We start from the raw sequence: 72,089 nt of genomic DNA, 5'->3' as shown, positions 1-72,089 counted from the left end.
CACTGTGTTTTGTCTCTTTAAGTTGGAGAATATTTAGAGAGGAAAACGTGTTTTCTTGCATTTCAAAATAATAGTATTTTGCCAGCAGTAATTTTTTACTGACTTCAAAGGGAGCCTTAAATTTGCTGATAGTAAATAAGGGGCAATTCTGCTTTCTCTAGAGTCAGCGTAGCTATTTTTGCAGGGTTTCATGGGCACTGATTTGAATGCAGAGCTGTCCACAATCTGATATTCCCATTCTGGGAGCATCCTCCAAAGTTCAGCAACTATTTTTGTCTATGGTGGAACAAAAAAAAACCATAATTTGGGTCCAGTTTTTGAAGACAATTAGATTGTATCAAAATATTAATTTTGAAATCAAAACCTAGCTGTTGTAAGAAGGTTTCTTAGATTTGCGACTGTTGGATTGGCCTAATAAATAGAAGAATCTCATAGGCCATATCCTTATCTCTGGGGTGGGGGTCTTAGTTATAAAAGATGCAAGGTTCGAGCTCCTTCTCAAGAAGAGCTTTTCAGTCTACATCTTCTGCGTGATGATCCACTCAACCTCAATCAAGTGATGGAATATGACAGCTTTCTTTTCTGCTCTCCCTCATGTGCACATGAGAAATAAGCAGGGAAACCCACAGGAAAGCAGGTCGGTATGGGTTCATCTCCACGGAGCAATTTTGCTTTAATGATCCATCTTGGATCATTAAATTTTTGGTGGCATTTCATCAAGATGACAACAGCCCAGACATTTCTGCTTCAGTAAAGGTGAAGATGTAGAGCACCTCGATGAATGAACCCTACGAGATCCACACAGAGAGCTCATCATGTGAACCTGGAAGTTCACATCCCATCCAAAGGGACCTTCTTGGCTTGGCTCCCTCCCTAACCCTAACCTTATTGCTGAATATTTAACCAGAAACAAACAAACAAAAAATTAATCCGTGCCATGCCTGATTAGGGATTAGAAATGTTAACCGGCCAGTGTTTTTTTCTGCAGGGGTATGCAGCCCCTATACTTTTAATTAGAGTAGCCTGTGGTACTTGCCATAAAGCTGATAAGTAATAAATAGCTGCCTTTGTCACATGCAAGTTCAGCATTGTGAAACGGCACACGGACGGCTTTAAAAAGCCTTTGATTAAACCCAGCACTACAGTAAATCTACAAACACAGAGGAAAGAAAAGAAGCTATTTAGTCTGTGCCAGTTCCCGGCATTAAGTATGCAAATTTCTTGGTGTCTTCAGCTCCCAAGAACAGCAGGCGCTGAATGCAGCAGCAGCAGCAAGCGGCACGACATCATTCATTTCAATCATTAAAACAAAAGCGGGATAAATCGCTACCTAATTTGTAAAATATGCTTATCATATAGGCTCTTTGGTCTTTAAGAAAGGCACCAGCTGAATGAGAATCACTGAATTATTTTGGAAAAAAAAAAAAGCTTGAATCAATTCTGGTTTTCCCCCTTCTCCCAATGATTGTTCTTTTCTTTCTTTTTCCTTTCTTTTCCTTTCTTATCCTTTCCTCTTTTCCTTTCTCTTTTCCTTTCTCTTTTCCTTTCCCTTTCCCATTCCAGTTTCAGGTGAAACCAATCTATAACCTTCCCTCAAGCTTCCATCAGAAGCCACTGGGAAAGCAGAGTCTTTTTCCATGAACGTCCACAATTTGACATTCCCAGGTCTGTCTCCTCTCTCCTTCTCTCAGCAAAAAGAAGGGCAAGACCAACCAAAGCCCAGCCAGGAGCTCGGCGCTGAGCATCACCCATCACCCCGTTTCCACAATTTTCCATCAGCCCTGCTGCCACCCTCGTGCAGTTGACCAGCAATCTCCCTGCATGGCAAAATATTTATCCTAAGGGTCTGATCCTGCAACGTGCCAGGAGGTGCCTGTTGCGGGAGCCCAGCTGGGTGGTGCTCATCACCCCCACACTGAGGGATGAGGCCATCTCTGGCCTCTCTCCCTGGTCTGGGTACTCAGCTCAGACACCACCACTCTTAACAAACAGCAGGGACAAGGATTACTGGTACACAGGGAGCATCATTACTGGCTCCTGGTACAGGTTAAATTCTGCCCCATCTGAAGGCACGGATAACATTTTTCCAGTCAGATTATTCCTTTTATACCAACAAGTCCGCTCGCTTCTCTTCAGCTCAGGGCCACTCCGGGTGCAGAGGGCACACACGCTCTCGCTGAGGCTGCCTCTGGAGCATGTTGTTGCTTCTGTGGCTCTTCTGCCTCCGCTTCATGATGTGCGAGAAGAAGCAGGGCCAACAACCCTGCTCTTCTATGAAAAGTGTCCTTCGATGATTTACCAGCTGTTCAGCCATTCAGCTGTTAAAGGACAGCGCCTCTGGCAGTACAGCTCCCCACTGTTGTTATGCTGGGGCGTCAGCAGATGGAGCATATCATGGTTATTGAAGTTGGATACAGTGACTGTCAGGAGCCTTACATTGCCTGGCATATGCAAATAGATCCCAGGCATCTGGCTGTGTCTTGGGCTGGCCGTATTAAAAAATATTAAAAGAAAGCCATTGGTTGGGGAAAGCCATCGGCCGCAGCTTGGATGTTACCGTGCTACAACTACCACGCAATTCATGATGTGGGAGATAAACCAGGGAAGGAGGATTTTTCGAAAGCAATAGGTGTACTATTGGCTGTGCAAAATGCATAAGGGCTGATGGGACTGGGTAGGTGCAGCACCCACATGCTGCCAGAGTGCCTTGGTGCTGTTATCACAACAGGGGGGTGAATGAAACACTCGATGCCTGTTGGATGCTTGCTCCACCTTTTATTTTAGTATCGATTTAGTTCATCATTGGCCAAGCACTTGAGAAAGGGAATTAAATCTAGCTTATCTCCAATGTTCTTCGGGGTGGCTGTGTGTCACCCATCCAGTCAGCAGGTGGATCAGTCAAATGCATGAAAAATCCATCCCAAATTGGTGCAGTTTGGTTTTGAGAGTAAAATCCATCCTCTGTACGTGGAGCTGCAGTCCTGCCACAGTGACTACCAATTTCTTGTGGTCTTCTGCAGCCAGGCCTTATAGCTTTCCAGTTAAGTCTGAAAAAGGGTGTTCAGCTTCATTGCCTGTAGGATGGTGACTCTTAACATTGGTGTGTTGAACAGCATTGGGGATGTTCTTGCATCAAACAGCATCACTGCAAACCATCTAAAAAGCATAGCTTGGTGCTAGATTGTTGCACTTGGATATGTGATAAGGGACATTGAGACTTGATGTTGTGATGTACAGGTATCGCTGGTGTCCATGCCACGACTTGGCAGATGCAGCAGAGCATAATCCCACTCTACTTCCAAGGGGCAAGTTGAGAAAATGATGTTTTCTTTCCTTTCCCAGCATGCCTGGCATTACAGAACAGCTACCCAGAGAGTTGTCTTTGCTTCTTCCCGTCTGCTCTGCTTCATCCTGGCTCTGTGCAGGGTGTGAGTGGAACCACAGCATCCCTGTGGGCTGTGCAACCAAGGGATGTCTCGGGTTCTGGTGCAGCACATCAAATCTCTCCTCCTTGGCCCAGCAGTTTCCTGGCACTCTCTGCCATGCAAATGCCTTTCCTAGCTGCTGCCTGCTCCTATGCTTCATAGTTGGCTCCTTTTACAACATCAGAAGAACATAAAACGGGGGAAGGGAGAGAAATAACATCCTGAATATTGTGCCTCCTAATTAGGCTGGCAGTGATCAAACAGCTTTTCAGGAGCACACTGTGTAAGGATTGCTGGCACCAGGCTTTCCAGCTACATGGGTTATTTCTAGGGGAAGAACAAGCTCCATCCTTGTGGAAGAACCCATGATCTCTTGGGGTCACAGAGCAGCTTTAACTGATCCAGCAAGACCTGGAGAAAGAAGCTGAAATCCAAATTCCTTCTGCGTCTCTGGTTCCGGTGTTCTTACTGTAAAGGGACTTGTAGAAACTTCAGCAGCACAAGCTGTTCCTGTGATGTTGTTGTATAAATATGTTTTATGTATAAATATGCATTTGAATCCATGTTTGGACTCAAACCTGTCTGTTCATCCAGCTGTCGAGTAACCTCTGCAAACAGCAGGGTCCTTCGTGACAGATTGAAACCAAGAAAACCACTGCCTGTTCTGCAAAACGTCTTTAATTTGTTAAAGAGATGGGAACTTTGTTGAATTAATAAGCTGCGCTAGAGAAGGGAGCCACTCTCCAAAGAGCTGAATCCTGGTTAGAAGTGCAGTTTGCAGCTTGCTGGTAATCCTGCAATTAAAGCTACAGTACCAGTGTATCACAAAAATGGGATTTGCATAATTTGAAATTTGAGGAAAATCTCTAAATACTTTAATTTTGATAGAAACTGTTTCTACTGCTGACATGTGTCTACACCTATAATTTCAGTTGATAAATTGCTGTAATTTCTCCTCCATTTCATGTTCTTTCTAACATTAATTGTCAGTTGTAGAGTAAAACAGTAGAAAGAGAGAGAGGGAGAGAATAATGTCATTGTGCTTTTGTGGTGTGAATAGCCTTCTGAGGAATGATTATCTTCCGCACAGATGCAAATAAAAAAAAGAGAGAGAGAGAGAGAGACCTCTTGGCTTGCACGAAACTACCATGATGGGCATCCATGTCCCATAGCAAGATAGGGAAGCAAGGGGTTAAAGCCACAGAAAGGTACCCAGGAGTGCATATGGCCAATTTTCAGGATGCTGGAAGGAAAGATGGACTTTCTGCTGGGATGGGAAGCTGTGGATAATGCATGATGGTGCACATCTGGGCAGGAGGAGGCCTGAGCTGCAGAGTCCCAGGGTCTGAATTGTTCAAGACCAGGCTGGACGAGGCTATAAGTCAACCTGATCCAGTGGGAGGTGTCCCTACCCATGGCAGGGGAGTTGGAACTGGGGAACTGGATGGGTTTTAAGGTCCTTTCCAACCCAGATCATTTTATGACTCTATGAATGCTCTGGTCCAGCTGTCTCTCCTGCCCAGAGCAAGAGCCTCATGGAGTCCCCAGCAGCAATGGACTCACCTGTCTGGGTTTCCTCAGCCAGGCAGTGAGAAGGAGGTCACCCAAACCAAGGGGAATAAAGGCAAGGAGGGAAGGTCTGCCTAGCGCAGCCTTGCAGCGCCTCCTCCCCCCGAGTCTGTCCCCCATCCCACCTCCCCAAACACCACTTCTCAAGCTACTTTTAAATAAAATACCCTTTCAAACAGAGGGCTAGCGGTACTAAATTATTCTATTAATTTATTATTCATGATGAAAAATTATTCTAATAAACGGTGAAAAATTATTCTAATAACGTTCTATTCTATTAATATTCTGCAGCTGAGCAGTTAAACTCACTTCCTGTGGCTGCTCCCCTCCTTAGCACTGATCTATTTCTTACAGAGTTTATTGAAATTAAAATCTGCTTCTTTGGAAATGTGCTGCATTTAACAGAACCAGTGGGGGGAGATGAGCTGTGAGTGAGGAGAGAACCAGGCACTGATTTTTCCCTGCTGCTGACAGAGCAAGGGGTTGCATGGGGCGATGCAAGAAAAGCAAATCTGAGCAGAGCAAGTCCATACACCAGCAGGCAGGAGATGGTCCAGCTTGGGTCATTTGGGCGCTGTCAACCTGTAGACCAGTAACTTTCAGCAGCTGCTGTTGCTAATCCAGTGCTTTCCTACATTCCTCAGTGCAGGGAGATAGCTCCTTGCCTGTTCCCTCCCCTTGGCCAGTGCCTTGGAAGCTCCACTCCTGCACCTACCTCAAAACCCCGAGCTTGCATGTCTTCTCACACTTGTTCCTTGCTGCAGAAATCTCCCTAAATCCCGAGGAGCGGCACCGCTGTATCCTGGACATCAGCCTCCATGAGAACGAGTGGAGCTTGTGGCCAAAACAAGGATGAGGCTGGAGACCCTGCTGTCACCTGGACCTTGGGACTGGTCCCGGCATCATCCTGCAGCCCCTCCTCCCTGCAGCCTCTCTGTGCGCTGGCAGCACACGCTTGCCAGGCTTCGTGCCAGAGATATTTTCCTAACAGTTCCTCTGCCTGCTCTGCTTGCCACTCTCCTCGCCTGCCAGCTGGCTGGTGTGGTCTTCCGCTGTTGCAGGCAGCTGGGGTGGAGTTTCATGGGTATGCGGGAGTTGGGAGCCTTGTGTACAGGTGGCAGTGCATCCCTGGCACCCACCAAAAGGTCCCCTGGGTGCCCACCACTCCGCAGGAGGTCCCAGGGCACTTTCTGGATCCTCATTCAGTGGAAAAGGGATGTGGGAGGCTGTGATGGGGGAATTCCTGGTCCCCAGAGCTTGCAAGTCTGAACAGCTGTCAGAGAAGCATCGAAGCATCCTACCGAGATGTTGCAGAGAGGGGTCTCAGGGGCTGTAGATATCCCAGGGTTCCTCTTGCAGCTGGATGCACTCTTGGAATGATTTTGGACAGGGGACAGCAGATAAGCAGGTACCACTGGGCACTTCTGAACCTGCTTGACCAGCCGCTAAGGTGCTATTTCATCTGATTTTGCTCTCCCTGTCATCCATACAACTTAGAGGAAAGAAATCTCTGACCTATCAAAGGAACAGTTTGTCCATGTCTGTGGGTTTGTTGGCCAAAGGTGCCGCTTTCCCCAGAGCTTCTCTAATCATCCGTGGTTCTGTCTGTATGATCTCCATTCCATGCCGGCACCAGATCTTCTTCTGACCTCTTCTTTTTCCCATCTTTTATCTAGTTGTCTCTACAAACCTAATAATTCCTTGCACAAATATATCGGCTCCTACCTGCACCTCCCCAGCTGGCACAGGTAGTTATACCAGTCGCAGGGCAAATTAGATGCACAAGTGTGTGTTAAATGCTCCTGTGACTCTATGTCCTAATAAAAAAGCTAATCTCCAGGTGACATTATTATAGCTTTAACAAGTAGAGTGCCTTAGTAAAAGGACTTCATCTCAAAGGACTTTCACTGAAGCCATCTTCTTCTTTGTGTGTTCCTCCCTCACAGCATGGGTAATTAAAAGACCAGCCACAGCTCAGAAGATTCCTTAGCTTTTGCGTTTGAGGATATCTTTCACTCTATTTTTTCCCTCTTCTCTGATGGCGTATTAGATCAAGCCATTAAGCAACATCCTCAGTTTCTCCTGAGAATATTCATCAATAATAATGAATAGTACTTGCTCCAGGGCTGCCCCCTCCTTGCCCAGGAATTTCGCTGGCGCATGATACAACCCTGTTGGAATACGTCTGGCATCTGTTTTTATTTCTGACATTCATTTAATGTGTAATTTTTTTTTTTTCTCTCTGGGACCGTGAAGGCCCTGCTTTGTTCTGGGTTTGGAAAAAGACAGTTGGTTGAAGCTGAGTTATGACTGATCCAGTGGGGAAAAGGACTTACATCAAAGTGATGCACAAGTGGAAACTCCTTCATACCAATTGACTGCACTGGTGTACCACTGCCTTGCCTTCATTACATATGGACTCGGCTCTATCAATGCATATCTCGTTTGCCTCAGTACAATCTACTTATTTTAAAGGCTTGTATGACAGCAGAACAAAGCCAAAATATTTTAAACAAAGTTTCTTAATATTGGATTCTTTGTCCTAAACCCTAATGGCAATCCCAGAGCCACACACTGCACAGCTTGTAAAGGGCACCGTGGGGAAGTATCGCTTGTCTGAGGAACTGCTATACTCTTCTTCAACAGATGAAACACTGAAATAAGAATTCAGTGAGTAAAATAAAGGATTGGATCCAGGAGTACTCCAGAATTAGGAATAGGAGCACATGCCTAAAGCCTCTCTGAGCAACAGAGAAGCTTGTGCTGCTCTAGCTTTGGGAATCTTCAATCTCCTTTGACTTGGCAGTTTTCTAGGTTCAATGAGACTACAAGTAAATCTTGCTCTGCTCCCTCCCAGCACGCCTGTTGCATGAGGGAATTTCAAGGAAGTAACTCCATCAATTACACAAAGGGAAATTGCTTTACCTTAAGCTCCGTTTTCCTCATGCTTCTTCTTTCTTTGAGAAGTTAATCAAGCAGTTTAATTCATTCATGTCAGTAAGGCTTTTCAGCTGACCTGAAACATGCAGCCAACCCAGTCCTGCCTCACTCCATCACCAGGACGGTCCATGTTGCTTGTGGACTTGAAGGCATGAGGGGTGCAAGAACTGCCTCAAACAGCTGAAACCTGCTTGTGCATCTCACTGAGAAGCTCTTTCTCCTGAACTCCTGTGTTCCTCCCAAACCCTATTTTCCCATGATATTACATGAGCAATTGCTGCGAACAAGTTATTCCACCACTCCCAGCCTCATTTGATAACTGAGGCGTTGGACTCGATGATCCTTGCGGGTCCCTTCCAGCTCAGGACATTCTGTGTTTCTTTTCTGTGGTAACTGGGATCAGGTGCTTTGAGCACTCTGGGGTGTTTTTTAGGTTGCTGCTCTGTCATTATGTTTTTTTCAAGCATGTTTTTAACTTTTGCCAGGTGAGCGCGTGTCCCTGAGACGATTATCACAGCGGCGAAGGGCAGAATCCCCCTTTGGTGCCAGAGACTCCCTCTCTGCTCTCGAGAGCCTTTGTGCATCCCCCCTTGCTGTACCACTTTCATGCAGCGTGGTGCCTCTTGATGTGGGGATGTTTATCTTCTCTCAGTTCTTACCCATTGGTGCGTCTCGCAGCTAAAGTGCTTTTACTCAGATGGTGAAACCCACTGTAGTCCTGTCTTTGTTCAGAAGATAAGCTACAGCAGGAAAGCAGACGCAAAAAAAAAAATAAAGCATTCCTCTAGTGTGCTATATCTTTTCCTCCCAAGGAATATCACACGACTTGGACAGCTACTGTAATGCTAATGTACGAATCAAAACTCCAAGGAGCAAAATAGAAACATCCAGCCATATTAAATAAGGGGGGTTTGTGTGTCTGAAAGCTCACAAAAATCTAGATATTAAATTGATGTCCTGGCACTTGTGCAGTGTAACAGGCAGATTCAATTAAAAGAAGAAAATATGTCCAGCCTGTAGTGTGGGCTAAGCAGCAATAAAAAAGCAAATCAATTTTTCAGGAGTTTCAAAGCCTGGTGCAGATTTCCAGAAGGCAGAAGCCAAAAATATATTTATTAAAAAAGACCCTAGGGGCCCAACAGTGTCATTTTAACCAAAGTACTGCACCTTCAGTATGATGAACTGTCACTGTATTTTGAGAAATAATCCATTTATATGTATAGATATAACATGTTATGTATGTATAGATAAATGCATATGCTTACATTGCATATATTCAACGTCACTGATTATTTGACAGGGGTGCAGTGGTATACTGCATAAAAACACAGATCAAGCCAAGTTATAGTCATTTGTGTTCTCAGGAAGCTCGTGTAACAGTAGCGTGTGGTTTTCTGTCCAGTATTAAATGAGGAAATTGTATTCGTAGATATACGATTATTCAACCTGGAGAAGAGAAGACTCCAAGGAGACCTTGTAATGACCTTCCAGTACCTGAAAGGGCTACAGGAGAGCTGGGGAGGGACTTTTTACAAAGGGTTGTAGTGATAGGACCAGGGGGAATGGCTTTAAATTGGGGAAGGGCAGATTTAGACTAGATATAAGGAGGAATTTCTTCACAATTAGTGTGGTGAGGCACTGGCTCAGGTTGCCCAGGGAAGTTGTGGCTGCTCCATCCCAGGAGGTGTTCAAGGCCAGGCTGGACCTGGATGATATTTAGGTCCGTTCCAACCCAAACTATTCTATGGTTCTATGATTCTATGATTCTATGATTCTATGATTCTGTGATATAAACATGTGAGGGGTTGTGTGTATAGTGTGCATATATGTATGCCTGTTGCATGCACATACATTTAGATATATGTGTTGATAGATTATTTGCTGTGTGTTCCTGATGCAGCTATCCTGAAACTCCTCTTCTGAGGTTCTTAGATCTGTCATTGTTGTTTTCTCTAAGGGGAAGGTGCGTTTGGTGCTGCTCCAGTAAATTGTCCCGGGCCAAATCGCAGTTGTGGCTCCACTGAAATCAACTGCAGAATTCCTGAGTGAAGAGAAGAAGGGTTTCCACCAAAAAAAAATTTCATTTTAAGGGATCCATTTGAACTTTTTGTCAATAGTTAGCAAGACCTCATCTTGAAATTGAGAACAACAAATCCTGCTGCCAGGCACAGCTTCAACCTTCTTCAGGTTAATCCCTAAAACCTTCTACATCTTCACTTATCCCTTGCAACAACAGAGACGCTCCACCATCTAGCCAGTTTATAACACTTGCATGAGGGATTTTTACTGCCTCGTTTCTTTCCCCCTTTGTTTCTTCGTCACCGTTGTTGCTAGAAACAGGTGATCATAAAATGTTTCACTGGGTTTAGGCAGCAAACTGAGAAAAAATAATTTTCTGTTGCTATACTGAGCCACAGATTTATGTCCCTGAAGAAACCCAAGTGTGACTGTAAAAAAAAAAAAAGAGGGCTAAGCAGCATGGTGGTGATGATTAAGGTGCCCTTCCAAGAAATAAATAAATAAACCCAGCCTCCTGGCACCTTCGCACAGGTCTGCATTGCACCCTGTGTCGTTACACGGGCTCGCTGTCTAATCAAGACGGGAAAGAGCTCAGCAGAGTGAGGACCTCCCATTTCAGAGCCTCAGTGCTAGAGACAACATTCACCCAGCTGGCAGGGTGGATGTGGTTTTTATTTAAAACACCGGAAAACACACACATAGAGAGAAACAAACCCCGCAAAGCCAAATTTGCTTCTAAATCTATTTACGTTTTGCTAGACTCAAGATCACCTTGAACCATCTTTGCTGTTTCCCTTCCTTTTTCCTTTGAAGTTCCCAGTTCTACACAAGCCCTTCAGAAAAAAAAAAAAAAGAGAGTATTAAAAAAAAAAAAAAGAAAAAAACCCTTAAGAAGGAATTAGGGGGGGAGGGGTGTATAAAGAAGCTATTTGTGATATGTATTTTTTAATACTGACATTTTAAAAGGTTGAAATGTTATGGCGTCTTTTGCAAAGTTATGCCATTTAGACAAGATAACATGGCATTTTACCATTAAAGAAAAGACCCTCTTTTTCACTTGTACCTTTGAACAGTTTATCGTTTTGCAATAATATCCTTCAGCTATGTAGCGCTCTGTTCTTTTTCAAATGGAGGACAACATCTCTTCTAATTGTGCTTATGATACCAATTAGCATTGGGGTTTTCTGCTTTTATTAATAAACAGCCTTTCTAAGAGCGACGTGGCTGTCCTAAATATTTTTTGTCCTATATGGGATTCAGGAAGAAATCGTAATTAATTCCTCTTTCTGTGAAAAAGCAAAGCTATTTTTAAATTGCATGCCTGATTGAATTAACAAAGTGTTAGACAATTAACAGTCTTTCTTTTTATTTTTATGTTATTTAAAACGCAGATTCAATTTAATACTGTTTTCCCCTTCATCCTTTTCATGTGTCCTAATTGTTAGCTAAGTAGTGTCAGGACTGCGTGTTATCGGCCAAGGCAGGTGTCAGGTTTAATATTATTAAAGATGCAATTACTCCTTTCTCAAGTGCAGCTTGTCAGTTTAGCTCATCAATGTATATATCAATACATTTTTAAACGAAAAACAAATCTCTGGTTCCCATCCATAATTATCTCCTTGATATCTCACCCCTTGTTTTGGAAATGTCTCCCTAACCTTAGGACGCAGGAGTCCTTGGGGGTATAATGAGGTCTGACAGTCCAAGGGAGCTATGAGGCTAAATTTTCCAGCTTAGAATCATAGGTTCACTTAGGTTGGAAGAAATCTTTAAGATCATCCCAAAACCCAGCCTGTGAGACTCCAAGGACGCTCTTTTCTGCACCATCTCCTGGAGCTGCCACTTTGAATGAGGGAACCCTTGAAAGCTTGAGGGGAGCTGACTGATCCCTTGACATGGCAACTGCAACACATAAGGGCAATAGGACTGTTGTAAGGGAAAATGTTGGCTTATGGTGCAAACACCCATAAAAGAGATGAGAATGAAAGGCTGGGAGTGCACATGCTGCCAGGCAGAGCTTCCAATATCTGCTCGGGATGAATTGCAGGAAAACCCCTTGAGTTACATGGAGCCAGGAGTTGAATTCCTCTTCCTCTGTCCTTGGAAGGTCAGTGAGTTCAAAATGCCACCATCCCCGACTGTGACTTTGGGGTCTGGGTTTTTTTCCAATCACCGCCACAACTGAGTGTTCCAGAGAATGCTCTGGACGGATGGTTTAGCTGCTAAAAATCAGATTCAACATTAATCAAAAATGTTCACTAAATATGGCTTGAATTCCTAAATCATTTTAACTAACAAATGTGAAAACATCGAAATAGGATTGTTCTCAGATATTTCCTAAATTATATATTTCCAAAATGTCAAGCTCATGTTTTCTTTCCAGCTCTGGCTAAATTTTATTTTAAGGGAGGGTTTAGGTGTCGTTTGATTCCTTTTGGATTGAACATCGTGCTCCGTTTGACCCAAAGCGAAGCAGCCATCCTCACATCCCTGCAACTTGGCCACCATTCAAAAAATCAATTATTCTTGAAGCTTACACTGTGCCCCTTGAGGGAAATTGTTCCCTGACCATTCCTGGTCAGATGAACCATGTCCTGAAGGGTATATAAGCCATGAAGAGAGAAGGGTTTAACAGATCAAGTTATGGTTTATTCACACATCATCTTCCAGCGTCAGCACAGCAAAGGTATTTTCACTCTGACTCTCCTTTCCTATGAATCTACAACAAGCTCTTCTTCAAGACCAGAAAATCCACAGGCCATATTTATTATCACCTTGGCCTGCAGCTTGCAGACTGATCATTTCAGGATGAGGATGATGCACTTTGCTAAGCCAGCTTAATATCCTCTAGAACTTTGGGATATTCTTTGCTGTGGGACCTAATCTGCAGCCAAAAATCTTCTGAGCAAACCCAGCTGAGAGCTCTACAGTTTAGAAAAATATATATAAAAAGCATTGAGCTGTTTTACTGAAATCTAAGTATTTATGAAAAATACATGTTCCTCTCCTGTTTTCTCTCAGGATGCTGTGATGGAAAAGCATCTTCAGCAAAGGAAACCCTGAAACTAATTGGCTTAAAAGGGTGAAAAAAAGCTTATGTCCCTCTCCTGCCTCAGCTCTTTCTGCTGATGAAAACTAAAGCATAAAAGACACCCCCCAGCACGATGCTGCTTTGGCACATGCCATTCCCTCCACCCTGGCAATGCCACCACAAGTTTTGGTGCCACAGCTGGAAATCAGCTCAGCCACTTGGCCGTGTTGCACGTCCACCAGCTGCTCTGGGGCTGGGAGCAGAATGGGAAGACAGGGGCTCAGTTTGGGGGTTGTTACTCAGTTATTTCCAAGTATCCTTGATTTCTGAGGGTGGTTCCCTGCTCCAGTGGGTCACGCGTATCCTCTCCATGCTCTTGCAAACGTGCCAGTGGCTCCTGGAGCAGCCGTGGGATCCTCCAGCTGCTGGCTCAGCGGTGCATGGCTGGAGACTGACAACTAATGGTTAGTTTGCAAATAGCTGCATAAAAGATCAGAGGATAATGTGCGAGGGGCAGGGAAAGGAAGAAGAAAGAAGGGGAATGACTGGTAGTACTTACAGAAGATTGAATCTCATTTAATTTTTATTTAATTCTCAACAATATGGTTCTTAATGCAGAATATTGCCCAGTTTTCATGCAGAATCAGGCTCTGGCAGGGTGGTAGAAACTGTGACTGTAATTAAGAGGGACACATATTCGTCTCAAACTGAACTACTTCAGGCTTCGTTCTCTTCTCAAACCAGGAGTAATCAGAAATCATTTTTCTTCCATGAATAAGTTTCCGAGCCATGTGAAGCTGATGAAAGAGCACAGTCCTCCTTCCCCTGTTAAAGAGGAGACATTACGTGCGCCACAGTTATTGAGAATAGGAAATAGGAGATCATGAGACCATGGTGATGGAGCTTTGTTTTCCAAGTTTTTGGAGAAAGAACAAAGAAAAAAAGAGAGGGACCAACCCTTTTAATGACAACCCCTTAAAGACAGGGCAACTTGGGAATATATACCTTTGTGTAAGTAGAATCTCTGATTGTTTCTTATGTTGTAATAGACAAGAAGGGAAGAAAAGGGAAGAGCAAGAGGTCTCCAAGGAAGGTCTCCGTGGCTCCTCACATTGCTGCCCAGGATGTGAGAGCATCTGTGCGCCCTCATAGGCTGGCCAGATCCTTCAAGCCTGTGACCTACCACCCCTTCCCCAGAGATGATCGAGGAAAAGCTCCTACAGGTACCACAGCCCAGCCCAGGAGGTCATATCTGACCACCTACATCTCTGGGCAGCACTGGAGAGAGGGTGGCAAGTCTCCAGCCTGCAAAATGGGGCTTTTGGGAGAGTATAGATCATTTTGGGACGACAGGACAGGAGGAACAAGAGTTTCTGTGTCTGTGGGCTGGTAGCAGAGATCCTGTGTTCAGGGAGGGTAATCGAGGTGATAGAAAATAGGGAATCTGGTGCCTGGAGACCCTCCAAGCTTCTGCACCAGAAGCTGAGAACAGCCCTGTGAATGCTGCAAGGAGGAACGTGGAGGAGGAGGTTCTGAGACACTGAGAACATGCATTTCTGTTGGAAATATCTGGCTAGATCCTTTCCTTACCTTTGAAAATCGCCACCCGTGAATTTTAGCTCTGAAGTTTGCTGTCACGAGGCAGTCACGTTACTGCTCTGCTATAAGAGCCTGTGCGTTATATTGGCAATAGCATTTGATTGTTGCACTTTGATATAACTGAATAGGTAATCAGACCACTCTTTATTTTAGCCTGAGGATATGCCTTTGATTTGTAGAGGTTGGCCATTTCTTATCTGAGTTTGAAAATGAGATTATTTAAATGTGTATTGATGTTTTTCATGTGGTCTAACTGTGCAGTTCAACATGGTAATTCAACTCATAGCTATACCAGATTGTTATCTAATCTGATAAGATATGAACAGCACAAAGCCGAGATGATGAAACAATCAGGATTGTTGACTCACTGGGGTCCTGCTAAATCCAGTCTGCTTTCATACTTAATTATCCTGTCAAGTTCCTCAAATCTTAGCTCCTCCAGCACTGCGATGGCGAGAACGGTGGTAGTGACACCACTTGGTGAATACGTAAGTTGATCAAAATAATTTCAGCGGATACAATGGCTATTTATGCCTCAACCACAATATGAAAAGCTACTGATTCAAATACCGGAGACTGCAAAATTGGCCCTCTTAGCATTTCTAGGATCACTGAAGGCCGTTATTAAAGGCGTCTGGAAACTAATGTTTTGCTAACATGAGCTGCCACCTGACTATCTCATAGCAGAGGGGAAAAAGAGCAAGTGAAAATTCAGCCTTCCAGGAAGAATTACTAAGCTGATCTTTTCTAGCTACCAATACCAGGCACTTTACCTGACTCTGAAAACTTTGCTGGAAATCTACAGCCTGCTCCTCCTGATGCTGCTTACATCTTATTTCATTCTTATTATGGCTGCCACTTTTATTAAAAGATAATTAAGCTGTATTAATTACATCTAAAAGATAAATTTTAAAGGCTCCCCTCACTGCTTGCAATTAGCTCATATTTTTGGTCTGGTTTCCTTGATCACCTATGGGAGCACTCACAAGAGCAAGTGTTGTATCACAAGAGGTGAGGGTGTCTAAAGAAGGTGAAACTAGGTATTTTAAGGTATTCAAGAAAACAAGCACTGAGGTTCTAGCAGAAGCAGTGGAAATGTTTTAATTATCTGAATTGAAATCATACTCCTGTAAGTTTTATAGGCGTCTTTTCTTTGCTGTTAATTTGAGGTCAGCATTTTCCTATCAGGCAGTATTTAGCCATAGAATAGTCTGGGTATGAATGTGACCCATTGATGGTGATGTTTTAAATTATCAGAGAAGGAAAAAAGGCCCATGAATGTCCATGGCAACCCCAAAGATCAAAATATCACTGTGTCAAGCATCTTTTGCTGATTAACTCACTGGCAGATTCACCTGTGGATGTAGCTGGAAGAATCGTTAAGAGCTTCGTTACGTTATAGAGCAGCCAGTCAAGCATCCTTGTATTTAAAATGGACATTAAAATATATCCAGATATTAAAAGATGCTGCTTTATCTAAGAGGTGTATTTTAAAGGGAAAACCACTGTTTCAGTTAAAAGCATTATCAGCTGTGAGACTGAGTGATTTAGATCAAAGCCTTTAATGTTCCCTTTGAGAGGTGGCACCAGGTAAAAATATCTGATTTTCAGAGTGCTGAGCATCTCACCATGAAGATCGGTGCTACCACACTTCTCAACATCCAGACTGTGGAAACTTCTGGTCACAAATGGTACAGGAGCCTCAATCCACTCGCCTTTCATGTTGGTCCTCTTGAAAATTGTAGCTATTATGTTTAAATTAATTATGCCATTTTCTATTGAAATTGCAGAGTGCTGTGCGAGACAGCCTTGCCCAGCCCCAGTGCACCCGGGGTGATGGGAGGCTCTGCCCTGGGCTTTCAGAAAGGCTGTAATTAGCATGGAAAGGAAAGACTGACTGTAGTTTGAAAATGTTAATGCTAAAGGTATCGTTTCAGCCAGGGTCTCTCGTAAAAGCCCATGTATCTCATAAAAGATGACAGAAAAAGTGTTACTTTTCTAGTCTGGCTTTTTCCTTTCCCGCTGTGAGGAACTGAGCCTTTCAGGGGCTCTCAGAGCTGGGTTTGAGTGTGTTTTTCTGCTCAGCCCTTGGCTCCACCTGTACCGTTTTTCCACCTTTCCCAGGATGCCTTGCCAGGAGTCTTTCCCAATTCCTGCTGTAGACCATCTCTCTTCCCTCCCTTCTTCAGTCCCTCTTCATCCTTTCACCAAGACACCCCACCAGTGAAGGACATGGCTTACAGCCAAGCCAACCTCATGGCAAAATCGATGGGGATTGATCAATACCTGCTCTGTAAAGAAATAAGATGATGGGGAAACCTCCCTGCCCGGGCACCCACTGAAGCTGTGTGCCACCCCCGATCCACTTGAGGCTCTCACAGCTGATGGGACCCCAACCTTATGTTTGCCCATAAAGCTATAAACATATATTCAGCCCCCAGACTAAGAGACAGCAGAGCAGACAGATGCCACAGCTGCAGGAGAGTGTTTTCTCCATGCTGTCTCTAGGGATTACAGCCTAAGAAACCCAGTTACATGCATATATATGACAAGGTTTCCCAGCTAGGTAAGCAAAGGTGTGTGAGGAGTCAGGGTTAGCAGCATGCTTTTTCTGTTTGTCCACATCCTTTGTGTAGACCTAAGAGTTTGAAAGCTGAGGGTTGTTCAGTACGGGATCCAGGTTCTTAAACGTTTTGTGATATACCAGAGCTATGTGAGCTCATACCCCTGAAGCATCTGTCCCTTACATAGAATCACAGAATCATAGAACGGTTTGGGCTGGAAGAGACCTTAAAGGTCAGCCAGTTCCACCCCTGCCACAGGCAGGGACACCTCCCACTCTATCCAGTTGCTCCAAGTCCCATCCAAGCTGGCCTTGAACCCCTCCAGGGATGGGGCAGCCACCACTGCTCTGGGCAGCCTGGGCCAGGGCTTCCCCACCCTCAGAGCAAAACATTTCTCCCTAATGTCTCATCTCAATCTCCCCTCTTTCAGCTTCAAACCATTCCTCCTCATCCTGTCCCTGCCCTCCCTGACCAAGAGCCCCTCCCCAGCTTTTCTGTAGGCTCCTTTAAGTACTGAAAGGAGCATCTTCCCAGCTTGCAGATGCAAAATGTGAGACCCCTGACTCCAGATTAGTGTTTGGGCTGACCAAACCTTAGGAATTAGGGAAAGTATTGATTATTTATTTTCCTCTTTGTAAATATAAGCCTTCTCCTCATCGGATTCATCTTCCACCCCAAAAGCTCCTTTGCGTGGCTGCCACCTCCCCGAGCTGCTGTCACATCCCTCCCATGCACGTGGACCTGGTGGTGACCCTCATTCCCATCCACACCTGGGCTTGCTGATGAGGTTCAGAATGCCTTAAAATAGGTTAATTTGTAGGAAAGTGACAGAAATAAATTGCTGGCACTTTTGTGTGCTGATAAGTTTAACCTTTTTTTTTTCCCCCCCGAGCAGCTAAATTGCCAATCATCGGGAAACACACTGGAGTTCACCCATTACATAAAGGAAGCTGTTAGTCTCATTTAAAACAATATTGACCTTTTTCCCGTCCTTTCCATTTTGACTAAATTACAGGGTACATTTTTTGAAATGTGGCTTTTGTCTGACTGTAACCAGGTGACCCTGATTTTTGCTCTTTTTTTCTCTTCTCACTTACAGCTTTCAGCCTCTCCTTTCTACTTCTAACACAGTTCATACTTTAACCACGGAGATTTTAAAATCCAAAGATATTTAAAAAAAAAAGATTTTACATGATCCATATGTTTTCCATTACAAAAATCTACACCTGGAGTCTCAAGGAAGCTCAGTTGGCACACACTGAAACACATGGTGTGAGGGTAGCAGGGGGCAGTGGGAAAACCATTGAGGAGTGTCTCTGTTCTTCCAAATTCAGATCAGTCGGTGTGTATAAGCTTTCAACTTCTCTCAAAAATCATTTCAGATGGAGCATTGCCCATAGATAATCTTCTGGAAGCAAAAGTATTCCTGCTAACAATCAGCTTTTCCTTGGTTTTGTTTTTAAATCAGGCCGTGGGTACCTATGGCATTCTATGGCACGGTGACTATAGTGCATTCTGAGAGATTTTTTTTCCTGCACAGAAACATTTTTTAGTTCATTTGAGCCTTGGGCTGAGCCTTTGATGTCCAGTTCTGAGGACATTACAATACAAAAGTGGAGCCTGAATTGTTTGTCTTGTACCCAAGCCCTCTGATAGCAGCATGGTCTTACAGATATATTCTACTTGTGTTTCCTTGGTTATTTCCTGAAGAAATACAAAAAGGCAAAGCCTTTCTGCTCCAGCTCCCTTCTTTGCCAGGTAGTGCCTAGTGGCCACTTGGCATCAGCAACACTTCCACAGACTAAGCTGAAGCCTCAGCTGGGATTTATATCCCTGTATCTCCATTGCAACAAGTAGTGGTGGCTTAGTTACATAAGCCAAGGATCTGAATCACAGAATACTTTGGGTTGGAAAGGGCCTCAAAGCACATCCAGTTCCATCCCCTGCCATGGGCAGGGACACCTCCCACTAGATCAGGTTGCTCCAAGCTCCATCCAAGCTGGCCTTGAACACCTCAGGGATGGGGCAGCCACCACTGCTCTGGGCAACCTGTGCTTAGGGCATTTGGTTTTGGGGTTTTTTTTCCCAATCCATCCTATTTCAGTAGATTCAGGAATTCTGAGATGTGAGAAGCTTTAGGAAGTTTTAGAATTCCCTGGTAAGAGAAGCATTGGCATTTCCATCAAACTCAGGAAATAGAGGTCTGTTCTGTGGGAGCATTTATCCCACAGGTTTGATGCCACAATACTGAGAGCCCAAGGAGAACGTGATATCTTCCAGCTTTAAGCCCATCTCTTCAATGTTTGATTAATCTGATTCACTGGCATTGAAAATGGCTTGAAATGTTTAATCGCCTTCTCTAGGAAAGAGATATTCAGAAGCTAGAGTGCCTTTCAAATCAAACTGCCAACAGAGAAAACCATTTCTTCAAATTGCTTACTGGTACAATGTTCAATCCATCTGTGAAAATATTTGGGTTGCATTGCTGGGATTTGATTGACTCTCCTGCCAACACCAAAATTTTAATAAGCTATGAAGGGACAAATTATTCCAACCATCGTATCTATGTTTTGTGACCAGGCTTTGGGAGGAGGGGGAAATGCTTGCACTTGATTGCAGGTGCAACTGTGTCACTGTGACGGCTACGTGGGCTGCAGGCAAACAAGCACCAGGGTTAACTACTGCCTGCCCCTGCGGTGTGTCTGTGCCTCTGCTTCTCCTCCTCTCTCTCCTTCCTGTGAGAGGAGCAGCCTAAACCCTCCTCCCTCCTCCGCAAGACAGAAGCATTTCCCTTTGGGCTGGCTGAGCTGCAAAGATGCTGCCTTGCTAAAGGTTTTGGGGTTTGCATTTAATTCTAGTAACGCTGGTAGAGCAATTCCTTGTCTTTCCATTTTATTTTAAAGCATAGGATCCAGACATTCTTCTGTAAGCCCAACGATGCCATGATGTGCACGCTGGACATAAATAGTGATAGGCATAAAATAACCCTACCTGCTGTGTGCAGCCTCTAGATTATCTGGTTTTACTCAGTGTTCGTGTGTGTCTGTGTGCAAAATTGCCCCACACAATTATTCAATCTCGTGACAACTATTCAGTTTGCAAAGCAAAAATAATCATGTGATTACCCTGTAATTAGCTGATAGTTACTAATCAATTACATCTGCAGAGTTTGCCTTCCATTGAGGAGGTGCGTTGGGATGATTTACAGGGAAGGCACAGTGCCTGCCCCGAGCAGCTTACAGGCATCCAGCTTCACTTTGCTTAATGGCTGAGCAGTTGTTGGGGCTGGAGGAAGAAATGTAGGACTGTATTCTTCATTTCAGCTGAATGGCAGGAGTCAAGCATCTCACATACCAGCTACAGCTTCAGCAGGATCTAGGTAGGGTGTGAATGATGCTGTTATGGGGGGATTAACGCTGAACAGGTTGGCTGTAAAAGTGTGTTTGAATGAGACCCGAGTGAAGAAAGCTAATGCATTCCCAAAACATTTGGATATTCCTGTTGTCACTTGTCTTCTCCAGGCTTATTACAGCCAGGGCTGCTTTGATACCCCTACAATAAAAATAAGCAATATTTGCAATAAGCAAATGTTGGTATCTACATTGGCAGTGAGGTTTGTTCTTCCGGCACACAGTTAAGCACTGGGCTTCCCTGTCCCTTCCCCACTTGGTGACAGTGTCCGAGTCTGAAATATGTATAATTGGTGAGAAAAGACTAGCCAATACCTTAAAATGACAACAAAAGTCTGGTAGAGTCCCCACTCTCCTGACACACACTCACAAAACTCTTCCAGAACATCCTTGGCTTGAGCTTGAACGTTTATTCAGTGCACGGAGGAAGGGATGATTTTGCAATACAGGGAACGTTGCTGGGAAAACTGAAGGGAGAAGTGACGCTACTGGCAGGTTTGCAGAACAGTTTGATAAATATTTCTGCTGTGAAAGAAGGAAGTAAGACATGACAAGAATAGAGATGTGTCCATGAGAAGTTAGGCAGGAGTTTAAAGGGAAGGCTAAAAAGCTTGAGCTTGATGCTGCAGGGGAGAAGGCTATTTTTGAGAGAGATGGGGGGAAAGGGTGAAAACATGATGGAAGAGAGAGAGGAACAAACCCTGAGGTTACAAATCAGAAAGAGCCATGCTTGAGGGAGAAAGGGGTGGGGGGTTGAGGATCTTTGGGCTGAAAAAATGCGTAGTCGGGTGCAGGAACATGTCACCTGTGCAGCCAGTTGTGAATCCTGGCAGGACTGGTCCCACTGCTCTGATGCTGGGCAGCTGCTTCCAGCGTGGCTCTGCCACCACCAAGGACTGCATTCCATCTGGGAAAAGCCTCATTGCTGGGGAGCGGAGCTGGATGCACGCACACCAGTCCCTCGCACCTGCACGGCACGGGGGGAAATTCATCCTGCTCACCAGCGCTTTTCCCCCTCCCTTTCTATCATCCAAACCTCCTATTAAGAAAGATCCCGACAACACCATTAAAATGTCTTGCGTGGATTGAAAATTCATTGTTCGCTGAAAGCTAATCAAAGCGCGGGTAAACACAATGGTCCTCTTTTCCCCCAGCCTGACGTTTCATTTACACAAGAGCTCAAGCCTTCGCACCGGCGCTGTGCCATGCAGCCGTCAAGCATTGATTGTGCTATTCAGCAGGATGGCTCAATAATTACAGCCCCGGATCTCCAAACCACACCAAAGAGCAGGCTTACCACTGCTAGCCTTTGTTACTAATTGTCCTTCAGGATACTTGAGATGAATTACCGTGGCTTACATTTTCCTGTTTTTCCTTTCTCTTTTATTGGGTTCAAAAAAAAACAAAAAAAAGAGAAATCTTTCCACTTAGCGGAGCTGGACGGAGCAGACAAGTGTAGCGTTGACTGTTGACAGCACTTCATACAAAAACTCTCTGACTGCAAACTGTCTCATTGATATGTTCAGCTTGACATGTCGGATTGATTTTTGATTGTTTTACAAAGCTGGCTTGCGCATGTTTTCATTATCGAGGCTGGGCAGTTTTCATACTAACACTTACAAATTGTTAAAGCTATTAATATAATTTGATACCATCTATACTGCATCTAATTGTAACAAGTAATCCAACAAATTAAGCCTCTATCACCAAAGCTCTCCAAAATGGATTGCACTTCTGATTATTCTTTTAGTTTGCTTTCTTTGGGGACGCTCGAAAGGGTAGAAAAATTATTTTAGTTCTAACTTTTTAATCCTGCTGGTTGTGAAGACCGAATTAGAGCTAAAAGTTTTGAATTCAAGACAAGTAAATGTGATCAGTGCCGAATCCGTGGTTATTCACAGCAACTTCATTAGGAACTGGATTGGCTCCCGCACAGACTGTGTCGGGCTGTGGTTTGGGGGGCGATGGAATGCTAAGGGAGAACACGCTGCCTAACGTTTCCCACACACGTGGACTGGTTTGATCAATGTTCAATCACCCCCATGATCCCATTCCCCAAACCCAGCCTCCAGGCTCTGAGCCACCCTTTCCCTTGCTCTTTCTCATCTTTCTCTGATGGTGCTAACTAAGCTTCTCTGATCCTCCAGAAACCCCAGAAAGGACGTGTGATGTTGCTTGGTCTTTTCCATACAATCATTGTGCCCCTGCTGATGACCCCAGTGAGAGGTTTTGCACAGCAATGACCTGGAGCTGATCTGAGCTCCCCATGAAGTTCTGAAGGATCTTTCCTTCCTCCTAAGGCAGATTGAAGACACAAATTGGTTGAGTAACATGACTGCTGTGGGTAGCTGGCCCCCAGAGAGAACAAGCTCCTTCTGTTAGTCCTGTTTCACAGTTATCCCTTGGAAAAAAATAACTGCCTGCACAGCCTTTGCCTTTTTTAAAATGTGGTGTGGAAAAAGGAGGAATGAAACCATCTAAGCTGCCTTTTAGAAGACGGAGGCTCACAGTCCATATGCGAAACAGCAACTGGTTTTGCTCCTGCGTTTGCTTTATCTGTGCGTGCAGCCGGCATGATCGCCCACTCGAGGAGCCGAGCAGCACACAGTGACCAGACGCCATATATTTCACAAGATTGTCCTTTTTCCTCCAATCATAGGAGAAAAATATATTCATTCCCCATCACTATTCCCCCCATTTTTCCCCAGTAAAGGAAATTCAATACTCCTTGGTGCCACACATTATTTTTCTGAGCCCGAGATACAATCATCCCAGTTTCCATCAGCTGGTATGGGCTGGGAATTTCCATGTGTGAGTAAATGCCCTTTTTGATTTGCTTTTTACAAAAAAAAAGTGGCCCTAAATAGTGTGTAAGCACTCTCCTGCGACTGTGCACCCTCTTCATAACCCTTCCACTTGAACAAAGTGATTGTCTGAACTGAAATCGCTTCACTGAGATGATTAAATTAGTTCCTACATGCCAGAGATGTACAGAGGTCTTGACATTTATATTTGGGTACTAGAGTCTGACATTCAAATGTATTCATGTTTGAAAACAGTGTAATTTTAAAAGTAGCATAAAAATCCATTAATATAATAGGGAGAGAGGGCAATGCTCGGATTTGTTTGGGGCTGTGTTGAATGATGGTTTCGAGGGGCTGCAGCAAGGACAGGGCTGCACTGGCTGGGTTAGTGCAGACGTGCTCTCCTCAACGTCCCCCAGACACACCAAAAGCCCATGTGCTGGGGTGAAATACTGCACCATCACATGCCAGGATAAAATTAGCCTTGGTCTGCATGTAGCTGAGATGTCTCATCACAATAGGTTTATTTTGACGTGATATAATTGATGATTTCTTCCTCCACTTGGAGTACCCCTGCAGCTGGGACATCAAACCAACAAGCATACACAGACTAAATCTCAAAAAATGCAAAAGAAGCAATTAATGGCGTTTTCAGTGATCCCAGCAACTGAAAACTGATAACGCATATGCAGGAAGCTTATTCCAAATTCCCCCGGCACTCCTACAGAGAATCTGACCCGACATTAAGTTCTGTGTTATGTGATGAGGATACTGTAGGTTGTTGCTAGCCATTAGTTAGAAACTAAAATTATATGCGGTTTTAAATCATTTTTAGCCCAATGGTGTATTTATTTAACATGTATGTTAAAGTTTCCCATCAGAATCCAAATCCCATTGTTTTACCATGGCTTGGATACTCAAGAAGACACTCCCTTTTGCCTGGAAACCATATTTTTAACGCAGAGCAACATTGCCACTTTCCAATGTTATTTTGAATGAGTGAATGCAAATGGCATTATTCACTCTGCAGAAGCAGTTTCATTCATGACGTGAAATTAGCATCTGGAACCTAAAGGAAATAAACTTCACCAAGTGAAAAAAAAAAAAAAAGTCTGAGTGACAAAAATCCTGTGAGCAAATTCCCCACAACACCAGCAGTGAAGAAGCCCAGGAGTTTCATTCTTTTGCATCAAAGCATAACTCTATTGGGATATTCATATTTTTCCCAGGATATCCCTTAAATGTAGGGGAAAAAAAGAACTTTAAAGATCTAGACTGGGGCACATGAGCAGGACCCAGCGGAAAGGAAGAAGGACCCTGTGACAAACGCTCTTGCTGGTGTTTGTCTGCACCTATTTATTATTCTCATCTGCAATATTGATGACCAAGGACAGACCCTACTGCACATGCGTCTTTCTTCCCCGCATCCCTTTTCCTTGCCTTGCGCAGCTGAAAAACGCTTGGATTTTTTTTTGTTTTGTTGCTGTTTTGTTTTTAAGCAGTAAGCGAAATGCCCTGATGTTAATGCCAATTCATTTTCCCGGGTGAAAAAGAAAAAGAGAAAGAAAGAAAAGAAACAACTCAAAACATGAACCAGAGGGGTAGGGGCAGGTTATTGGAATCGATAGCGAACAGGGCTGGGAGATGTTTCAGCTCTTAGGAGCAGGTCAGCAGAGAGGAGCATATTGAGAGTTCCATTATGCAGGGGAACCCGCATTTTAAAGGAGTAGGATAAAAACACGTTCAGGATCACGATCAGCTTTTAAAATAGTGGAAATTACACACCTGGCTAGGATGACTGGTATCTCTTTTTTTTGGAAAAGCAATTCTGAATTAATTGGGAAAATTTGGCACAAGAATAAGTGAGAAAATACATATGTATAGGTGGGTGTGTGGCCATATACCTAATACACTTATTATGCACGTGCTGGGGTGTGTGTATGAGCGTGTGCACGTATGATAAGAATAATGAGCTATAACAAAAATGAGGGGACGATTATGCTGATCTTTTGTAACCCATCTCCGCTGCACAAATTATCATTTTGAGCAGTCTGAAAACAGAAAACTGAGCATAATAGACAATAAGGAGGCATATTTAAAAAATAAATTAAGGAATAAAACGCACAGAGACAGAATGCCGTGTTTTGTTATGTCATTCCCTGCCTGCCTTTCTTCAGGAGAGAGATTCCAAATTAAATTCAAAGACTCTACTTTTAAATAAACAATGAAAATTGAAAATAGGCTTCCTTGACAAAATATATATATATATATATTTCCTCTCATTTTTTTTTATAGTAATCCACTACTGTGCACCGGTACAGAAAAAAGGAGGGCATTAGGTATTAGGATTCCAAACGGGACAGTACATCTTTAATGATACATATGATAATTAAAGAATACAATAAACACAATTAGCATATGTTTTAAACAGTTTATTAGTGAAGCTTACCATAAAATCAGAATATATAGAGCTCCAGGGTTTGTTGGGATAACAGCTTCTAATCCTTAGAGTCATAAAATCCCTGGCTTGGAAGAAATGGGCATCTTTAAAATGATTGAATCAGCAGGCCTTGAGTGAAAACACACAAATTAGCAAACTCCAGCAGTTGGGCACTGTGCGATGCTGCAATGCACGGAGGTGAAGTCATCGCTGACACTGCCCCAGCAGCTCTGATAGAGCACAGCGGGGATGTGGAGCTGCTGTGGACATCCGAGGAGATAATTACTTTAACTCCTTCCAGACCAGGGATACCCAACAAAAATAATAATAATATAATTATATTTATAAATATAATTTAGATAAAGATGGCTTTGTTTAGCAAATAGTCACTGTGAACATCTAAGTAAGTGATGGGCGTAAAGGAGATCATGGATTTCAAAGGAGAAGGGGAGCTCGCTCGGTTTGGTCTGTCCTCCCTCCTTCCCTCCAATGCTTTTCTGTGCGAGAGGGTGCGATGGAGGGGCCCGCGGGTGGGTGCCCTGCACCCAGGTGAGTGCGGGAGATGGGAACTCACTGCAGCTTCTACTGGGAGTTTAGAAGTTGAATAATCACATTAACCAGCCTGAACAGGGCTCTGAGCGCTCTCACACAGCTGACAAATAACACTCCTGGCAGCAGCACTTTGTATTTTTGCTCTTGCCTTTTTTTCTTTTCCCAATGTCCATATTCTCCTTTATCTCTCCCTTTCTTTCCTTCTGACTTCAGGGCAGTGTGAGCAGTTGGGATTTTTCTTCTGCTAACGATTAACATATAAGCTCTTTACATTCTTCACCCTACGGAAGAGACAATTTCTTCCCTCTTTTGTTATCTGTTTGTCTGTTTGGAGGGAGTGTGGATGGATTTAATCCCACAGTTCAGATATTTTAGGTTCTTAAGAGCAGCAGGGAAGGTTTCGGATGAGAGTCGGTGTGGGCTGAAAGGAACGAAGCTCTGCTGATTTTTTTTGAAGGGAAGGGGCAAATTGTCAACTTTATAATGAATCCTCATCAGACCTGATGACTTCCCAGCTCTGCAGCACGAGAGAAGAATAGCAGTCAAGCAGTGTTTGAACACATTCTTATGGGGAAATTGGAGTGTTTGGATCCTGAAATTAGATCTGAAGACAGCCAAACATCTCCATAAAAAGGGGAGCTTCACTCAAATGAAGGCATTTCAAGTTAGCTCAGCCTCTGGTCTAATCTGAACAAATTCAGTTGCAGCTCAGCACAGAGCGAGCATTTTGCTTTTCCTGGTAGAATCAGTGGGCACGGCGCCGCTTTGCACAAAAGAGGCTGCCTTCTAATTAGGGTGGCTGGGAACAAATTCTTCTGAGTCATCTTAAACATGCAAGGGGTACTGAAAACACAGGGCATGTGTGCATGCACGGAGTCGGTACGTTGCTTCACGATCGTTCCATATCTTGGAATATTTGTGCTGATATAACACTCCTTAACTTCTACCTGAGACCTCAAGTCCAGGAGATGCATGCGCTGTGTAGCAGATGTGCAGACACACAGCACGAGCCATGTTTCCCCCATAGATATGAGTCTATCACTGCCCCATAGTGATCTAAACACAAAAGAAACATGCTGGAGGAGAAACAAAGGTCCAAAAAGATGAAGTGACTTCCCCAAGGTCAGACAGCAGGACAGTGGCAAAGGCAGGAATATAAACATGAATTATATTGTCACTCTGCTAGAGGAAAAGGTTGAAATGCAGCTCATTTTTTTTCCCGTAGTTCAAACCCAGCTTGACATATTTGACCTCTATTCGTCTGGCCAAGGTCCAGGGAAAGAAATATGAAAAGCAGGATACTCTGTTTACTCTGGAGAAAGAGATGAAGGTAAATTGAAGTGTGTTGAGGTTGACTCAACAGTGCTGCCTGGTTTAAGGAAGCCAAAGTGTGAGCCAGGGTCTAGTCAACTGGTTTGTCAGTTGACTTCATTGGGTTTGAGTTACGTTTGAAGAGAGACAGAAATTTGGCCCAGTGAGCTGGGAGGAGGGGAGAAAATGTAACTGCACCCATTTTTTATTGTAATGTTTCACTGTCGACATTCCCACACTGATGAATTGCTGTTGGTGCTTGCCAGATACGAGTGAGCGCGGTACAAGGAGGTTTGATCGCAAGATCTGATTTTTAGCTCCATCTCCAGTTTTCAGCAGAGGAATTCAGCATCTAGCAGAGCACTCACTGCAAACCAGCAGGGAAGTGCAGAGCAAAAGCAACTTGGCGTTCTGCTTAGGGCTGTAAAACCCTCACCCAGGGCTTTTCCTTACCTAGAAGAAGGTTCTGCAGATCTTCAACCCTGCCTTGGCTTTGCACACACGTCTGGGAGGTGTAAAGTTGTATGCAGCCATCCAGTTATGGCATGGAAAGCCTACTGGCACACAAGTGTTAAAAAATAATACGTGTCCCAGTCGTGATGGCGCTGGAGGGTACCGGTCACGGCTCCCTTTTGCTGACTGCCCACCCCAGCCCCCTGTGATGGGAAACGGGCATTAGGGCAAAACTGTAGTATTTAGGAGAGGATATCCTGCAGAAAGGAGCTGCTGTACTAGTACGAATGCAGTAAGCACCAAAACTTAGTGCCAGCCACCCCTCTCTGCTCTTGCCACAATGGCGAAAGCCACGACATTTTCTAAATTAAAGATTTTAAAGGAAACATTTTAAATAACAATGTGTGCACTGTTTGCTTTTTCAGTCAGGTGTAAGCATTAGCTCACTTTATTTTTTCATTTTATCAACTAAATATGTAGAACAAGCTTTTTTGCATTTTGAATACAAGGTCGATTTAGCATATGCAGAATATTTTCCTGTTCACTTTCCATTAGCATTTTATAATTTATTAGAAAGAAGCTCAGAAACAGTGGATACTGAAATCAGCTAAAAACTAGTTCTGCACTGAATATTTGACTAAGATATTGACTTTAAACTGGTTTAGTTATTTTTATAGTCATTCCAAAAATAATACTATAGGGTTTATTACCTAACCCATATCACACATAATTTGACATTTGCATGTTGAGGACTCATACGTATGTTAAAAGGGTGAGAAAATATGTGCAAAAAATTTTCAAGAATTCTTTAAAATAAAACTAAAAAATCAGAAAATTATTATGTGCCTCAACTACATTGCAAATTGGTAGCTTATACACCAACATTTATTAGCTCGGATCCTCTGCACAGCCTTTTAGGATGCTCTATCACGGATTAATGTCTCTCAGCAAAGAATGTGCTATAAAAAAATAAGGAATGCAGCTGATAAAATTAATGAAACAAATCACTGTTGAAAAGCATTTGGTGAGGTGTGAATTTGAAAGCTAGTTTCCTAATATAATATTTGTAAAATAAACTGAAATTAATACCCATTAATATTAACATAATTATCTTAACTGAGAATGTTGAACTGTTGCCTGTTTTGTTCTTTTCAACTGCAGCATCTCACTACAACTGTTTTTTTGTGGCTGGGGAATAATCTGCTAGTGTATGCTGTAATGACACAAGAAATAAAAAGTAATAAAAGGAATAAAATCTGAATTCCCATCTCAGCAAAGAGTAATTCCACAATCCATATATATTTTTGTGGCTTTCCTATAAGGTGAATACTTCCACATGGCCCGATTTCCTAGACCCATTTTCACTGCCACCTTGAGCAAAGCTCACGTGAGAAATTCATTCTGCTTAACACAAAAACCTTTCTGCAGATCTTAAATTGGCTCCGAGCTATCCTAAATTTCCTAAAGCCCCTGAAAAGCAGCGTGCTTGGGTACAAATTCTGCCCCTGCTCCCCTCCTTTAAGCCAAGCTCCCACTGCAGCAGTGGCCTCCCCACAGGACATCCCACCAGGAGGATGGGTTTGCCGGTGGGCATTCCAACTTTTGTGTGCACATTAGAAGCAAAATTCAGATCCTCACAGCTCCACACATAGCTGCCTTTCAGACCAGCTAAAACCTGAAGAACGTTACGTCTTCCAGAAGAAATGGCTTATTTTTAGTTCTGCAGATACCACCCCAGCTCACTGGTGAAACCAGGCAGCATGGGGACCAAAGTTAAAACATCAACACCTCGTAAAGATAAACCACGTACAGAAAAAAAGGGAATTGGTTATTTTAGGCACCAGAGCAATACGACACACTTTCACATCCCAATAGGTTGTGATTTGCTGAACAAAAGCAACACGGTGCCAGAAGGTGCCGATGGGTGAAGGGACAAGGGGGTTCGGACAGTCCAGGAGGCAGGACAAGCTGGATCCATCCCTTTGAGTTTTGGATATCTTGGTGTGGAAAATTCAGAGAGCAGCCAACTTTATCACTCTGAGGAGACCTTAGAGCAGCCTTCCAGTTCTTAAAGAGAGCCTTCAGGGAAGCTGGGAAGGGGGTCTGTATCATGAATTGCAGGGACAGGATGAGGGAGAATAGTTTTCAGCTGAAGGTGGGGAGGTTGAGATGAGATCTTAGGGAGAAATATGCTCCTGTGAGGGTGCTGCGGCACTGGACAGGCTGCCCAGAGAAGCTGTGGCTGCCCCATCCCTGGAGGTGTTCAAGTTGAGGTTTGAGAAACCTGATTGAGTAGAAGGTGTCCCTGCCCATTGCAGGGGAGTTGGAACTGAATGATCTCTAAGGCCCCTCCAACACAAACCATTCTATGATTCTGTGATCACAAGGAAGCCTCAGCAAGCAAGGTGGGAGGGTTTTAGCTTTGGCTTCAATAAGTCTTCAGCTCTAATTTGCAGTTTGTTGGGTCCCACGTTAGTGTTTGCACGCCTGCCCACACAAAGAGGGGAACATATGTTTCATATGGGATCCATTCTTTGAAGCGAAATGAAACACTAAAAATTTTTTTAGATAATACCTCCTTTTGAAAACTTTTTCACATCCATCTCATGCAGTCATGAGTTAGTGTCTGTCCAGCACATTGCCACTAGCCCTTATGTAAAGTGTCCATCAGGTGTGGTCTGGAGAGGCTGGAGTTATGGGAATGACTGACTTTTCAACTCCTTGCCTCAGCAACCTTATTAATTGGGCCTTAATCAAAATATTTCATTCAATGTGGAAAAATAACTGTGTTTTACCTAGACATTTCTTAACCACTTTTGTTATTACTATCAAGCTTTTAAACGCTGTTTTGGTGGAAAAAAAGCTCTGAAATGTTTCTTTTTGGAAGTGTGGAAGGGAAACTTTTTTTAGCCCCTTTTCCAGCCTGCCACGTTGCCATATTTACCGTGGCGCTAACAGTTGTCAGAGATTATCTGGCTGAGTCACAGCTTTTATGGGCTCGACTCTGGTACTAGAGACGCAAAGCAGCTCCTCTGCAACCCAAGGTTTATGTTGGCATAAGCGAGATCAGAATTCGCCCTTCTGTTTACCATTTAGCTGAATCACCCCATCACAGACCAACTGTCATCTGTCACTCCATACTTTTAATGGTACATTGCACTGATGTTGTCTATTTTTTCCCCTTCCTAGCAGCCCTGTCACTCTGCTACGTGCTAATCTCTTCTTCCAAGCTTCTGTTGGATCTCTTAATGACGACGACACTGCGATTTAGGGTGGTTTTCTTTAAAATAAGGCGAGGGAGGCTTCGGGGAGCCAGAGGCAGAATCAGATTTGCCCTTCACACATAAAAAGGACCTCAATCTTTTAGAAAGAGCATCCCAAGATGCGTTTCATCAGTGCAGTCCCGGCATCGCGGTAGCCGTGGAGCAGAGGAGGAACCCCTCCCACCTCGAGAATGGGGCTGCATCTCTCCGGTGCAGAGAATTAATTAATTTTAAAGTCACATTCTGCTCTTAGTGCTAGGGCCTGGCTGCAGCTCTGTGTTCCTACGGCCAGTGGACCAGAAATCTTTACCCAGGGCTTGGCTTCCTTGGGGCCTTGGTGGTGACAGCACTTCAATGCTTATTAACCCTTGCGGTGACAAAGGGCTCACGTGGCCCTGGCTGCTGCCTTTGCACAACATCTAGTGCCCGGTTCGCGTCCTCACATGGGGAGGTGCTTTTTTAATGTCTGCAAAGTGAATAACATATTCTTTTTCTATTGCAATAAAAAAAAACCAATCAGGGAGAGCGATGCCTTGGAAAAGGCAATTCAGCTGCGGGAGGAACTGCCCACCCAGGGCAATAAAAAATATTTGAAGATATTAATATTATTTCTTCCCTCGCAGGGGTGTGGGGGGCTGTGGGGAGGATTTAAACCACAATAATCCTTAGTAAGTTTTTCACTCATTTTCCATTTGTATACATTTAGAATGTTCATTTAAAAATTTTAGCCTTTTTTTTTTCTGCGAACACCTACAAAAAAATCAGAATATTCTGCACGGCCTTTCCAAAATTATCCATGTGTGTGTGAAACAAGCATTAATGCTGAGCGGGGAATTCAGTGTGAGCTCTCACTTAGCCATTGCGGGCAGTGCCTGTGAATACTAACCCATTTGGGGGTCACACACTTTTATGTTGGCAAAGGTTTTTGTCCCTGCCAAATGCAAGTTAACATACGCAGCGTTTTGATGAGTCCAAGTTCAGGATAGAAATTGTCTCACTGGTTCCATCACTGTATGTATGCAACATATAACATGCATAACTTGTAGAGGTCCATCTGGTAAGAGAAATAATACTGTGTCATTGCATAATATGTGTCTGAGTGTACATGTATTTCTCTGTGCCTCTTCTTTGTCACAATTCCACGGTTTAATTTAAATACGTGTTTCGCTTCTCTCCATATTTCAGGTTTATTACAAAGTATGAAAACCAAGAAGCTTTTTGTTCACTTCATACATCTCTTCCAACAAAGCCAGGCATCAGAACCCAGCACAGACTCCGGAGTGATTATTGTTACACATGATCTATGGAGCAGATAAATTACAGCTTGATTTTTATAAGGTATGTTGAGCCTGCAGGCTTCAGCAGAAACAAAAACAAAACAAAACACAAAACCTTGGTTTAACTAGTAATTTGAGGAAATATGACAAACCTGACATGGAAGTCACAGAGCAAATAAATATGCACATCCATCATTTTGTAAAATAATGCCTTCGCTAGAGAGACCTCTGCTTGCTGCAGTCTGCAGTGTAAAATTTCTTTGTGGTTTACTAGTCTCAGATCCTGCTACATTGAAGAAACAAGTTAGTTATACTTGAAAGAAATAACTGTATGCATTAAAAAAAAACAGTGCCATACAGGAAAATAGTGCAAATATCGATTTGTGTGAGTCAAAACTAAGTTGGTTTTAGAACATATTATAATAGTCCTGTAATGTTTAAATGTGGTTTTTCTTCATAACACGATTGCTAAAATACCAGTCGGAGAATCTCTTCTTTTATTGTCAAATAGTATAGTTCCTAGAAAGAAAATCACTCGGTGTTTGTTGCAGATGTAAAAATCCTACTTCATACAAAATGTAACAAAAGGCAGTCGCAGAGCCATCTTCTGAGCACAATAGTTTTGTTGGTGCACTGGAAAGAAATTATGTATGAAATTCTCACTTCAGGAATCGACTTTTGGTACCTACTATTTTTCTTTTGCAGCTTACCTGTATTTGGAAAGTTTTGTGTGATGCTGAGGAACACCATCAGTGCCCTCTGTGGGAGATCTGCCTCTCAAATAGTCCCAACCCTACAGAGTCAGGGAACTGCAGTTATCACTGTTGGTCTTCACATCACGCAAGGTGCACCTGCTCAAAGAGGAGACTGTAGCACGGGGACCAGTGGGGTGGTCACCTTTGACACTGGGAGGAGGATTCTACCCATAGAGTTTAAGGACTACATCTAACAATTTATGTCAGTTTGCCTCTGGATAAAACACAAAATGGACCCAAATGATCCGCTCCTAAAGAAGCATCTTCATCAGAGCCATGAGCCCTTCCTGCTCCATTCCTGATCCAATGAGTCCTTAGGTTTTTCTCCATTTCCAGGGACGCTTCTTGAGCAGGCAGGAGGGAGAGGAGTCAGATCACCACCACACACACACACATCTAACATATCCTCCAGCCAAGAAAAGGAGACACTGCCAGGTGCATGGACGAGAGTCTGGCTCTTCCCAGGCAGTGGCAGGACCTAGATCCCCAGTGCCTTGTGTCTGGCCACCACTGCATTCCAAGAATTCCCAGCAGACATGCCTGGAAGAGAGTGGAAAAGCCTCTGTGTGCAAGCTCCCAATGGGGCAGAAGCACAAACCACAGAGTGACTCAGCCAAGTCAAAATTGCTGTAACTCTGAGGATACACAGAATTACTGCTATAGGTATCAGGAAGCTCTAACATCCCATGCTGGAGTGCCAAAAACTAAAGGATTTCAGGTTAATAGGTCAGAAAGTAGGGCTGAATTCCCTTTTGAGGTGTTTGCCTCCTTTGTTAGATACAATCTGCATAGCCTGGCTGGGAGGTCTGCAGGAAATGGTCTAAATTGGACTGTGAGCCTCATATTTTCCATTCAGCCACAAGACTATCCTACATATACAGCAAAGGGGTGGTCAGAAAAATAAGCCTAAGTTTGACCTCAACGGTAGCTAGTTTGGTCTGATTTTGTAGTTTTGGTTCCATAGGTGTGATCCTATGCTTAGGTCTGATCTTGCAGGTTTTGGTGAGGTAAACCTTACTTGAGCACTTGGAGCATGGCTGAGTGAAGAGTCCATGATCTATTCCACTGCGTCTTCTAAACCACATCTTTCAATTTAAAAGCAAAATACACGTTCACCACTTTTAGCATTGCAAAGCCAAAATAACTGTGCTGTGCTTCATCCATAAAATTGCCAGCTAAATTTTCATTCTGGAACCATTACTCCAGATGTTTGTCAAGGAAGATGTACAAAGCAGTCAGAACATGTTCAGCATTTCATATACCAGGTTGAGCTGTGGGAATGACGGGTTGAAAAATCTTGTTTGGACGCATAGACTGAAAGCGTTTAATATAGAAGGCACTGGTGGACTATAAATATGGAAAACCAATGTGCCATATTTTTACAAAATCCCCATTCCGCCTGTCTTTTAAACATATTGGTACTTCAGAGAAGCTGTAGAATCTAAACTCACCAATTCTTGCTTTGAACATCTATGACACTTCAGTGGGTGAACCTTCAGAAGCCCAAACGTCTGCACAATATACAGTTCATTTGAATGTGCACTTATATTAACTGACCCTGCAAAACCCAACTGTGTTCATTTAGGCTAGGAATTACCCAATTTGCTCATATAATCTCAGCAATTACATGTTCATCTTGTTTAAATATCAGACCTATGGTGTCATTTACGTAGTATCTGATCTTTCTACTTAACCTCCAAGATATTAATCTTTATTAAAGGGGATGAGAGGCAAAGAGGGGGAAGAGATGCTGGTGACAGATATTCTGACAGCTAGGAAAAGTCATTTATAAAGTGAACATCAGTAAACATTAGAGGTGACATATTGATATCAGCAGCAAGTAAACGGATGGCCAAGCTAGGATGAGGTATTACACCTTAAATTGTGCAACCATTTTTTTCCCAAGGTTGATCTTTTTATATTTTTTAAAGAGAAATTTACTATTATGCCTCCTGCTTCCCCTATGGTAAAATGCCAGAAATTTGACTGAGATTTACTTAAAGTGACAGCAATGCCCCATTTTGTCCAAGAAAGATGATTACTAAATGTCACATCTATCCACTCTCATGTGGATCACTTATTTGACATGTTCATGTCTAGGCTTCATAGCGCTTTGCAACATGTTTTTTCTGGTGCTCTAAGGCAATTTGAAATCTTTGTGGTGAAAACGTGAGCTGGCCAACGGCAGTTTGTTAAAATAAATAAATAAATAATAAAGTTGGGATTTGTTCCGCTCCATCCCAAGGGTGTCAGGCCAGAAATAGACATAAAAAGCTCTTACAAAAACAGACGAAGAGCGTATGCTTCTGGTCAGGCTGTGAGAAGGCCGTTGCTGGTGGGAGGCTCTTGCCATCTCAGCTGAAGGCGAAGCACACCAAAAAGAAAACACTGGTGTTTAAACACAGAAAATAACCTCTACAACTTGCTTTATCTTTTTTTTTTTTCTAGAAATCTGTGAAATGGTATGAAAATCTGAAACAGAGAAGGGAGAGCGTGGGTTCTCTCACTTTGCTGCAGAACTGGCTTATTTTTTTCCCCATTTTGCTCAGTTCCTGGAGGGGGGAAGATGTGAAACCTGGCTGGGTACGACAGGACCGGTGGAGTCACGAGCACAAACTCCTGCAGTGGGGAGTTTATGTACATCTGCTGCTTTGCTGAGCCTTGGAAGTGACCTGAGGAAAGCAAAATGGAAAGCAAGGTAGAAGGCTTTTTGCACAAAATGGAACAGTAGTCATGAATAATTAATGGCTTTCTATCTTCTTTGCTGTTTTAGCTCATCTTTCTTAATAGTTCTTGCCCTCCAGTCCAAAAGTGTGTCTGTAGATTGAGAAATTAATTCACGCTTCTTTTGGAGAACATCATGCAGCAGCCTGAAGAGTCAAGAATTAGGGTGTGTGCTGGAAATGCAACATCCGATGAGACCCAGTTTCTCCAGAGGTGATGCTCACACACAGAACCAGGCTCTGGCACCCTCTTAGCAAGGCCAAGAGTTATTGTTCCCATCCTCTTTTAAAAATTTCTGTCAGTCCTGTTCAAATGCAACAATTATTAATAAAAGAGAGGGCTTAAGTCCCAAATGCCGGGCCATAAAGTCATCTAATAAGAATTATACACCTTTGCATCTGTTTCAGCACCAGAGATTCACCCAACCTACCCAGATACCCAGATATTTATGAATATTGAGGCAGAAATACTAGGATCATAGAACAGAGCAGCAGCGTAGAGTCATGGCTTATCCTGTTGATGGCCTCTGCTCTCTGTGTAGTCATAACCTCAGTCGTGTTTGCATCATCTGCCCATCCCAGACTAATGGCAGCTCTCTAGAAGTTGAAGTTTTTTCTTGCAGATCCTCCTTTACGTGCCCAGATCCCTGCTCACACATCAGCACTCGCTTAAGTCACAGTTTAACTCCCAGAAACCCTGCAGGAGCACCAAAACCAGCTCTAAATGTATCCTATGGAATATGAAAAGAGGGTTGTTTTTTTTTTTAGCGTATAGTGGAAGATTAAAGCCATTCTAAATGAAAGCAGAGTGTGTAACTGGATACAAGATTTCTAAATAGGTGGCACATGTCAGCAGGCATTACAACAGTGTCTTTAGGTGAGCCTTTGATATATACTGCGGAATAGTTCAGTGAGATAGATGTGACCATGAGAGAGTTTCACAGCCTTGATTTGTTTTCCAGCTAAAATAAATCTGAATGGAATAGATTTAAATTACCTGTGATTTTTCTGTCTTTAAAAGGACACATAAAAGCTCACGAGATCACGGGGCTCCCTGGGAAAAAAAGGGAAAGGAGAAAAAAAAAAACCCAGGGAAACTATGAAAGATTCATTTTAATGGAATCCAGGTTTAGCTGTTTCATATTTAATAATGTTTAATATTTCATTTACTACTGGGGACTCACCTTTTTCAGAAGAATGTAAGATTCAAGGCACTATCACGCATTAAGATTTTATGTCTGACTGTAGCAATAGTGTAAGGGTTGGCAGTGGAGCTGCTTCAGCCTGGTGCAGGGAGACTGGAAGCAACAAGCTTTCCTTCTTTATTCCTACAGCCAAAACAGGAGCCGAACCCCCGGAAAGCTGTGGGGTAGAGCTGCGAATCCTAGCAACAGGCAGAGAGAGAACTGTACGTTTCTTCACGTCCTCCAAGTGTTGGTGCCTTCTGGTACATAATTTACAGGGAGCAACAGAGACCTTGGAAAGGCCCTTCATGCTGTTGCATCAAGAAAGGGCACTGAAGGACAGAGTTTTTCCAGTGAGGTGGGTGAGTTATTACAGTTTGGGGGGAAAGCAAACAAAGCAACCCTCCAGAGTTCATCCTATCGTTGCCATTGCACCTTCCTTCATCATAAAGCATTGCCCATAGCTAAGAGGTTTTCAGTTTTCTGTGCTTTTAATCTTTTTTAAGCCCTTCTCAGTGATAATGTGGGCTTTTCATTTTGAGCAAATGCTGAAAATTTACACTCAAAAGTGTGAGCGTAGGGCTCTGCAAGAAAAATCCATAATTCTGCAATGAAATCATGAGCGTTAAAAGCTATCACCTGCCTTCTGCAGAAAGGAAACTGAGACCCGAGCACGTATTTCCAGGAAGGAGAGGCTCATTTTAAATATGCAGCAGGTCTTGTCTTGCCAATATTAAACTAGCTTTTCTTCCTGGAGAGCCTGTCAATACAGTTTGACCTCTCTCTATGGATATTCTTCAGAAGCACGCAGATAATCTCAAAGGGTCCCCTGACACCATCCTAGGAAGGTGCTTTTCAGTCCGCTGGTGTCGTGCTGGCCTCCAAAGGGCCTGAGACAAAGAGCGAGAAGGGAATTCTAGACTTCTTGGTCCCACACTTCTGTTCAGAACAATACCGTTTCCTAGTTGATGCCAGTTTATTAGGTTTTGCCATCAGTTTTCCTACTGGGAGAAGCTGGCAGACTCAGGAGTTTTGCCTGGATGCAAACGGTGGGAAAAGGAGCATTGAGAAGAGCTGAGATGCAGGGCATTTTGTTGTGCAACAGAGACTGCTGCTTCTGTTCGAAGATTAAATTTGTAGTAAGCAGCAGTAGTGGGCTGTTGCCTTGGAGTGGACCAGCTGCTGCAAGGATGAAGCACCGACTCAGACAGAAGGTTGCAGCAGAAGAAAAGGACTTGCCCCTCAGTTTGCACCAAACTGAAGAAGGGTCCCATGCGACCTTCAGTCTGAAGATATGTTCAAAATACATCCCCTTCCTAGAGCCCCTAGCTGCAATATTTTCTAACAAGATTGATTGTTAGGAGAGGACAAGCTTTTTTTGCTAGCAATTTCAGTTTCAGATCTCATTGAGGGGCTCTGGCATTTGCATAACTTCCCACGGAAACTGAATCAATGTTTGACATCATGGAACAGAATCTCAGGCGTGATTTAGCATTAGTAAGCCACTAGTCATCAGCATACTGTCATTCCCCTATATCTGACATCTTAATATAGTCAGCCCCATGCACACACATGTTCAGCAGCAGCAAATTCTTATGCTCTTGCCATGCATGATTTGTTTAACATGGGCTTGAGCATACGAACATCCGAAAGACACTGGTCCGATATGATCAATTTTCAGTGTTCAAACTGCATTTTCCTTTTAGGTAAGAAGGGAACTTTAAGTCCTCTTAAATAATTGAAGATACTACTGATACAATCAAAAGTCAAGCTCCCCAAGATGAAAATGTCTAGATGATGAATAAGTTAATGGAACTAAAATCCCAGTCGTAGCTGATTAGGGGACCAGGAGAGTTTATCAGAGATGGGAATGTACAAGCCCAGTCACAGCTTGACCTTGTAATGAATGAGAGCTGAAAAGCAATTAATTGAGAAATTATCAGGAAAAAGCGAAGCTGTATGGTTGGTTAGGTAAAGCAATATGTCAATGGGCCAGGGATTGATTTGGCTGGAATACCTCAAGGTCTCTGTTCTGATGATTCAGGACTTGAAGGAACTGGCCCAAGCCAAGCAATAAAAATAAACCAGGGTCAGCAGAGGGAGTCATCAGTCAGCATGGTGGATCAGTGTTCATGTATTATTTAGCTGATAGTTAAGGGAAGTTATCAAACAAGAGCAGTCTTTAAACCCAACTTTTTTCCCCAAGGGAGGAGAAGTGAAGGGGGAGAAAAGAAAATCTGTCGCTGTGCAAACACTTGCAAGCAGTCACTGTTCTCAGCTAAAACACTGAGCCAGGAGATGGGTTCTTGGAACAAGAGTTGCCATGAATGCGTGTTTGCAGTGAGGGACGGTCAGTCTTAGTCGTGGCCATAGCACGGCAGTGACAAAGACCCTCATTGACTCTCAGTCTAACTCCATGCGCAGCCACTGAACCCCAGAAGTAAGCAGTGTACCATCATCTTCCCTTGGCTTTTGCTTCCTCCCTTTGCTTGCCAGCTGACTTTCCAATGCACGTTAGAGTGCAGGCAAATCTAGATGCCGTTATTCTCTTTCTATACTCTGCTGTGATTTAACAGTGGGCATCATTCGCTGCTCTAATATTTTCTTCCTCCCTGCTGCCAACAGGCTGCACAGGACTTCTGCTCCCATCTCCAGCAGATATCAGTACCTGTCCCAGGCCACCAAACTAGCAGCAACCTCCTGTCCCCTTGAATATTATCTTGATTGTATTAACTCATCCACACATCGGCGTCCCACGTCCTACACATTTGAGAAGCTATTGCTGAGACCAAGACTTTGTCATGTTGATCTGAACTGCAGAAGGTGGCTGGAAACACGGTTCCTCTCCTGCACGAGATGTGTTAGGATCTGAATACAAAACAACCCGAATGAAACACAGTACCCTGCAGCTCAGAAGAACAGCAAAGAACAAGTGATATATAAAGTCTTCTAGAAGGATCAGTGGGTTGGGTGAGAAGAGCTGTCTCTTTGCTTGTCTTGTGATAATCCACTCAATAACGCTAAACTATGTGTCTCTCTCTCTCTCTGAAGGCAGGAGAAACCCCCGCAGAACCAGCCAGCACATATTTCGTAGCAAGACCAGGGCCTCAGACACCACAAACTGTTCCTTTTTGGGATCAAGATCCCAAGATGGTACAGAAAATTTGGGCTGGAATTTTGTTGGAAAACTACAGCTAGCTTTCCCCTCAGCACCATATTTTAAGTTCCAAGTTTTTTTTGGAGAAAGACTTTCTAAATATTTGAGATTTGACAGTGGGTCTTTTTTGTCATTTTCTTGATAAAATCTAAATGACAGCCGCCTCCATCACTAAAAGCAGGAACGTCATTAACCTCACAGCTACGATGGGGCAAGAGACAAAGGTCTGGTTGACAAATAGAAAGTGTCCGGTGATGCAGAGGCAGGTTGGATGCTTTAATCTCAAGGCTAAGAGTGTTGCCTGGAGATAACACAACAAAGAAAGATTATAGCATGAGGAGAAACTTGTATATCCACAGCAGAGATGAGCTACACTGGGTTCTGCTCTTTGCACTGTGAAGATGCAGGTGGCTGAGATGCTTGTGGACTTGATTGGGTTGAGGGTGTCTTGTGAAACGGAGCCCCAAGTGTGGGGTTTAAGGAATGGAAGGAAACTAAACTGCTCCCCATGGGAAAACAATTTCCTTGCTGAGACTGATGTCTGACTGCAGGGAACAATCAGAATCCAAGAACACCAGAGTCAGGGAGCTAAAAACCCCACTAACCAAAACCAGAACAAAGCTGTGATTTTAGCTTATTGTGTCTCAATATATAATAAATACAGGAAATGCCAACATTTCACTGCAAATAGCCATTGCTGCTGCAAACACGGGTTTTTAGAAGGAAGTTCCAACAGCAAGTTGGAGATAAAGGAGCGACTTTATCCCACTGCCTATGGACATATCTCAATGCGCACTTATTTCTAGGGCTCACAGTATGTCACGCTCCATGTAATGCATTTTCCATTTGTCCTGACCCCAGAGCTTTGCATTCAAGGAGCAGATCCCCCAGGTGAATTCATCAGGAGGAATAATAACCAATGCACAAGCCTGGAGTTGCTGGGCCAGCAGATCCATCCTGCAGTTGTCAGTGTGCTGAATTTCAGGATAGCGTAAATGCAGTCTCCCTTACTTAAGGACCAGAAGGACACAGCAATGTTTTTCCAGCCTATTTTATTGAAATGAGAGGGAAGAAATAAACATGAAGTCTAAGCAGACGTAAACAAGGCTGACTAGCAGTGCCCAGGAAGGGGGTCATTAAGCAGAATATCTTCTGTAAATACAGGAAAAATGATGCATTTGTTTAAGTGACTTCTGTCATTCCAGCAAGTCCTCTCGATGCTGCGCAGGACACACTCTGCTCTGGGGATGCAAGGACCCCTGGCACGGGATCTGCAATCCGGTCAGATGAGATGGGACAGGTGACCATCATATTCTTTCATTTTTTACTGACTTTGGGAGCTATATGCAGTTCTGCCTGTGTGAATCAGAAAAGTTTCCTTGGATTTATACCATTTTATGCCAGGATAGCATTCAATCTGATGATCAGCTTGGGAGAAGTGTATGCCCTTTCTAGAGTGATTTACTACTTACTTCTCTGAGTGGTTCCACACAGATGAATGAGACAGGCTCAGAGCCACTACTTACTATTAACAGTGGATCACTCTGAGAAGGAAAAATGGGATTTGCCCTACCATAAGCAAGATTGCTTTTTCTGCTTTGTTTCCTTTTGAGGATTTCATTCCTCCTCCCCTCTAACACTGAGCTGTTGCTCAGCCTCTGTACAGCATCTGAGAGTTTATGACGTGGTAGTGGAAGTGCTGGTGTGTCCTGGCACTAATCACCCATTATCACCTTATGATGATTATCAAAGCTGATTCCAAATGAATCCTCTTTGGAGAAGGTCCTTGCCCTGCCCTCTGCCCTACAAAATGCACAAGGTCCTGCTTGTGCAAACACAATGATCACCAGCAATAATATCAGAGAAATCCAAAATGTGACCTTACATTGCATGAAGCAGCTAGGTCGGTCTTAGCAACGAGACAGAATAAATTCATGTTGTGATGGTAGGAATCCGGAAACATTTGTAGATACATCTAAAAAATCTGTCTGAAAGGGTTCTGTGATCCTCTGATGTTCTGCCTGTATATTTTATAGTTGGTGGCATGATCTTGCTAATGTGGGTTTGTGCATTTACAAGGTGTGTAGCTGCAAGAAGCCAGAGACCAATTCCTTGCATGACTTTTTTAAGCTTAAATGTACTGATACCTGAAATTCTTCTGTACACCAAATACCACTAGAAATGAGACAGCAAAGGCAAAGCAGAGTACAAACAGAAGATTCCTGGCTTTTGAAGCATCCTGCAGAAGGGATGCTGGACTGCACTCTGATCTCACATAACTGGGATGGAATTCAAAGATTTAACTTTTTTATTTTCTTTATTGTTTTCACTGACAGTCAAAGACTTTTGGTACAAAGGCTGCGGTGCACTAAGATTGTCACAATGTGGAAGGGCAGGAGAGTTCCCAAACTGAAGCTTGATGTAGTTTCCAGTATAAAGTAAGTGAAGAAAGCCCATCAAATGCATAGGACATTTCACACTGCTAGTAGGTTGGTGTGTACTTGCACACACACTACCAAGGGAGGGGAGGATGGTCAGGTACTACTCACCCATATCTAGGACTCAAATGGAGTGTGATGTGTTCCTAACTCTCCCATAGATTTCCTATACAGGTTCAGATAAGCCATACAGATCCTCTTTTTACTTCAAGTCCTATAGAATGTGCAATCATCATGTTTTCATTCCCAGCATCTGCTAAAGCCCTGCTGGAGGGTGGAATGACAATCCTAGGCACCACTAGAGTGGGGATCTCTGGGACCACTGGTGTATTTGCCCTCCATATTCGTAATTGCAAATCAATTGATATTTGTGATTCTCTAAGGAATCATAGAATGTTCAGAGTAGGAGGGGACCCACAAGGATCATCGAGTCCAACTCCTGTCCCTGCACAGGACAACCCCAACATTCACACTGTGTGTCTGAGGGTGTTGGCCAAATGCTTCTTCAATATTTTCGGGCTTGGCACCATGACTGCTTCCCTGGGGAGCTGTTCCAGGGCTCCACCACCCTCTGGGGAAGAGACTTTTCCTAATATCCAACTTAAATCTCCCCTGGCACATTTTCCTGCCATTCCCTTGGGTCCTAAAGGGAGGAGAAGGAAATCACTTGAACAGGTGGGCTCTGGCTGTCAAAGGGGACCCTCATTTCGAAATACTATCTGCTAGACTCGAACAGAGCTTGGCATGAGAGAAAAGCTTAGTTAAATCTGTAAATCTCCCATTTGGGTTTGTTGTTGTTGTTGGAAAGGGTTAACAGATACTGCAAAACATTTCTAGGATGAAGTGCTAAGATTTAGTGCACTGAATTAATTCTTAAATTAGAACAGGGGATTTGCACATGATTTCTAAGGGAAATTATCTTCTGGGTAAAATTAATACAGGAGATGTTTCAACATCTGGGATGGCATTATTATGAGCAATGATTACCCAGACATTGCCAAAAGAAAGAAAGAGATCACAGTAGACTCTTTCTTTTCCTAACCAAAATTAGCTGCTCACCCTGAAGGAAGAAGACTATTTGCAAAAGCACTGGCTTATTTGGAAATGTGCAAGAAGTAAATTCGAGATGAAAAAAAGCTTTGCTAATGGACAGTAGGGTAACAGAACCTCAGACAGTGAAGGAACCCTCTCACACAGGCTCCGGGCATCAGCCTGCATCGCCTTTTGAGGTCTTCATCAAAAAAAAGGTGCTTAATGCAATGCTACAGCTATCCAGGTGTTTCATGTTTGGAGGTTAAAGAGGAAACACGCTAACAGATGTGACCTGGAAAACCCCAAACAGGTGTGGTTGGTCCATCCACTCCCCACCTAGAGACCACAAAATTCATCCAAATGCTCCGTCTTCTTCCAGCCTTTAGGGGGCTGGTTTTTCCCTGCCTAAAATTTAAATAGGGCAGAGAGTAAAGCCAACACCAGAACCTGCTCAAGTTGTTTTGTCAAAACAATCACACACCAGGAGGAGCTTATAAATATTTATTTTGCTTCAGAGTATTTCATTTTGTCAAGAAAAGAGGAGGGCGCTTGAGTGGGAAAAATAAGACGGGTGGCAAGCTGGCCCCTGTGCCTTTCATAGGGAAAACCACCCATGTTTAATCTAAAAGGGCATAAATATAAGAGAAATGCCTCTTTACTTTCATGTTAGTATCTGGCTATTAAATTACATCACGAGTACTACATGTGGGACCAGGCGAGTGCATGGTTATTTCTGTCTTCTAAACCAGAGTGCAAGTCTCAAGGTAATTACTTTGGATCCAAGTGTAATTACCAGCTGATCTGCAGGAACATAGAGAGTAGTGACATCCATTCAAGGCAGCATTAGAGCCCGATGGTAACACAGCATCATTAACCCAGCTTAGCACTCCCGTATGTGGCTACAGGCCATGGTTTTCTTCAGAAAGGGCTTGCAGTTTGCTGACCGAGCCTGGAGATTGGTCAGAAGCCACCTGAGATCCTGCCCTTGAGCACTGTGGCTGCACGTGCAGTTACGTGTGAACAGCTCGGTGCAGCAAAGGAAGCATGATATCCTAATCATGGAAAATTAAGCGAAACAGACTTTATTCAAAGATACATCTCCTTGTTTTGGTATTCCTGCAACCTACCCTATTTCTTTTCCCAAAGCGTTGAACCCCTGAGAAGCAGGAGGGTGCTGAGTCCTGCTGCCAACCCTGGGGTCACTACCTCTTTTTTTTAGCTTTTCACTGTTTCACGCTGCTTTACTGCAACAGTATGTTGCTCAGATTTTGGAATATTTCCTCTCAAGCTCACACCTCATCTGTCTGCTTTTGGAAGACAGTGGGGACAGGAATTTTCTTTTCTTTATTCTTTTATCTTTTTCTTTTCTTCCAAGGCTGCAAGCATCATAGTAAACAACCCATTTATTCTGATGGTCTTGAAAGCTTTCTCTACACCTCCAAGAAGGTCAGAAAAAATGCTTCAGAAAGAGAAAAGGAGAAAAAAAATCCCTCTTTCTTTAGAAAATCTCCTGATTTGATACTATTCCTTCCTAGCAATACAGTGTTCCAAAGACAATGCAGACCAACATTAGAAATTAAGACACATTCTAGAAAAGCAAAATACATTTTATATTTAGTGTTTTCAAGTACCTTTAGCTGAGTCAGTTCTAGATCATAAATGAAAACAAACGAAAAAATAAAAACACAGCTTGACATAATTTCCCATAAGAAGTATGGGACGTGTGATTATACAAATAAGCAAGAAAAATCTCTCCCGGCTCCTGTGGGCACCGATACATTCGCACACAGCTCAGGTTCAGTGATGTTAAAGTGAGATTGACAGGGTAACTAACCCCTGAAGGAGGTTTTCCATTTTGGGCAGCCCTGCTAAACCATGCTTGATGCTTTGAACAAGCTCAGTTGTGCAGAGATCTCTTTTTCCCTGGTTTTGCTTATATGCTGGTTTTATCAGAGCAGCTCCGCAGATGTCAGCGAGACACATTTTGTTTTCAGTTACATCAGTGTAAATCACAACTGATCTAGTGAACTTGGAGCTACCCACTTTACAGTGATATCCGTGACATTAAGAGTTTGGTGCCATGGTATTATGACAGCTTAAAGCACCTCCATGAAGAAACAAAGTCAGGCTCAGCACTGTCCTGGAACACATTACAAAGCATGTTTGTTATTGCAAAGAAGACAGCATTTGCCTTGGCTGTGAAAAAGAAACACAGATCTATAACAGCTAAGATTTCATCTTTACCATTTATCCAATGAGATTCCCAATCCTCTTGCACAGATACCCTGCTGCTAACAGAGGAGTCAAGATCAGAGCACTTAATCAATCATTCACTGAGGACAAATATGCGTAATCTAAATTAGAACAAACCGAGGCATATTTTATATGACAGCTGTACAGATTTTTTAAGAAAAAGCATTGGCAAGAAAATTGCATGAAAACAAATTTGTCCTGTGTTTATGCTTAAAGTGGTAGGTTTCCTAAAAGCTTCTGTGGAACGAGATAGCCTTGAATATACAGGGACAAATTCTGCTTTCACTACCACATTTTCATTAATAAACTAGAGTGGAATTTGGCCCCTCTGGCTCTGAAGCAGAAACCCTGCTGCAGACCTCAATATGATATAGAGTCCTTCTTAAAAACCTTTCATATTTTATTATCAGTGTCGATTCTCTTATGATCTGTGTTGGTTCAGGCTCTCATGAATCAAAAATCAGCTCATGGCATGCATCTTAGAGCAACCTATTTGTCTGCAGGTAGCAAAGGGAAGTGGCACTTTGAAGAATAAAACCCCTTTGCCTTCAGAAGGCAGCACAGGCTGCATGGGAGGCTGGAGCACAAGCTGGCAACTTAGACCTCCTATTCAGGCTCAGCTCTGGGCATGCTGGGAGACCTTGTGTTCTCCCATTTTGTTCTGGGTGAGATATTATTTATCCATGATAATAAAATACAGGATTCTTCAACTCCAACTCGAGGTTTAATCTATTGTGTCAACTTGCACAAACTCCCTTGGAAAAAACTATAAAACCGGAGGCATTAAAAGGAGCGAAAGCCTAAGTGTCACAACTTTCATCATGAGTCAGGCCCTTTTTGCCCTTACTCTGCAGGGTGAGATCTCCACAGAAGAGCATCCTGGAGTTGCCGTTTGAGAGTTGTTGATAGCTCCTGCACAGCCCACAGTGCCCGTTGGGCTTGGATACCCATCAACATTGAGTACAAACCCAACAAGCAGCAGGAGGGCTTGAGCCCATCCAAGCCGCTAACAGAGCAGCCAGTGCTGCCTCCTGAAAGGACAACTTCTTCAAAAATGCTGAAAATATCTGTGCAAACACCCCTTTCACACATGCGTCTGCAGATCTTAGTTCTGCCTCTGCTTCTTGAGAAGGAGCAAACGCTCCTGCTAAAGTTCACACATCACCAAAACCTCCCATGGGGAGTGGATTTATGTTTGTTGCCACGTTTTGGATCTTTAAGTAAGCATTTCAGTCCCTGCAGGAAAGCAGGTCCCATCTGCAGAGCAGTAAAGTTAATTTTCTCTGTTTTGACTCCAGGTATTAGAGGGACTTGTGAGGTTTTTCAGGGACAACTGTCAAGATGTCAAGTTCTTCCACCAACCAGTTTGCTGAGGCAAGACATTGCCGTCAGTGCTGCTGACATCATCAGGTTTGATCAAATTGGTTAGGGAGATGTTGGTAGAATCAATGACCCAACATGGCTTGAATTAAAGGCAATGGTGAATATCCCAGAAATGCCTGGAAAAACAAAGTCAGGGCAATACTGAGCACTTTGGAATACTTTATCTTGGGTGTCTAAGTATGGGTTCATATGTCTGCTCGCTTATTTTTGCATCCAAAAGTCAGATATGGATTTTGCTAAGATCTCTAAGCAGGAGAATCAAGTCTCGGCTTCAATGATCAAAGCTGAATGTGATGGGTTTTTCTTTTTTCTGCTTAAGGACAAGACTGAGCCTTCATTTTGGTCTAAGTCACTGTTAAGATAAATCCTTGCTTCTCTGAAGCCTCGTGGACTTAAACCCAAAAGTTCAGACACCTTCCTGTTAGCACAGCTATGCTCTGTAAAATGCAAAGATCCTGCCTCCCTTTTGTCTCCAGTAAATGAAGGAACCTCTGCCCCTTCCCATCCAAAACTGATACATTTTTAACGTGCTGACTTCTTCCTTATTTGCATCGGTTTCAGCCCGCCAGCTCTTGACAGCTCCAATCAAACGTCTGCCCAAGCCTACGTGGCCCAAGCAACTGGCATGGTTGAGGCTTAGAGCGCTCGGAGCGATACGGTTAGCATCACATCTTGGATTCACCAGCCTGATTTATTAGGTGCCTCTGACAGCCCCAGGGACTGGGGGATGCACAAGTCCAAACTGACACCATCTCCCCAGGCAAAAAAAAAAAAAAAAATCACTGTGTCCTTGTCAGCATTGGGCCTTCGCCTTATTGTCCTCTCTCCATTTCATGGAGCTCTTATGCAGGTTGGAGCCGAGTATGCAAAGCAGAGAGGAAACTGCAGGTACTGGCGCCCTGGGAGCAGTACTCCCAGTTTGTAGCATCCATATAATTTCCAGAAATCACCCTGAATTATATTTTAAAGTTAGATGCTCCGTTAATTCCCTCGCAAATCCCTGCTAAAGCACCTCAATGCATGGCCTGGCTTATTTTTTTAAGGTAGCTTTATTTATTTGAACTTCTCAAGTTTTGACTCAGTCACTTGAATGGGAGGCTGCTGCATGAAGGTGCACGAGGATGGACAAGAGCATCTAAATGGAGGCCCCCAAACGTGAACATTTTTCCCTTAACCTTCCTGCACTATTGGGAATAATAATTCCTAGCAGGACTGTTGCACAGCTTGATTCATTAAGCCTTATGAAGTGCTTTTAGCTCCAGCACTGGAAGGCTCTGCACGAGTTATTTTGGACTGCTCAGGTGTTAGGAGGAGAGGCACTGCAGAAGGAATACAAATAAATCAAGAAGAGAAACTGCCCCTTTCCTCCATCCAGCCCCTGCCCCCCACTGTTCTCTATCACTGTTGGTGTCAAACAGTTAATTTACAAGCCCAGCACTTTACAAAGCCCCTGGAGCACCAATTGTCCCTTTCTCATGCAACATCAGTTCCTCAAAAAAGCCAGCTGAGTCTCTGGGGTCACCGCTCCTGCCCTTCCCAAGGCAACTTTAGCCCCCATCCAAAACCACCTGGCTATTTATTTTTGGACAAGTCAGTTCCAGCATCACCCCCTTGCAGCACGATGCTGAAAGCACTGAAATAGCCCTGGGATGCGGAGCGGCTGCTGTCTGGGCTCTGAAATGTGCCATGTGCCTGGCCAGACAGGCAATAATCAATGGGTGAAGGTGACCCAGATACCCAACCCAACCCACCAGCCACGAGGGCAGCATCGCCACGCGCCGCACCAGGAACCAGGGAACGCGCAGCCTGGCAGGTCGAGCCAGGAGAGCGATAGGTAAAGAAACAAGCTTGTGGTTTGGGAAGGTAAAAGCGGTGGATGCCTCATATGGCTTTTTTCTTTTTTTTTTTTTTTGCCTCCCTCTCTCCATCTCCCTCCCCTCCTCCAGGCTGTTGCACAGGAGCTGCCGGCCATGCTGTTCCAGTTCAGGGGCTCCTGCAACAGAAAAGATCAGCTGTTGGAGAACCCATGGAAAGCCCTGGGGGAGAGCCATGGCCGCAAGGTAATCAGCAGGCAAAGTTATTACCATTATGCTGCTAATTAATTCCCAGCTCATTACGTTTCCTGTGGCTAATTTGTACTCGCCGCTGATTTGATTAAACTCATCTCTATGCTAATAAATGTGTTTTCCATTTGTTTTAGCGACTGTAGGAAGAGAGCCCGGTATTTACATATTTTGACGTTTATCAAATAAAACGCGGCGCCTGAATTAATTCTGCTCTGATTTATAAGAGGAAGGGGGGAAGGGGAAGGAGGGGATGCTGAGGGTCAGGCGTACATGGCGTGTGTGATGGGGAGGGGGTTGCGTGGACGGGCCATGCTCCTGGGCTTTTAATCCCCACTGGCCCCATCCTCCTCGGCAACGTCTCCTGCAAGGTGCGTGCTGCCTCATCGCCTGCTCCTTTGCCTTTTATTTCCCCTTCCTAGCTGGGTTTTAAGACCTGGGGCTTTGATCGTGTAGGTACGTAACACCTCGTCAGGTGGATTTTTCTTTGTCTTTCAGAAAGGGCTCTAAATGAAGATTAGATTTACATTGCAGCACCTAATTATAAGCAACGACTTTATTTCCCAGTTCCCTGTGTCAGGACTTGCTACAGTAACATTGGACAGCTTGGATTTCTAATCAGACAGGGAGGCACAGGCACCTTGCGTACACAAATATATATATTTTAGGCACATGGTTTACCTTCTCTGACCCTGGTCCTCAAGGAGCTGCCTTTTAAACCAAAGATTAAATCTTTGGGGCAGATCTTCAACAAGAGAAATTCCTGTTTCCTGTAAGTAACCGGTGCGGTATCAGTCTCCTTCTCATTTGGGGCAAATTCTAACAGAGAGATATACTCTGAGAGTGTCAGTCAGTGGGATTTGTGATTTTACATCGCTTAAGGGTTTGTGAAATCCAGCCTTTCCTTTTCCTAGGGAAGCTGGCAGCTGTCACCAAGCCCTCTCTCCAAGCGTGCGGGTTCATATTTATCAGACTATATTGGTGCACGTACACATCTATCACTTAGCGTGGAGGCCAGACCCTCTGTAATCAGCACAGCTCGAGGAGGGCTGGGATGGTGGTAACGCAGGGAAATGTCCCTCTTCTGGGGCTGGAAAAGGCCTGCCTGCTCGGCAGGGATGCCTGGGAGCCCAGGGTAGCTCTGACCCGTCCAAGTCCTCCTCTCCGTTTTTCTCTGGAAGTTTGGCTTAAGTCAAGCGGGATATTTTTCCCTCTGTATGCTCATTTTTGGCTGGTTTCTCTGGTTCCCCATCCCAGGTGCTTCACATTTGCAGGTCAAGCCGCAACCCTGGGGCATCCCACAGCTTTCATTCATGTTCCCAGCACAAGTTTCCTAGCAAAGAGGGGTTTCCACGATGCCATTTCTCACTCTGGCAGTAAGACACCTTCCACCGCTGCTGCTTCACCCCGGGCAATCTGGAAACAGCTTGATTGCTTAAGTAACAATTAACAGCCTTGTCTTTTGGGAGCACTTCTGGTGCGGCGTGCGCATCCCCTGCTCCAGAGCCTGAGTTCTCCTGGCGTCTTACCCAAACTGTGGACATTCCCCAGCCCGTTCCCGCTCCTCGTGCTTCCACTCAGAAGGGCAGTGGTGGACTGCACCTTGCTGACAAGCCCAGCCCAGGCTTGGCTGCAGCTGTGAGGATGCTTTTGCCTCTCTTGCACTCGTTCCAAGGCTGCACAGACTTACCTGTGCTGCTGCCCACGATGTGCAGGATGAGGGCATCCCAGGGGCAGTGCAGACAGGTCCCTTGTAGGGCTGCATCCAGCTGTGCTGTCAGACTGCGGTACCAGCTCCCTGGGTTGTTTTTAAACCAGAAGAGCTAGAAGAGCTCTGGCTGGGGTGGCGCTGTGCTCAGCTCCTGATGTGTGCCCGGATGATGGGGCGATGCTTGATCCTCAGCATCACCTTGGCTGTGCATCCAGCGTCCCAGGCGTTGATATCTCAGCATCACTAGAACAACCAGCTAAGCCAAGCAGAGGTGCAGTAGATGGACTTTTCCTATAAAAGGCTTTAAGCCTTTGCAAAACTGGGAAGCATTACCAAGAAAAAAAACCTGCCTAGTTTCGCATTAACAGTCTTTGCATTTCCTGGTGAAGGTGGGACAATAGCCACACGCTGCATGGTATCAGTGTCACAAAGAACAGACCCAAAAGGCTTCAGCTCAGGACAAATAAAAGTAACATTGATTCCTTTTTATTTTTCTTCTTCTTTTTTTTTTTCCAGCTGGTATCAATACATTAAACAGCCACGCTGGAAAAGTGAAATTGATTCAAGGCCTTCAGTGCTCCCTGCCAAAAAAGCCTCCTGCAAGGATCTATTCTGTATTGAATTACAGTCTGCAAAAGTTCAATAGGTTATTGTACAAACAGAGAGCAAAAGCCCATCAACAATGGAGCCAAAGTGATTGTGCAGCTCCTTTGTGTTTGCCAGCCCGCGCCCCTCGCAAGCTCGGATGTTAAACCAGTTTAATTAAAATGGTCGGCTTCAAATGCTCCACATTTTTTTAATGCATGGCCCTGTGTAAAGACACATAGGCTGAACGGTTTAAAGCTGCCTGCCCGCTCTGACAGCCCCTCGATTCCTTTCTTGGTCCCTAAAATGTGGCAGATTTTTACGGCTGCAGAACGCTACAGGCAGGTGTCAGGTTTGAAAAGAACCCTTGGGCTCTGCCACATCCAGAACTGCTCCGGCCCCCCTGCAGCCTGTGTTGCCAGGTGAGGTGGCACTAAGGCTCTTCACATCACCCTTCAGTGGAAGGTGGTGGTGACAGTGGCACCTGGGAGCTGGGGACATGCACCGGGCAGCCGAGGTGCATCTCCCTCTCACCATCCCTGTCTCCGTAGGCTGGAGCAAAATGTGTATGATGAGGTGGCTGTGGGACCCTCCAGCACTGGTGTCCCCCCAGGAGGGACTGAGTTCTCCCCAGGGAGCAGGGTGAGGTCCCCAGTGCAGGAGGATCCCACTGGTGAGTCTCCTCCTGCGAGCAGGCAGGAGACATTCGTGACATTGTGCTACATCACAGTTTCTAAATCCCCCTCTCCATCTCTAATTAAGATTCAAATTGAGTATAGAAATCATGTGTAAGTAAGATGCTAATTATTAAAGCCATTGATCTCCCAGACAATAAAGCAGACGAGCGTCTCTGGCCTGCCCACATTTTGAGGTAGCTCTGAGTCCCGCTGATCATAAACGCCCGGGATATCTGGAAGCTGCATTTGAGAAGTGTGTAAATGATTGATTTTGTGGGGAGGTGAAGTCCTCATCTTGCTTTGAACAAAACCTCTTTACAGCATCCTCAGCCACAGCTGACCCCAGCCACACATCTGGCTCTCTTGATTACCCAGCTCCCCATAATGACACGCATTAAAGTCCTTCTCCTGCGTCGCTGGACATCTGCCTGATGCCCTTGTCCATGCTGCACCATTGCATTTATTTTCTAATTGGAGTAAATGAGATTTACTACTCTGTGTGCACTGGGTGGCTTCTCATGCTTCAGCCTGGGGCCCCCCGGGAGGGCAGAGCTGGAGTTTCCAGGGGATGCAAGACATCTGGGATACAAGGTCCTGAGGAGCACGACTGCGTATGTACACACCGAGTGTGGTACTTCCCAGAGATGCAGTGCTCACCATCCTTGCACGCATGGAGCTTGCACCCAGGGCTGCAGGCGCTGACCCATCTGGCCGGGTCCAGCTACACAGGCTTCTCCTGGGCTGGGGGTCAGCTGGCAGCTGGCTCAGAGCTCCTGCTCCTCCGACCAGGCAGCCCATAGTCCATCTCCTCCAGCCACAAAAATAACCCCAGGAACAGCGAGTGTGGAGAGACCAGGGCTTGGCAGGCGTCCTTGCAAGGATGCTGTCTGTCCGTCCTCTCCACTCCAAAGCTGTCCCTGCTGTCACGCGATGGGATGCAGCACAGGGCGGCCAGGCTGCAGGAGCAAGGCTGAACCCACAGAGCAGGGTGGATCAAGATTTCATTCCCTTGTCCCCATACCAGACGACCTTCATGGCTGAACATCCTACCTAGGAGGCACGGGGCTCGGGACAAATGGTGCAGATTGTTTAAAAAAAAAAAATAAAATATGTGACAGGATGGCTGAAAAATTACAGGGAGAGAAAATTATATGGAAAGCAGAGCCCAGCCAGTGCTGCAAGGCCAGGCTGCAAGGTCAGGAGGCAAAGCCCTAGGCTGGGAGGGTGAAGGTGTCCAGTGCTTTAGTGGCTGCAGCAAGGGCAGACGCAAGAGAAAGAAAAGGCTTGGGCTGCGGAAGAGAGGGATGCTAGCCTGGAAACATAAAGTGCAGTACCACACTGCACCAAAACGCTGGAATTAACATCAAAGCAATTCTGGAGCAAATGAGATTATGGTATGCATGTTAATGAGGCAGCAGTGCTAATCAGCAAGGATGCCTCGCTAGGAGGGCTGCACTGCCAGCTTGTGATTTTTTTTTTCAGACTGGACTGGGCTTCCATTTGGAGGGAAGATTTTGTTTGGTTTAAAAAACATCAGTATTTTTGTGGGGTTTTGGGCAATCTCAGATTTGATTTGATTTCTTCAAGTAGAAGTCTGGCCCTCCAGGGTACAGAGAAGACTTGGAAGTGGGATTGGAGTAGTCCCCAGAGCCAAACTGAAAACCACTCCAAAGCCAAGGAGCAGATGAAAGTTGCCCAAAATGTATTTTACTCTATTTTTAAATCTCATTATTTTCAAGCCAATCTCACCAGCTTGCAGAGAGTTGAATACATGGGGGTTTTTTTTTCACAGTATATTTGTGTGTTAAGCTTTCCTAAGGAATACGAAGCCACTCAAGATCCGGAGGGTTCAGCTCTGCTCACACTTGTGGCAGGTTTTTTTCCAGTGCCACAATGCTGATGTCAGAGTTATGCTTCACCAAGCTCCAAAACTGGAGCTTTTTAAAGTCAAGAGCCCTAAAAAAAGCACTTGCCTGGGAGTCATGAGGCTTCAGGCAAAAAGCTATTAAAAGGGCAGCCCCTCCCTAAGGAGGTTTGGGTGGGGAGAGGGGGAGGAACAGGATGGCAGAAGGTTAGGGTAAGGAGGGCATCGCGAAGAAGAAAAGGCTTGAGATAAGGAAAGGCAGATAAGCCACTCACAGGGATTAAAAGGGCAGGACCCATGGCAGAGGCTGTGTCCCTGCTACCACCGAGCTGCCTGAAACCTGGGATGCTCCCAGAGACCAGGGATCAGATTCGTCTTGATCAGGGAAGCTTTGGAGCTGGGTTAGGAAAAGGGAAACCTTTCTGGAGCTTTTCACCTGTCTCTACAGCGAACTAACCCCTTGGAAGCCAGGGGAAGGTGGAGAGCAGCCACACCAGGGCATGGGAACGCTGCAGCCTGTGCTGTGAAGGTGCAGACTGCCCTGGGAATCAGCCCCAGACTCTTCAAGGTCCCTCTCGAGCCCTTTTACTGGAAAATGCCATTCTGATCACCTCTCTTTGCAAGGAAACTAGGCTCGTTTTATCTGTTTTTCAAACAGCCTTTCTTCTTGATGGGAGAAATTGGCTTAAATGGGTCTCTCTCCTTTTTCTTAAGCAATTCTTTTCTGCTTCCTTCTCTTTTCACTGTTAATCTTATTTGCTGAAAACTGTGAATAAGCCAGAATTTGGGATATATGAGTGTTTACAGAGCAAAATGACGTTTTATGTTTAAGCTTACCATGCAGATGTGCATCTTCTGCAGGTGGCTCTGAGTAAGACGCAGTGGTGGACACTAGGAGAGCTGATACTCAGCTCCCAGCTCTTGTCTGGCTCTAAGAAAGCATCTTCTCTCTTTTTGCTTCAGAAAGGGCAAAGATGTGCTCAGCGTCACAGGAATCTTGCGTGCCTTAATGCAGAGGTGCTGCAGGAATGGGTTCCCAGAGCTGCGTTTCTGCATCTTGCAAGTGATTAGAGCTGGGCAGAGCAGCAGCAGAATGGGAGAGAAACCAGACACAGCCCTGAGAAGGTGCAGATGTACCTCCCTTCTGCTGCAGATTTACATGGCTGGGAAGAGAAGCTGTTCATAGTGCTTTCCATGCCAGGGAAATCATTAACAAATTAATCATTTACTAATTAAACTGCATGATACCCATGTAAAGGGAGTGTGATTATCCTCCGTTGTAAGTCAGGAAACTAAATGTCTTTCTGATTTTAGACCAGATTTGACCTTCTTGCAACCCCACAACTTCTGCCACCACAACTATTGCTCCATGGCTAAGGCAGCTTCTTCAGAGCACCTGCCCCTGTGCACCAGTGTGAGAAACCACCCTGATATTCACTGTGTCAGGCAGCATTGCGGCCTGATGGCTGTTCCCAGGCTCCTTTTGGAAAGGATTGGAGGCTTGGTTGGGTTTTTTCCATGTCCTTTCAATGCAGCGTGGGTGCCAGAGGGCTGGAAGAGTCCTCACTGGGCATCATGAAGGCTTGTTGGGTGAATGCACACCCTTTGTCACCCCTCCAAACGAATCACAGTCTGCAAAGCTTTTCCATAGTCAGAAGAAGGGAGAGCCAAAGTCTGATCTGCTTCTTTTCACTCTTCTGATTTTATTTAGACCACATGTGTGAGATTAAACCTCTGCTTTATCACAAATGCCTTTGGCAAGAGGCAGGATAGGTGAAACTTCATCTGCAGCACACAAGCATGAATTCATTGTAAAAGAGATAAAGAATTAAATTGGGAAGGCAGAGCAGTGGCAGTGCTGTTCCGTGAAGACTATGGAAGTACCTTCCTCAGTGCATGTTTTAAGCATGTCTTTGGGACACGGTGAAAGAAAATCTATAGGCAAAATGCCAAGTTATTGGATTGCAGGAATGTTTTTCCTCGCTAATACCTCTCCCTACCCCAATGCCTTTCAATGAAGTGCTCAGACGTAGCTGAAGCTCCCCAGAACTGAAGCCAAATGCTGCCCCTCCTGTCACAACCTCAAGGTGTCAAGCGTAGGATGGCTGACACAGCACGGCAGCCCCACGCCCTGTGTGCCTACATGGACTTGTCACAAGTATTTACTATTGCTAAGTGCAGCTCATTATTACGGCCTCCTCTGGAGTTGTAGTGCAGTGAAAACTAGTTCCCCAAGGCCTTGCCCAATAACTTTTGGAACAGTGTATTTTCCAGTTTTCTTTACTTTGTGTTATGGTTTCATGCACTCAATCAATTGTGGATTTCATACAGTGAAGTGGTCCTACCTGCCGCAGAGAGAAAAGCACACTGGACTTTGCTGTGCTTGTTTGCTTTGTGTAGTATACACAGAACAATAGTTAATTCAAGAGCAGCTAGGAAAGAAAGAAACATTGAGATTAGGAGCACAGAGATACAGTGGTCTGAAAACTAAAGCCTTGGTGACTCCAGGGAAGTAAGAGACATCTAAGACAGTTCCTTTCCCCATCGTAACTCAATACAAATAAACAGAAGAAGGTGATGGAAATGGAGTAAATTATTTCACTGCCTAGAGCGACAGATGAGCAAAACCAACTGGGCTGGCTTCTCCAGGTTTTTGACACTTCTGCATGCCTTAAAATACAGCACATTCAGCCACCTGCTACTGAACTTCATGGTGGCCGTGCACCCAAAGGTTACAGCTACCAGGCAGCCCCGTGTGGTTTTCCAGCTTCATTTCCTAAGCAGGACTTTTTAGGGATAAGGTGGCACAGAAATTATGTCCAAAAGCCTCCTTTTCCTCATCTCTTCACCACTCCTGAGGACGTGAGGAAGTTTTATCCTTCTGGCACAACAGCAAAGTGCAGTTCAAGTTGCCTCCAAGGAATCAAGCGGATTTGGGCTTTGGCTCCTTTCAGAGGCTGCCCACAGCCCAGAGAGCAGCCTGCTCTGCTGCCGAGTGCCTACGCATGCACTCAGGACCAGCTCCATTTTTCTAAGTCAAAGCACATCTCTAATTCAAACACAAAGTGAAAGGATGCTGGAAAGCCACTGGCCTTTATGGTTTATTAAGCTGCTTGTGCAGGCATAATTTTAGACCTTTTCTTCCCTAGACTAGGCTATTTCACCTCTGTGTCACACTTGCCAAAGCCACCAAGCCACCATCCCTCCTTCCAAATGATGCAAGAAGTATTAGGAAAATCTCACCTTTGTTGCTGAAAGATTATGTGACTCTACTTTTAAAATATAGAAAGGAATAACAGTCATATTTCTAAACAGCTATTTATTAAACCGTCCAAACATATCATCTGCACTGGAGGATGTAAGGGCTGACACCAGACAAAACCATCAGATTGCTCCGAGAAAATGCATTGGCTTGTCTTGACAATTTAGGACTCTGTGGAATACCCGGTTCATATTTGCTGTTGATTTTAAGACTGAAATTTGCAGTATGAAAACAGACATGTCCAAGAAAGCATTGCTCAGCTTAAACTTAAAAGGACAGAGATGCAAGATTACAGCAGAGAGATGCAGCTCCTGGCTCCCAGCCCTTTCTTAGGAACCAGCTTTCACTTTGCCTTGGGCTTTTGGTCTATCAGCATCTAATGAAAGATGACAGTGCAGGCTCCCTTAGGGGCTAACGTGGGCAATTTCAGTTCTGGCATTTTAATTTATCTGTAACCAGCAGTTTTCAAAAGGGTAGAGCTAAAAAAGAACTTGGCTTGGTCACACACACAGAGGCAAAAAAGGGGGAGTTGTGACATAAAATGCATGAGGAGGTTTGCTTCGTTTTAACTCCTTGGGATCCTGCTACATAGAGGCTGCACAGCGGAGCCTGTGATCTCTTAGCATGTTGGCATGATATTATTAACCCTATACATCAGGTAGCTGTTTTTTCCATAGAAGAAATGGATTCCTTCGTGGTTTATGGCTGTTGGTTTTAGGGTCAGACACATCTACTATATTCCTGACAGTTAAGGTCCCAACTTTTCCCGTTTATTAATCCCCGAAGTTGCGTTCAAACACTGTAATGGCAAAAGGTTAGCTTAGGATCAGGAGCAGCCATAAATCCAGAACTTAAAGCTGTGGGTTCATCTCCAACCCACCCCACGGTGCCTGGGTGCCGTGAGGGTCGATGTCTGCTGCGAGGAGGCATTGAGCACTCACACACTCACTGCACACGTGCAGCTGCCCCTGCAGGATCGCAGGCAGCCCAGGATGCTCAGCCCATGCCCCAGGGAGAGAGGAGCAGCTCAAACTGGACTTCCCATGGTGTTTTTCTTGCTGGGTTTCCTGAGAATGGAGGGTTATCATGGCAAGCCTGGTGCTGACACAGCCCGACGCTGCAGTGCTGCTGATGATAGCGCCTGGCAGCGGTTCACATCCGAACCTCATCAGGAGCTTTTGACACTGCCGTTTATTTGTTCCCTGGCATGTTCAATACACCCTCCAGGCACCTGGCTAACCTCAGGGCATCTGATGCCATCAGTGGATTCCTGATGGATGAGTCCAATCCAGCCTCTGGCTGACCTGGATTAGGGTTGCAAAACAAATCATTCGGGATCGAATGGGTTAATTTGTTTAAATTTATTTATTTATTTTACTTCTTTCCATGGAAGGTTTCACACTTTGCCTTTTTTTTTTTTCTTTTTTTCTTTTTTTTCCACCCCCCTCCCTGCTGCCTCTAGAGGACCAGGCGATTCAAGGCACAACTCTAGCAGATGGTTTTGGTGATGTAAAACACAAGGGGATCGCTCCCAAGAGCTGCTGAGGCAGTTAAGTCAAAAATGAAGTGATGCATGCAACATGCCACAGCCCCTGTCCCGCCTGGCTCCAGGCACTTTCTTCCGCACAGGCAGCCTGCACCGTCCCCACGGCCTCCACAGCGATTTATACATAGAGATGTCTCTGCAGCTGCTCCAAAATCTGCTGAAATGGGGAAATTGGCCCTTCCCGAAGCACCCTGAGCCAGTTTGAGTCACAGCAGAGTGTGCACAGTTCAAACAGTGGTGTGGTGAGTGATGCTCAACTCAGTGATGCCTTTGCTGACCCATCACACATCCCACTGCAAGAGCTGCCCCAGGCACTGGGCAATGCAGGCTGTGATCTTGCTGGAAATCAGGAGATTCTTTATTTAATGTTTACATATTGTAATGTAAAACCTTAACCTTTTGTTCACAGCAAATATTGCCAAAGTTGTCAGAGAGTGAGAAAAGTAAATCCATATTTTGTCAATATTAGTCTGATAAACAAAATTTGAGCACTAACTGCATTCTCTGCTTAGCAAATGAAAATTAACTTCTGATACATGAGAACTGACTTCCTTTTAATATTTCCCTTGCTTTTGCGAGATAATCTAGAGCTGTAATAGGAAATACAAACATTTTTCAGAAGAACTATACATAATTTATAGAGAAGCAGATCTGAATTAGCTATAACATCGCACTGAGCTTTCCTACGGTCCATACATCTCTCGCCCCTAAATCTCAGAGCTCAGCTGTGCACGATGGATCTGCTCTGTCTCTCTAATGAAACCCTCTCTCGGAAATAGTTAAACACAAGAAACCAGAAACGATCCATAAATTAGGTCTGGCTATAGGTTCAAAATCGCAAGTTATGGCCTATTGACCTCGTACTCTGAGGGGAAATCAGAAACATTTTTCTAAGGAGCCACCACTGGAGGAAGGGAGGTTTAATATATGGCACGGCAGAGCCCGGATGCAAATAAACACAGCGCTGCATAATTGCAGCAAAAATCAATCAATAGCACGGTGGTTAAAATAAAGATATGCATACTGAGGTTTCTGGTTTATATGCGTGAATGGTTGTATCCCAAGAAGCGGAGGATGTTTTTTTTCCCTGCACAGAGCCTCTAACTATGACAAAGGCAACGGCTCCTCCACTGCCCCCCTCACAAGGAGCAAGTTCTAGCCATTGTCTTCCTCAGAGCAGCTATCTTGAATCATGATTATTAGCATAATTAATAAGTGCAGTTTGCTCACTTGAAAAATTCTGGCGACATTTGCCGCTCAGGCATCATGTCAGCGCGAGACACAAAAAATCGCTGTGACAACTGTTTTGCAGGTTCAGGTTTTATTGACGAGCACCACAAAGAGATGAAGCCCAGAGCAAGTCCCTTTTCACTTTAATATTTAAACCTCTTTTAAGAGGATGTCAATATTAACTCTCATAATTGATGCTGACAGTTGACTATCTGATCATAAAAAAGACAAGAGATATAATTAAAAACACCCTAATAACAGCAATTGCAATGTGCTTACCACTGTGGCGAAGGACACCGGGATGAGGTCTCCTGCATCCCTGATCCTATCAAATTGGAGCTGGTGATGCTGTCCAGGAATGAGTGGAACCCTTTGGGTTCGGCTGATTGCATCCCCCAATCAAAGCCCTGGATCTCCTGCACAAGAAACCCACTCTTGCTCAGCCCTGAGCCTGGCCAATGCTTTTAATAACTAAATATCATTTGTAGCTACTTAACCTCAGCATTTCCAGCATTAAAGATATTTCCCACAGGAACCAGAGGGCACTAGAGGAATGGATGAATGCAAAGTTCATGGAAGTCAATGGGAAACAACGCGCAGCCCTTTGCAGATCCTGACTTGTGAGGGAATTACCCAGCAAGTGCTCTGGGCCAGACTCTCACAATAATTATTTATTGGGCAGACCTTTCTGATTTTCATGGATCTTCTTCAGAGAAATGGGTCTGTTGTTTGTGCTTAAACTTTGGGCTAAAAATAGTCAAAATATTAAACATTGTAAAACTGAGTTTTAATGCCCTAGATAAAACCCGGAGAATGGTTATTGTTGTCTGGTCTACACTACAGCCAGAGGAATTGTGCAGTAGATCACCATCTCCATGTTTTTGAATGGAGTTACAGAGAAGTTTTGCTGGCTTTGAGTTCTACCTCTATGCAGAATATGACATAAAATCAAAACCAAAGGTAATGTGGTTATTAAAGATGATAGAGTATTTTGAATTTTTACTTTTAAAAGATTTTTTTTAACATTAAAGGCAGGAAAACAAATGATCTTGTACACTTCAAAAAGTTGAGCTGAGTTCACTATAGGGAAAAATACTGCATGAATGGCAATTTGGGATTTCTTAAGGGTGAGGCTTAATAGAACCATTGTTGGTGACAATGCTTCTCTTTTTCTCCCAGATTGAATGGCTGTGTAGACAGAAATCTTTCTAACCAAAAAAAAACGCAGCTCAGTTAAGCCATTTTAGGTGCTTCCACTCTTATATTTAACTTTAAAGTAAACCAAACAAAACTCCTTCTTAGCAACCCTCTCCAACCAAACACGCTCCTGCTCCATAGGTATTTAGGCAAGATGTCCCAGCCAGCCCTTTTCTTTATGTTATTGATGTTTTATCTCTGTGCTTTGAGGTTCTTCAGGCAATTTTTCCTCCTCAAAGAGGAAGATGCACAACAGAGGAACTGGGATTAAAGAGACAATGAGAAGTCCTAACTGCTGTCATGCAGCAAAGAGCAGTTTATAGATTTAGTGCTAACAACAGAAAATAGGGGAGCATTGTAGCAATTAAATCTGGTCAAAACCCACCAAATGCTAGAAGAAATAAGGGGGAAAAATCATTGCAGTATTACAAGTCAGAAAAAAAAAAAAATCAATATTCTTATTGTTCCCTGCAAGAGTCTCACAAGGAGGAAAGAGTCATGTCCAAGTCTCAGGGCTGGCTGCAAAATAAAAGATTAGTGGTCAGATCCTTATGAAAAATGAGAATGGGAAGCTTTAGTTTAAAGGTCTGCTTAGAAGAAAGGTCTCCTGTCTGCTTACTGTGTTTGTGTTGAAAAGAAAGAAGGCCACTGGCATGAACTAGGGAGCAGTAAATGAGTGTGCTTTAAATAATTATATCATTGCATATAATACAATATATATTGCAACAAATAATGAGAGGTTAAAACTGTATCCATGTGCACATGTACGTGTGTCTGCACACGTGTGCTGGCAGGTTTCATCCCAAAGAAAATGGGAGCTGGAGCAAAGTGGGTGATAAAAGCATCAGCTTCATTTGAGAGTTATTCCTTTCCATTCTGGCATCACAAATAAAATATCATTGTACTGTAAACTGCTCCTCTGTACAGTAATGCATTTGTTACCACCACGGCTCTTATTTAAGCATCTGACTAGGGTAATTGTTTTATACATTAACTATACTCCCTGATGGTTGCTCTATTATCTTTTTTTTTTTCCAAAATGGTGCTCGCAGATATTAGCAGCTTGATTACTTGTTTTATTAACAATTCCAACACTGTGTCAGTGTTGATTTGGGAAGCAGGGTGGTACCATCGGCCGCACGGATGCGACGGTGGGTGCGAGTTTCTGCGATGCTTTGTTACTCAGCTCGCTGATCCACGCTGCCCCCCTTACCCCAGCAAGCCGAGGAGGCTCGGTTTCCATTCGAATTGTTGTCAATCCATACGATCGGAACAGATAAACATTTGCATTCAGCCGGCCATCAGGGCCAAAGCCACGTAAAAGCCGTTTGGCAAAACCAGGCATAGAAATGATGGGTTAGAAAGGGGGAGAGAGCGATGCACAAAATGCATTGGGTGTACGAGTGTGTGCGCACATCTCCAGGTGGGAGCTCACAAAGGCAGGACTGAATTTTATGTGTCCACGCACCGCTGCCCTTTATAGATGAGGAATTTCTGGTGGAAGTGGAATGGGAGGAAGCTGCTGGCTCAGGCCCTGGCCAGAGGGAGGGAGGGTTCTGCAATGCGAAGCGCTCTCCTGCCTTCGCTCGTGCGTCACTTCTCTTACCGAAAGGAAAATCAGAGTCTGATGCCAGTTATTAAATATCTTCATTATAAGGGCATTCCTTCCAGCCGGCTTCCAATTTTGTTGTATCTAGGGGCCCTGTGTTAATAACTGCATGCTAAGGACAAGTGTTCTTAAAAAACACTGACTATTTAAATTCTTACAAATAATATGCAGCTTCCCCATTCTGACTGATAGATATATTGCTCAGCCAAGCCACCAGAAAGGCAATAAATATATGTACTGTTGTGGGTCATGAGTCTAAAAATTAAATCAAATGCAGAAATTGAGTCTTGACAGAATCTGAAGGGGTAATGTCTTAGCTTCTCCAATTACGCAGTTCAACATTTGGATAAATCATATGAAAGTAAGTATTTAGCCCCATTTTTCATAATCACTATTAATGAGAACAAAATGGGAGCTGAGGGCAGAGGGAGAGAGTTCTGACAAGATAAATAGCATATGGGGTGTGTTGTCAGCCACAGAAAATCAAGGCTGTTTAAACCCCCTAAACAGCAGGAAGGAAAAAAGCAGTTTAAGAGAGAGAGAGAGAGAGAACAGTGGTCGTGTGTTCTTATCTGTGACAGTCGCTGTGTCAGGGCGTTTGAGATCTGGCTTCCCAAACACAATGTAGGGCACAGAAGTATCATCTAGAGCTCCCCAGGATGGTGTGAATGACTGATATCTAGTGCACGGGATTTAAATCTTGCCTTTTCTCACCCTGTAAGTAGCACTTAAAATGTTGCTAAAAAACTTCACTTAAAAAAAAACCCACAGATTTTCTCCCTGGACTGGTCCCTGCGGGTCCAGGGCAGGCAGCTCTATACACCTCCAGTGGTCACTACTTTGATTCAGGGCAATAAAACCACACAAGAAATGGTTTCATTCACATTGCAGTTTTCTTCAGCTTTCATGCCAGGACACGCACAGGATGTGCAGTGTTTAAGAGAAGGAGGGGAAGGTATAAATTCTGTAGTCATTTTCTATCATCTTCTCTGTCTTTCCTGCTTTTCATGTTGAAATCACTTTAAGCATCTGCGGCAGAATTATTCTTAGAGAGTCTCTCATGAAATTAGATGTCTCAGAATTGAATTCATTTCCACTCCATTTTGTCAGATGCTAACGTAGTGAGAGCCAGATCCTGCTCTAATTGCCTTAGAGATGTGGTCCCTCTTTTTGCCTGCAGAAGTCAGGGCTTTACACTTGTTCCAAGTCTTTCCCCATCCTGAGTTCACGTCCTGTGTTTCAGTATCTGAGGGAGCATCCGTTGTCCTTGCTCAGACGCAGAGAGTGGCTGAACCCTGATATTAGAAATGCTAACGACCCACTAGGAACCAAAATATATCAGAATATTCCTACACTATAAAGTACAGGGTCACTGAATTAGAGTTGCAATATCCCTACTAAAGTCAAGAGGAGTTTTAGACACAAGTATGTACCCTCTGCTGCTCTGAAAACGAGCGTTATGCTGTAAACCTCTGCATTAAGCTATAAATACCCCAGCAATCCAGGGCAGAAGGGACCATTTTGATATCTCATGCAACATTAGCAGCTCACAGATTAAGCACGTGGGGCCTGGGAGATTATCTCCTTGAATCAATATAAAGCAGGGAGGCAAACAAACAGCTGGCCGGGTTCCCCCCAAATAAAAGCGTTTGATTGTGGCAAGCTTCAAAGTGACTGTTTGACACGAAATGGGTTGGGTGCCCTCCCCTGCTGTGCCCCAGGAGCAGAGGGTAGCGTGGAAATAAATAAACATATAAAAACTCCTGCTTACTCCTCCCCCCGCAGACAAACCACCTCCCAAAGAAAAGCAGGGAAGCAACAAAAACCGCCCCAGAACATATGGCAGAATCAAGCACAGGATCCCCCGTAGGTTTGGGTTGTACAAGTAAATATTAATCTGGGGGGGATACTGGGGGCTGAGATCAAAAGAGCTGCTCCCGTTTCTATAGGGAAAAGGAGCGCTTTGATGTCACAGCGTCTTCCCTGCGCCGCCTAATGAACTGAAATTGTGACACAGTGACATCCTGCAAGGTTTGAAAGCACTTAGCACAATGACACATCTTTGGGGTTTGCTGCTCTCTTTTTCCACCAGCTTCCTTTGCGAGGCAGCCGGCGGCAGCGGGAAGAGGTTTGCTGGGGAGAGTGGAAGAGTGGCCGAGGAGATGGAGGGGGCTTGGGGAACGAGGTGTGAGCGTTGCTCGTTCAATTACACGCAGGGAGAGCAAAAGAGGACTCACTCCATCACAGGGAGGATCAGGCAGAGATGCAAATGGGACGGAAGCAGGGCTTGCATGGAGCAGAGGGGGAGAGAGCCCATGTTCCCCAGCCATTGTGCCCATCCAAGGCTGGCAGGACCAGAATCATCCTCACGCCACACAACAGAACCTCCGTGCTCCAGTGCCCAGCCCAAGTCACGCATCCTCATGATGATGAACACGAAAAGGGTTTCAGGAGGGGGCAGGATGAGCTTCTCCCCTGGGTCCCATGGAGGCAGAACATCCCCTCATTCACATCAGGCCAAGAAAATACCCAGCATGTAGAAAAACCATGCCTAAAGGCATCTTTTCAGCCTCGGCTGTGGCCAAAGGGCGTGAATATTTCACTCAGACTCCCATGAGAAAGTCACTGGAATAAAATCCTGTGCTCCCACCCCAGGGAGGGCAGGGGAGAGAGGGGAAGCCTCCACAGATTTTTGGATGGATGCCCTCCACCTTTTCACCAGGAGGCGGCTGACCTGTTGTTGCCTGCGGAGCATGGGATGGTTTATTGCTCTTTTCTGGGATCATCTCCTTACCCAACCCATGGTTCCTGGCGAGGACGTGGAGGCCAGTAGCCCCTGGGCGATGCCACCGGTCAAGCCCGCACGGGGTTAAATCCAGTTAATCCCAGGGATTTACTTCAGATTAACCCAAGGAATTGAGAGCAGCGTTTGGCCCTATGTACAAAGGTCAGGTTTTCACCGGCAGAGGAAACCCAACAGCATTGCTGGGGTTGGGGGGGAGGATCTGGATGAGGGAGCTGCTGAGGCCAGGAGTTAGGAAATGTAATACAGCAAGACAGAGCTGCTGAAACAGGAGGGGAAAAGAAACTTTATTCAATCATCAGGTTTACTTATTGGATACCTGACGAAATTCATCTTTTCCTCGCTCTTGTTTGTGCTGCGAAAGCTCTGTGTTGTCACAAGGCAAAGAAACTGTTAGAGAGGATAAAAAAAAGGACGATGCTGAGCTGCAACCTGCCTTAAAATGCTGTGCCCGGGTAGGAAGAATAAAACCACGAATTAGGGAAAGAGCCCCATGGCTTTCCCAAAGCCAAGGATGCGGTCTGCTCGCTCTTCAGCAAGTCACTGGGATTAGGAAAGCATTAAGAGGAATGACAGCTTGACGGGTTTTAGCAAAGTGTCATGACACTGTGACATCGCCTTTCCAAAAAATACTGTCTTTGGGTGTGTGTACACAGAAATACATGTGCGTATGCACCCGTGCGCACCAAAGGAAAGCCTGTAAGGGCTCAAGGTGTCATTAGAAAAGCACGAACACAGGACTGAGCTGTCTTATGAAGGGCTACAGAAATGCACCTGCATAACTGCGTGGGCTCAAAGGTACCCGGAGGAGTTTGCTGTCAGGGTGCTGCTGCTGGGGTGATGCAGCAGCAGGGCTCGGTGGGAGCTGAGGTGCCCCAAAACATCCATGCCCTCCCCCCGCAGCCAAGGGGAGAAATGCAGAGTAGTTCCCAGCACACATCCACCCCTGACGGAAATAGTTTCTGGAGTGAAGGAGTGGTCACACGGAGCTCCTTTTACACCAAAAACTCACTGCAGTGGTGAGAGGATTCGATTGCACAGAATGGAGAAGGGCTGGATGCAGCTCCCAGTGCTGCTGTGTAGAAATATTCAATAGTAGTAATAATAACGATGACAACAATAATAATAATAATAATAATGCAATGGGGAAAGGCTCATCCTGAGGCAAATTATCACAAGTTTGATGTAGCCTTGGGCTGGCTTCATGCAAGGTCCCATTGCAGCACTGTGGTGGCCACGACCTGGGCAGCAGCACCCACAGGCAGCCCCCCATCACCCTCCTGCACCCAACCTGCAGGCAGGGAGATGAGGGGAAAGCCAAAAGCACTGAGTTGGGAAGCAATAAATAACCCATGTTCCATGGAGGGATGTTTCTGCGTGTGAATTAGAGCAAGGTGCCCCTTACACAACGCCACAGCTCCTACTTAGGGCAGGTTTCCCTTCAGAGGTGCCATTCACCAAATCCCACTCAGTCGTGAATTCAACTAAGCTGCATTTCATCTTTTTTTTTTTCCCCCAAATATCAGCCTTATGCAGATTCCATCCTCTCTGCTGGTTAACCCCCGCAGTGCCAGCACACCCTAAAATTCTAAAAGGTCTTGGGGAGGCTTTTGTTTCTGGGAATCGTAAAACCTTGTGGTACAACACAGCACCTTAGTGAGACCAACTGGCAATTTGCTTAGAAAAACCTATTAAATTGGTCTGGGTGCCTTAATAGCCATTTTTCCCATCTTTCTCTTATCGCAAAGCCTATACAAGTTGGATTAAAGAAACACTGGTTGTACAGCATTAAGGGGTTTGTACTACTCTGGGCTAAAAATGCAGATGTTTACTGCAATTTTCCTTAGCTCATTGCTGTATTTTACTAGTAAAGTGTGAGAGAACCAATATCCAGTTTATCCAATAACATTTTAAAGAAACTTACAGGTATTTCATGCTTGAGTCAGACTAGTAGCAGGGTGTGACCATTCCCTTAGCTGGGCAGATGGATGGACTAGAGCAACACCGACCCTTCTGTGAGCTTCCCCAGCTGTGCTGTGATGGATGCCCCCAATCCTAAATTAAGGCCGTGATTCTTGAATTAAAAGTTCAAAATGGGGATGCAAGAGGAAGTCAAGAAATTATGAAAAGCATATTGCATCACTGGAGCCTGCCAAGCCAATGAATCAGGCTTGTTTTAGAAATCATGAATATGATTTGGGCTTCCTCGTAGGGATATGAGGTCTGAATGGAAATCCTGTCCCTAACTGCATGGATAACACGCCAGACTGTGGCCCATCACCAGCCAGACCCAAATTTCAATCCTTTCACTGCTGTGGACAAGACATGCAGAGACTCGGGGCTGCTCCTGTTGTGGGGCAAAACATCACCCACCTCAGCTGGCATGAGTGGGATGTGGATCCTAATGGAAAACTAACCCTGTGCAGCCAGGGCTCACTCCAGGCTCTAGAACGGTGTTTCCCTGTTCAGGGCAGCCAGAAGGGATGCTGGTTACAGTGTGGGGAGGCTCGGCTCTGGTGTGGGAGGTGGGTGTGCTGCATGCTACCTGCGCTGCAATCAGCCTGTGCACAGACTGCACCCTGCCAGCACGCTGCCTGCATCCAGCCCAGAATCAGACTGCACCCTGCCTGCACCCAGACAGCAATCAGCCTGCTGCACAGCCTGTATTCTACCTGCAACCCGCCTGTGTAAAGTCTACGCAGCCTGCAATCAGCCTGGTGCACAGCCTGCATTCTGCCTGCACCCAGCGAGCAATAAGCCTGCTCCTCACCTGCACGCAGCCCACGCAGATCCTGCTCCCTGCCTGCACCTAATAACCCTGCACGCTGCCTGCCCCCAGCCTGCAACCAGCTCCCAATCACCCTGTGCACACCCTGCACTCAGCCTGCACCAAGACCATGCAAAGCCTGCTCCCCGCCTGCCCCCAGCCCATACAGACCCTGCACCCAGCCTGCTCCCTGCTTGCACCCAGTCCATACAGCCCCTGCCTCCAGTCCATACAGCCCCTGCCCCCCAGTTCATAAAGCCTCTTCCCCCTCAGTCCATCCCCAGTCCGTACAGTCCTTGATCCCAGTCCATACAGCCCCTGTCCCCCCAGTCCATCCCCAGTCCATATAGCCCCTTCCCTCCAGTCCATACAGCCCCTTCCCCCAGTCCATACAGCCCCTGTCCCCCCAGTCCATGCCCAGTCCACATAGCCCCTGTTCCCCCAGTCCATATAGCCCCTGTCCCCCCCAGTCCATCCCCAGTCCATATAGCCCCTGTCCCCCCAGTCCATCCCCAGTCCATACATCCCCTTCCCCAAGTCCATCCCCAGTCCATCCCCAGTCCATCCAGCCCCTGTCCCCCCAGTCCATCCCCAGTCCATACAGCCCCTGTCCCCCCAGTCCATCCCCAGTCCATACAGCCCCTGTCCCCCCAGTCCATCCCCAGTCCATACAGCCCCTGTCCCCCCCAGTCCATCCCCAGTCCATCCAGCCCCTTCCCCCAGTCCACCCCCGGTCCCTCCAGCCCCCGCCCCCGCCCCGCCCGCCGCAGCCCGTGCCGGTGCTGCCCCCTGCCGGCGCTCCCTCGCGCTGCAGCCGCCCCGGGTCGCGGTTGCCGCGGCAACGGTGAGGAGGGATGCAGCGACCCGGGGCGGGGGGACCGGGGGGAAGCTGGGGGGATGCCCCGCTGCCGGGGCTCCTCTGAGCCGCCGGGGGAGCGGGTGCTTCAGGGGCGGCCAGAGCCCTTCCTGCTGTCATTGTTTTTCAGCCTTTTATTTGGGCAGAAGACGGGGTTCGGAGCAGACTTCCATCCTGTTCTGTATGACCTTAAACACGGGCCGGGACAGGGACATCATCATCGAATCGTAGAACCGCTAGGCTGGAAAAGACCTCTGAGATCATCAAGCCCAAATGTACCTGTCCGCTAGTAGCGCTTCATCTATCTGTCACTTAAATACCTCCAGGGTTGGGGACTCAACCACCTCCCTGGGCAGCCTCTGCCAGTGCCTGTTGTGGCAGAGGTGGGGATACCACCCCTTCCAGTGCTTTATCCACTCCTGTGGGTCACCTTGGACGGTTTTGCCAAGCCCTTACACTGCCCAGCCTGGGATTTCCCCCTGCAGGATCCCGCTCTGACCCGGGATGCTGGGAGCCCAGCAGAAGCTGTCTGGCTCGCTCCAGCGAGCGCTGCCCGGTCCCTCTGCCCCAGAGCAGGTGATGCCACCAGCATCCCCCCTTCCTGATGCCCGATTGGGATTCACTTGGCATCCAGATGGAAGAGGGCTACGTATCCCGGCATGCACCCCAAACCCGCAGACCATCGCTCGCCGCAGCGGCCATCTGCTTGGAAAACAACAGGCCAAACAGTTTCAGCATCACGTCGTGTATGCGCCAGCGGGGAGAGAAGAGGAGGGGGATGCAGAAAGGCCAGAGAGAAGGAGGGCGGTTGGCCTGGTCGGATGCGCAGGAGCCAAAGGGCTGGGAGCGGTGGTCCCAGCAAAGCCGTGGCCGTGGGCTGCAGTCCAGACCCCGCGACGCGGGCACGTCCAGCTCCAGCAGGAGGTTTCTGCTGGGGGAACACTCCCTGCTCCCATCGCTCGCTGCAGAGCAGCATTGTGGTCTGCAAGGATTTCCCCCTCATAAATTAGTATCTTCCAGCTGTTTCCTTCCACATAAAATCTCTTCCATTTCTTCTCTTATTGCTTTATATAAACAAACATGAGAGCGAGTCATTCTAAATAAAGTTATTTGTCTACGTAAATTAATATATCATATTCTCTCCTGAAATATAGAGAGCTATTTGTCTCCAGAGAAATCATGTTAAGAGTGACATAGTATAACCCTATTCATTTGCATATGCAGATATGTCTAATTATTCAACTTGCAATTAAAGGCTTGTGTGTCAGCAAATGAGACTAATTAGATACATTTATCTATGATAATCAGCTTTATTACAAACAAAATAGATTTCCCTTCACTTCCCAGGCAAGAGAGACATGTTGACTGGAGGTAGCTGGTCAAGGGCCCTTGGACTTAAACCACTGACAGAGTTTCTGTCTGCATCAGACTGGGCAGAGGCGCAGGGTGGTTCACTGCTTTTCATATTAAAAGCACAAACACATAATTTTTCAGCTTTTTTTTTTAACTTATTAGAAAGCAAGGCCTGGTTTCTAAATGATTTAGGCTTCTATGTCAAAATAAAAACAAACCATGTGTGTTGCCTCTGTGGCCTGAGAGAGCAAGTAAAGGAGGAGCAAAGATGCAAACATAGCTGTCACCTTTCATTTAAGGCAAGTAAAAGGTACTTGAGCCCCTTCAGGTCAGACAAAATCATAGATTTGTTTGGTTGGAAAAGACCTTTGAGACATCGAGTCCAACTGTACCTGTCCACTCCAGATCCCTGAGCACCTTGCCTGTCCATCTTTTAAGCATCTCCAGGGATGGGGACTCCACCACATCCCTGTAGCCCCTTCCAGTGGCTGAGAACCTTTCAGTGAAGAAGTTTTTCCTGATGTCTAATCTGAACCTGCCCTGGTGCAACATCCTGGAAATGCTTGAATTCGAAACAAAAATGTTTGGTCTCGGATATCGCTGAAACAAGACTTTTTTGCTTTGTCTTCAAAAATTCTGACTAGACTTGTCATACAATGTTGGGAAGCAATCCTCAACTTGCTCATCGTGTTGTCATTCCCGGAATGATGCGAGTAACATTTATCATGGTCACTCAGCACGATGTTTTCACAACATGCACATTGTGAATCAAAATAAATGCATTCGTAGATTCATTTAAGAACTGCATTCATTCTGGCGGAGCCACAGACAATTTTCCACAGATATAAGGCATAGCTACAAGCAGGAATTATATTTAGGAAAAGTAAAAATTATCCAATTTTGATAATTTTCAGAACAATGCCTTTTTCTTTTCTAATTTCAAACCTCCAGGGGAGCTGGAAGGGGTTCTTCTCTGTAACTTCA

The 72,089-nt window shown here is 44.9% G+C and overlaps 1 long non-coding RNA gene across 2 annotated transcripts; it reads left to right on the top strand.

The window, feature by feature from the left end:
* The first annotated feature begins 32,569 nt into the window (after positions 1-32,569).
* LOC138728658 (uncharacterized) lies at positions 32,570-49,736 on the top strand. 2 transcript variants are annotated; one of them, XR_011338731.1, is made up of 4 exons: positions 32,570-32,718; positions 35,861-36,110; positions 37,470-37,677; positions 49,529-49,736. It is a non-coding gene; the product is annotated as an uncharacterized lncRNA (long non-coding RNA). The 2 variants fall into 2 exon arrangements; XR_011338732.1 differs by lacking the exons at positions 37,470-37,677; positions 49,529-49,736 and adding an exon at positions 48,144-49,329.
* The last annotated feature ends 22,353 nt before the right edge of the window (positions 49,737-72,089 follow it).

This window comes from Phaenicophaeus curvirostris, chromosome 18 (genome assembly GCF_032191515.1).
Source record: "Phaenicophaeus curvirostris isolate KB17595 chromosome 18, BPBGC_Pcur_1.0, whole genome shotgun sequence".
NCBI classification, from domain to species: Eukaryota; Metazoa; Chordata; class Aves; order Cuculiformes; family Cuculidae; genus Phaenicophaeus; species Phaenicophaeus curvirostris.
The sequence above is the reverse complement of the archived record's forward strand: the minus strand, read 5'-3'. Positions and strand labels throughout refer to the sequence as shown.